Consider the following 72,089-nt stretch of genomic DNA (forward strand, 5'->3'; position numbering starts at 1 on the left):
GTTCCTCTGGATGGCAGCACAACCCTCTGGTGTATCAGCCACTCCTCCCAGTTTTGTCATCCACAACTTGCTGAGGGCATGCTCTGCCCCATCATCCAGATCATTAATGAAGATGTTGAACAGGATAGGACCCAGTTTTGACCCCTGGGGTACACCACTAGTTACTTGCCTCCAGGTAGACTTTGTGCCACTGATCAAAACCCTCTTCCTCCCAGAGGTTCATGTTATCACCACTACTTTTCTCTAAAAAGGACAAAATAAACCTAAACTCTTCTTCATCATCCTTTTCCATCCCAATATCAGTAACTGTGGTAATGCTGTTGTTGACATACAGTAAATATTTCAGGTATGTATGTAGTATACTGATAAAGGCTTAACTTAGATCTCAGCTTCTGTGGGCAGGTACAAGGCTGTGAAAAAATCCATTGTGCTTCACAGCGGCTACTTCCTGTGCAGCTATTGCTTAGGATTTTTTTTTTTAAATTGTGTGAAGGGAAGCAAGATAACTGGACCTTTGGCAGGTAGAAGAGCCACAAACATATCCACTGCTAAGCAAGAAACTCATACACTACTTCTGAGTGCTGCCTTCAACAGTTAATCAGTCTGGACTAACAGCACCAGCACCAAGTATTCTTTGTTATCAGAATGTGTTAAGATCCACACCTTGCCCCAAGATGATTTCTGACAAAAGCTGACCATTCCCTGGAAATGAACTGAAACAAATAAAAGGCTGCTAGTATGAAAAGAGGTAATAATTGTAGTAAAAAATTCAACAAACCCCAGCTGCACCCCAAGCAGAAACAGAATAGACAGGATAACAAAGACGACATTGATTGAACAAAAATTAAAATTTAATTCCACCAAGCAAAATCTAGTGAAATGACTGCAAAATATTGCAAACAACTCAAATTTTATCGCAAACATTTTAATACCATTGCAGATAAAGACAAGCTTGCAGAGCAGGATCAACTTAACCAGAAAATTGCTTACAAAGGACCTGCTTTTGTTCCCACAGATATCATCAACAGCATTTTACAGGCAGACTTCAAGGAAAACCAAATTTGAGCCTTTGAACTGTTATTGTATTTTTACAAAAGTATGCATCTCAAAAAAGCAATAAAGGACAAAAAAAAAGTACCTCTATATCTTCTAGGTTTTTTGGAGGATGTCTCTCAAAGTTGCAACAGTCTTAATTATGTGCATTTGTAATCTTTTAAAACTAATTGTCCCCTGGAATTAATAACAACCAATAAAAGAAAAACAATATAGCCCAAGAAACAGTTTACTGTTTAGACCTCAAAGAAAGGTACAGCTACACACTTAGAAATGCCATGCAAAATTGTCACTCCTACTAAATTTAGGAAAATGCAACCACCCTTAGTCATCAATTCTTGCTGTAAATGTACAAAAGGGGACAATATTATGTTGGATTAAGTAGCTGATTTACTGCTGTTTTTCAGATTAAGTGAGTTTCTGGTCCTATAAGAGACTGACCGTGCTGGCCCTGCTCCAGCAAAGAAGCATAAGCACATGCTTAATGTTAAGCACACTGATAAACCCCTTGATTTCATTCCATGGCATCACATTTGGCAGATGGCACCTTCCACAACACATTTCTCCTTGTTCTCTGCTAGAACAGGGGAGTACACCACCTACTGAAAAACTACAGGTCTCCCACACAAATCCTGATACCAGAGGAACTACATATATATACTCATATGCTTTTCTAGATGAAACCGCAGTATACTTTGCAGGGTCATGCCCTTAGAAATAAAAACTTCCTTGTACCTTCCTGAAAAGTAAGCTCTTGAACTACCTTGTACCATTCTTCAGCACCTGATTCCCGCAATAATTTCTAATATTCTTCTTGTAATTTAATTGATACTCTTTCACTTTCATTTGAAAATATTGTGTAAAGCAGCAAGTATGGAATGATTGCTGAACTGGCTACAGTTTGGTACTGTAACTCATTAATCTCTACATAGAATAATTATAAAGTGCTTTAGAATTGTTTCACGTGAAAGGTGAAAATAAATACTGTGTCCTCTTGCATGATCTCCTTTGGAGACACATAGTCCTGATGAGCCCACACTTGAGAGTAACCTCAAATTGTTACAGCAATTTAATAATGATACTGATTTCGTACAGTCATGCATAGACTTAATTATAAGTGGAGAATGCTTCTTTCTCCAATATTTTCTGGGGTTAGTGTCTCATGGTATCACAGCCAGCAGGCCTGCTGCTTGCCCTCCATTAGCTGTCTTGCTGTATCCAAACGCACTCATCTGGATGGGTAAAAAAAGGTACAGTGCTACTCTTGGAATCTGCACAAAAAGGGCCCCTTTAACATGCAGATCTCGGGGTTGTTAGTTGATTCCTTCTGATTGCCGTTTGCTGAAAAGATAAACTGTCAGTATACTGTGCAGTATCATTTCTCTTTTTGGTTAATAGGCTCGAAATTTCATGCACTGAGTACAGCACATCCCCACAGTAGAATGCTGACAGGTCTATAAATTGTCAAAATTTTCCAGGATTTGGATTATGCCATTGAAATAGCTCTGATAAATGTCTACATAAAGCATGGTTCAGCAATGCAGTGCTTATAATCTACTGTTCCCCAAAGCTCTGACTATAAATTGGAAGCATCTTTATTGTATTTTATATATGAAGAATTGAAGCACCAATGAATGAGCAAAGTGTGTCAATATAGATTCAAACCCCCAAATGACTCTATGGATCATATTCTGCTGTAGTACACAGAACTCCCCTAAGAACAAACAGTACTGTATATTTCTACAGAGTAATTATTTTATACATTAGGGGTGAATCCTGTTCCCATCAAAATCAAGGCAAAACTCCCATTGAATGAAGTATGATCTGGATTTCACATTTTATTTGGAACCAAACTCGAGCACTTTGTCACACATAGCAGAAGTATCAAATATCTTCCTAGCATGCTTGATGCAGTCTATTACAATTCTGAATGATAAAAACGCAATATCAAACAAACATTTTGCCTTCTTCAAGTTTATTCTATTATATTATTGTGGTTTACATGACTTCTGTTTTCCTTAACTGTGATTACAACAGACTAAAAAGGGAAAAAGAAATAACAAAGAAAACAGAACACAATAAATCCTATTATCCAGTTGATTGAATAAATGTAGATTATCACAATGTTCATATTAAACTGCCATCCATGGCTATCATCCTCAAAGTCCATGTAGTCCATCCTGTGAGCAGCATGTGGGAAATACCTCCTTGTTATAGTATTTGAGCGTCTTTGAAAACCTCCTGAAAAACAGACCGGGAGATAAAAATCTTTATAAAAGCAACTAGACTGAATACCAAAAAACCCTCCTTCACCCATTTATTTACGGGACAAATGGAAGCAGGAAATCTCACACCTCGCTGCTAGGTTTCCTCACTTTGTTGGATGAGAAGCTCTCTGTGGACTTAGTTTTGAGAGATTTAAAAACTAACTCTGTCTTCCATGTCTGGCAAATAATACATTTGTTTGTTTGGATTTGACACTCTCTACTATAGTAAAGTAAATCAATCTGCTTATGTCATCCAGAGCTATGAACACCTCTCTTTTGATGCCTTCTTCCACTGAATTCGATTCAGTGATCTAGAAGCAAAAGGCTCCAAATACTGTAATTAATCTCTTAAGTCATTAATCCCTGGATTCCCTAAGTTTACTCATCTGAATTCTTCAGTAATCGAGACACATCTATATGTATACACACATAATTCAGCAGTGCAAATATATTTTAATTCCTTTTTCTAGCATTTGACTTTTTTTTTCAAAACACTCTTCTAAAATCCTGCTTGCTTTAATATTATGTCTCTATATGACACATACCAGGTTAAAATTAAGTTTTTAAATTACTGTTTATATCTTAAAAATATATAGGCAGATACAAACACAGCCTTTCAAGTGAAAGTAAAAATCTTGTGACTCCAAGAAAGCCCTGAGTGTAGGGCCCTGCCAAAAGGTCTTTCCTCTCCATTCCTCCCCTGACTTCTCTATGTAGTAAGAGAAGTACTATAGGAGCAGAGTACTTGCATGTTAATACTTTCATTTTAATACTCTCAGACCTTATTCAATATAATTGAGAAATATATTTTAAAAAGTGTCCTAATACAGAACTTTGCTGGAATTTCACTATTTTTCCTTTTCAGTGGTGGATATTGACTGTTTCTTTGTATTTTTTTTTCTGAATTAATATTTTCTCCAGAACTTTTATAGCACAATTGTTTCCATGCCTTCCAAAGAAAAGTTGTATTGGATTTATGTGGCAAGGTTTAGGTAGCAGGAGGGCTACAGGGGTGGCTTCTGTGAGAAACTGCTGGAAACTTCCCTCATGTTCGACAGAGCCAGTGCCAGCTGGCTCCAAGGCAGACCCGCCACTGGCCAAGGCTGAGGCAATCAGTGACAGTGGTAGTGCCTCTGTGATAACATATTTAAGAAGGGGGAAAAAAACCTGCGCAACTGAAGCCGGAGAAGAGAGGAGAATATGTGAGAGAAACAACTCTGCAGACACCAAGGTCAGTAAAGAAGGAGGGGGAGGAGGTGTTCCAGGCGCCAGAGCAGAGATTCCCCTGCAGCCCCTGGTGAAGACCATGGTGAGGCAGGCTGTCCCCCTGCAGCCCATGGAGGTTAACGGTGGAGCAGATATCCACCTGCAGCCCATGGAGGACCCCATGCCAGAGCAGGTGGATTCACCCAAAGGAAGCTGTGATCCTGTGGGAACCCCATGCTGGAGCAGGCTCCTGGCAGGACCTGTGAACCCGTGGAGAGAGGAGCCCACACTGGAGCAGGTTTGCTGGCAGGACTTGTGACCCTGTGGGGGACCCACGCTGGAGCAGTTCATGAAGAACTGCATCCTGTGGGAAGGACTCACGTTGGAAAAGTTCATGGAGGACTGTCTCCTGTGGGAGGGACCCCATGCTGGAGCAGGGGAAGAGTGTGAAGAGTCCTCCCCCCTGAGGAGGAAGGAGCGGCAGAAACAACGTGTGATGAACTGACCGCAACCCCATTCCTCATCCCCCTGTGCCATTCAGGGGGAGGAGGTAGAGAAAATCGGGAGCGAAGTTGAGCCTGGGAAGAAGGGAGGGGTGGGGGGAAGGTGTTTTAAGATTTGTTTTTATTTCTCATTATCTTACTCTGATTTGATTGGTAATAAATTAAACTAATTTCCCCAAGTCGATTCTGTTTTGCCCGTGACGGTAATTGGTGAGTGATCTCTCCCTGTCCTTAACTCATGAGCCTTTCGTTATATTTTCTCTCCCCTGTCCAGCTGAGGAGGGGGAGTGATAGAGCCTCTTTGGTGGGCACCTGGTGTTCAGCCAGGGTCAACCCACCACAAAAGTATTTTCTCTCTTTGGTATCTTTTTTAAGATAGTTCATTAGAGACCTTTTGACTCATAATATCATAGGTAAACTGGTCTTCCTGTATTAATTTAATGATTGCTTTATTTAGAAATTTGACTAGACTACTGAAAAACAGAAATTCTTCCTTTGGAGAATCACTGATGGTTAGATATCATATCATCACATTTATTTTTATTCTTTTTTTTTCATGACAATTTGGATCAGTTTGTCATGTACAGATATTAAGTTTCTAGATCTCTGTACATCAGAATCTCTCTAGCATTATTTATCTTATTTTGGAGACTATACATGAAATCTTCATGCTAGTGAAGAGAGTGATGATGTTTTATGATAGTTTTCAGTGACACCAAGGGGGCTAAGATTTGCCTCACAGCTAAATATGCTATGGTGACTCTAGGAAAAAAAGTAAAAAATTCCAGGGATTTACTTTTAAAGAGTTTTAGATTACAATACCACAAAATTTTATGCAAGTGCATGAGCTAAATATCTTCTTAGAGATGCTAAAGAACTGCTTAAAGTATGATATGGACTCCCTTGTTTTTTATGTTATGCTTTAAATTATGTTAATTTTAAATTATGTTAATTTTAAACATTATCTTTGATTACTGAAAAATAACATTACTAATTCAGTAACCAAATTCTGAAAAAAGCTCATTAAAAAACTTACCTCAATTTCAAACCTGTATTTTTCTTAATTTCTTTTCCAACACTTGTTAAACATTATTGTCAAATACAAACCTATTAGAGTGTGTCCAGAGGAGGGCAACCAAGATGGTGAAAGGCCTCGAGGGCAAGACTTACAAGGAGCAGCTGAGGTCACTTGGTTTGTTCAGCTTGGAGAAGAGAAGGCTGAGGGGTGACCTCATCGCAGTCTACAACTTCCTCAAGGGGGGCAGCAGAGGGGGAGGTGCTGATCTCCTCTCTGGTGAACAGTGATAGGACACGAGGAAATGGAATGAAGCTGCGTCAGGGGAAGTTCAGATTGGACATTAGGAAAAGGTTCTTCACTGAGAGGGTGGTTGGTCATGGAAGTGGTCGTAACACCAAGCCTGTCAGAATTCAAGGAGTGTCTGGACGATGCTCTTAGTCATATGGTTTAGTTTTAGGTAGTCCTGCGAGAAACAGGGAGTTGGACTCTATGATCCTTATGGGTCCCTTCCAACTCAAGCTATTTTATGATTCTATGAATCCTGGATTTATTTTGTTATGTTCTATTGTTTTAATTTAATTTGCAAATGACATTAATTTTATCACTAATGCTATATCATTCACTTTTCCTTTTACACATGAATTTTAGTGTATATTATCCTCTCTGGAGGGTCTTAGTCAAGACTGCTACCCATGATTTCTTTTTATTTATTTCTATACTTAGAGTAAATATAACACAAAATACTAGAGGCTGTTTTTTGGTTCAACAGTTTGGAAACATCTTCTAATCAGAGAATTATGCAAACATGTAGTTGCATTAGTTTTGACTTGATAGTTCTCACCTTCTAGAGGATTTAGACAAATATTATCCTTGGTTTGTATGTCTGTGCAATTCACCTTAAGCAAATCTGCATTGAGTTTATCACAGATTAGACTTTGTAATGTAATCATTCTACATTCAAGAACAGCAGTTTCAGTATAGGAAACTAGCTATTCTCTAATTACTCTTGCTTTAGAAAGCCACAGAAAAACTGTTGGTGCTGTATTAAAGGTATGTATACAGTCAGGAGACATGAGAAATACCTTCAGATGTCTGTCTCTCCAGCTAGAGTGGAAATAAGCTGTGTCTCTACATCTGATTCCAGCCATCTGCAGATAAAAACTGAGAGCTGTGGAGTTCCTCAAAAACTGTACAGCAACATGGAGTAGGGGATTGAATTATGAAACAGAAGAGCTGAGGGAGCTCCAAATCCCTTCTAATGTATTTGCTCCTTTTTTAAAAAGAAACCCTATCTTATTTGATGAATACAGTACCTAAATAATTTCTACATGGGCATGAATTTGTTAAAACATATACTTAACTTTTTTGTGCATGACTGTGTTGCTATACTCTGAACAAGAACTTCCACTCAAATCACATGAATATGCATGCACAGTGCCAGCAGAGTCTGGCAGACTGTTAATAGAAACCTGTTACTAGATAACAAAAACAATGTTGTGTGCAAATCACACTTTTATATCCATAAAAGTGTGCAAATCAAAAAAGATTTTCACCAGAGCATGAATAGGCACATGTTGCATGTGTCCCTGCCAAAGTTTTTGTAATCTCCTGTTGAGGTACTAGCAATGCTCAAAATAAGACTGCAAACAATTTAAAATATTCTCCCAATTTTATAAATTGACCTCATTTTGCTATGACTGAAGAATGTAAGATATGAGATGGAAAATTTTACTCTAAAAATGTGCCCGAATGAATAATATGCAAGCTATAATTATATAATAAAATATAATAAAATATAATTATATAATAAATAACATAATAAAGCATTTACATTATAAGTGCTCATGTAAGATTAAATTACCTAAGAACAAGTGTATCAGATGTACCAAGGTTATTTTGACCCAGTCTCTTCTTTCTGATATGAGCTGCAGCAGATAGATAGAGCTACTGAAAGACTAAGAAAAAAGGCGAGTACGGACTGACACCTTCCCATACATGCCCTTGCAGCAACCAGCAGCTTAGGACCCCAGTGCTTTGGAAGCTGCGCTCAGAATAATGTGTTAAAACAGCATTGACAGGACTTTCTTTTCTTACATGTGTCTGTGCATGCTTTTGAACCAGATTTCATAGTGCCTCCACTTACTGTGCTTTGTGTCCCTTGGTGGAGTAATCTTAGATTGATTTAATTTCAGGTGAAACTAAACCTGAAGATGAGCTCCAAGAGCTCTGATGCGCTCCAGTAATGTGCTCCAACCACTAATGGCATTCAGCCCTTGGGATTGGACGTAAGTTGCCCCTGTTCCCTAAAATGCAAATGTGGACATCTGGTCCTCAGCGCCAATTGTTTTGCCCTATTATGGCTGATATAATTGCTAATGTAAGAATGCTTCTGTAATATCCTTTCCAAACAAAAAAAGTTGTAAATTTCCTTTGTATGGAAAAGCTTCCATACTTCAGATCACTCTTTCCACATTATGCTTCACCCTGCTCTATCCTTCTTTGAGATGATGTAATCTAAAATTATATGCAAAATTGGAGACATGGGATCACCACAAATCTAGACAATGACATAATGTTTTCCATTTTGTTATGATCGTAATAATTCCTGCTTACTTTTTGACTATGACTGTGCATTGAATGTTTTCAGAAAACTAATCACAGTATTACACAGATCTCTCTTCTTAAGTGGCAATAGCTAATTTACAGCTCATCATAGTGAATATTATGTATTATGGAGGTTGTATAGCCTCAGTGGGCAACTGCTCTACCACTTGACTGTCCTCACGGTGAAAGCATTTTTCTTATTTGCAGTCTGAATCTCTCATATCCATTGTTGCTCATCCTCCTGCCATGCACCGCTGTGAACTGACTCTGTCATCTTGGTGGTCTCCTTATAGGTATGGGAAGGCTGCCTTAAGATCATCCCCAAAGTCTATCCTTCTCCAGACTGAACAAGCCCAGTTCCGTCAGCCTCTCCTCACAGGGCAGGTGCTCCAGCCCCCTGAACATCCTGGTATACTTCCGCTAAACCTGCTCCAATTTATCAACGTCTTTCCTGTATTGGGGGGGTCAAAATTGCAATATTCTAGATCTGGTCTGCTGAGTAGCAGAGGATAATCACTTCCTTCATCTACTGCCCATGCTCCTGTTCATACAGCCCAGGATGCTGTCAGCCACCTTTGCTGCCAGGGCACACTGCTAGCTCATGCTCAGCTTGCTCTCCATCAGGATACCCAGGTCCTTTCCAGAGAGCTGCTCTCCAGGCAGTCAGTACCCAACCTGTCTCATTGCTAGGGGCTCTTCCTTTCCATGTGCAAGACTCAGCATTTGTCCTGGTGTGACCAGTACCTTCTGCTCCTGGACCCCTGGTAATATGGTTAGCATAACTAACACCACTTCATGAGGCAAGCAGCCACTCTCTGTGACTGAGCGGATCACGTATTCATTCCCTTTCCCTCATTATCAGGCCCTGAAGGTCCTGTGAACCAAGCAGACAAACCAAACAGATTTCTTCTTCCCCTCCCTACCGGCCTCAAGATTCCTGGGTGCCAGGCTGATTACTCCCTTCCTTACCAGCCTTGAAGGTCCCAGGCACCTGGCCAACCAGGTGTTGTTGATGACCCTGTCACAGAACAGGGAAGCGTAACAGCACACAGAGCACTGTCTATAAAATCAAGCAGTTACAAGTCCTAAGTGGGGAACTTGGACCAGAAATGCTGCTGGACAGTGAGACCCGTGACCCCCTGGTGGCCAGGGACACCTCTATCGTCGTCTGCTTCCTCCGAGGACTGAGTGACTCGTATTCTTTATTATCATTTTCGAGTCTAGATTATGATTGTTATATTTATACAGCAAACCATGCATTAAGATTTGACCCAATCTGCAGAGGGTCCAGGTGATTAGAAATCATAAGTTAAGTTAAGCTAAGCTAGGATCTAGGTGATTAGAAATCATAAGTTAAATTGTATTATAAATTCTGTATTACGCTGCTTATAGATTGTACTATATTGATTCTGCTTGTAGAAATCCTGTGCCATTCTAATCATAAATTCTGTGCTATACTAATCATAATATCATAGAATCATAGAATCATAGAATTGTTAAGGTTGGAAAAGACCCTTAAGATCATCAAGTCCAACCATATCCTGTTAAGAAAATAAAGCTTTAATTGTAACTGCAATTTAGTGCTGTCGTCATTCTGCCAAGGATCCCTAAAAGAACCTGTCTGTCCCCTTAGTGTCAGGTGACACCTTGTTGAATTTCACAAGGTTCCTTTCAGCCCATTTCTCCAGCCTGTCTAGGTCTCTCTGAATGGCAGCCCTGCTCTTGAGTCTATCAATCAGTCCTCCAATTTGTTGTCCTCTGCAGACCTGATGAGAGCGTGGAGAAATGGGCCAAAATTTCCCAGCATTCTGTACTTTTTTCAAGGATACAGTGTTTTTATACTTCTTTCACAGATGAGGTATCATCCCGAACTTCTTGCATAAACACCAGCCTTCTCCCATATGCACATCATGCTGCATCATATTCTGGTCATGTTAATATAATAGCTAAATTGCAAGATTTGCTAGTTAAAATGAGCTATGAGTTCTGTATTTCCAACAAAGAGCATATATTGCTAGAGAGGTTTATAAGAAGATGGCACTTACCCTGTGTGAATGCCTGCAAACATGTCCCATTGACTCCCTATCTCGTGTCCCAAGCTCTAACTCAGTCTCAAACCCTCGACCAAACTCAAGTCCCCAAAGCATCCAGTTCTGTCCCCAAACCAAAGCCACTCAACCCAATCACCATCCTTCTCAGATCCAGAGTTTTAGCTTTTCTCCTCCTCCTGCATGAAAAGCTTGAACCTCCCTACCCTCCTGCCTCAGATATTTCAGCTCCACACACCTATTGTCTCAGAGGTCATAATCTCATTTTTTTTCTAGAGAGTGCCCTCAAATTCCAAACTCCTCTTGGCCCAGGATGCACACCAGAAACTTCCAGCTTTCCTACACTAAAAATTCTACCATCTCATTTCAAGGCCTTTCTCACTGCAAAGTCCAGTCTTCTTCCCAAACCTCCCTTGCCATCCTACTCCTACCTTCCTCTCTCTTTCTCTCTGCTCTCTTTGAATATTTCTCTGCTCTTGCCCTTCTGATTTCACCTGTGGGCTCTCACTGGCTGCCAGCATCTTATATCCATGTGTGATTAAACTTACATGATGGCCTAAACATCTCTCCATTCCTTTTCCATCCCCAAAATCCAAGAATCCTACTTTCTGCTAGCAGTTGGGCTTTAGAAAACCTGGATGTAAACTGTACTTAAGCTGGATGTAATCCTTATCTGAAACCATTTTTATATTCACTGTGATGTCTGTCTTACTGGCTATAGAGCTTTTTCAGGGCTTTTGGTTTAAATGTTGAAATCTGCAACAGTCCCAGAGAAATAAATTGTGTGTAAGCAGTTATTTGCACATGCATAAAATCTGATTTATTGAACTCACTGTGCATGCGATGCAGAGTCCTCCATGAACAAATCAGCAGCATGCAGGCAATTTAGTGGGGAATACACAGTAACTGCTTTTCATGATGTCAAAGAACACTGTCTGCAAAGGGTCTAGAAAAGCAACTGATTACCATGAAAATCAAAAAGCCATGTCCTGAAGCCTTTCATATGGGACACAAGATCTGATTGTATAAGGGGCACCCCTTTTTATAAGGCAGAGTGGTTAAGGACTGCTGTTCTCCCTGTTATAACTAGCTTTTTGTTTTGTGACTTTCATAAGGCATTTGACATAAGAAAAAGAACATCACACTATAGACAAAATTATGCAGAAATCCCAAAATGTGGTAATGCCACTAACTGACATACATTTCATCTGTCGCAGCAAAAAGCTTATAAAAACTGTAGTCCTACAGAATCAACCACCAGGCAAATAGTGCTTCTTGCTGATGAGTATCAGCATAACTATTAGCACTTCTTTCTAAGAATCATCTCTACTCTCTTAAAACTTTATAAATCCTACATTGATCTGGGAAGAGAATATACACAAATGAACCGGAAATCACTTAGCACTTAAAAGAAGAAAAAAAACCCCAGAATAATTCATAGAAGTTCTTGTAGCAGTTACAGTTCTTAAAAATATTTATTTCATACTGCTCTACCTTTCAATATTATTTTCAAGATCAGAAATATGATCATCTATTCCTTTTTTTGGTAGCTATTCTCTGACTTTTCCTACAGATATATGTAACCAAAATAAGACCAGGCTTTAAGCTTATATACTACACATCAATACACAAAAGCCCTACTTGAATCCAGCATTTCTTTGGACTCTTTATTGTTAATCACTGCAATTAACACCTCTCAGACCTTCAAGACAGAAAGGAGGCAACTTCTCATTTGAAGTTTTTTCCTCTTTGAAAAGCTGTAAATTTCATTCAATCAAAATAACAAATATTTACACTTGACAGAGAGATCTGACAGTTTTACTCTGGATAGGAAATGAAGATGAGATTTTTTTTTTCCATTCAAATAAAACTCATTGGATATCAGTGGGGATTATTTATAATTAAAGTTTTTTGCATGTTCCTACCATTATTTTGAATTCAAAGACATAAATAGAGTGCCTCTGCATAAATTAACAACAATATTCTGAATATTAAGTAAATAACCAAATAAAAATGTGTGAAGACACTTTTGCTATTTTATAGAGTAATAATTCAGCTCTTACCGATTAAAACACAAACCATAAAGCTAGCTGGTATATCTTATCAAAGAATCAGGTTATTCGAAAAGAAAATAAGAGAACACTTTAAAAATGAATGAGGAAATCCATAAAGCCACGTTAAATTCATGCACAGAAATTTTTACATTGAATATTTTGCATAACTAAGATTTTTGCTAATTTATTAAATATTAAATTCTTTTAACCAATTTTATGAGAAATATTAAATGACTGCTGTGCCCAGTCCCTCTCATAAATTCAAAGCAAAGCCAGACCAACTTGTGTTTTCTATCTTGGGCTGTTTATTTCCCTGGAAGTAAATGAATCAAGAAGCAAGAGGACTCTGGGAAGGCAGAATGAACTTAGAAAACATACTCTGTCTCTGTCAAAACATCTGTGAATATTCTATAATTATCAATACTCACAAATACAAGCTAATTGGCTAGTCTAAGTGCTGAGATGCATACTCTAACAGGAGTAACTGATCTCACACTTCACAATATAGTCATTTGACTGTGGACGTAAAGAAAGAATTTTGATAGCCAGTCTGCAAGCAAAATTTTTTTTATGTAACCAAGTGAATTATTTGTTTGCTTTTTCTTCCTTCCCCTAAACCATAACACACTAAGTACCAAATAGGCAGGACATCATATAACAGCTTTTTAAAATGATTTATAGCAAAACCTACTCTCCTACTTTAAAACCACTTTATTTCAAAGTTCAATTAAGGGTGTGTGCTGGTTTTGGCTGGGGTAGAGTTAATTTTCTTCTAGATGTCATATGGTATGGAATAGCCCTTTGGCCAGTCTGGGTCAGCTGTCCTGGCTGTGCCCCCTCCCAGCTTCTTGTGCACCTGGCAGAGCAGGGGAAGCTGATAAGTCCTTGACTAGTGTAAGCACTACTTAGCAACAACTAAGACATCAGTGTGTTATCAACATTATTCTCATCCTAAATCCAAAACACAGCACTATACCAGCTACTAGGAAGAAAATTAACTCTATCCCAGCTGAAACCAGGACAGTATCCACCCCTTATTCCATACCATATATGTCATGCCCAGGTCTTAGACTTTCCAATACATTCAAATTAATCACCACCACTTTTCCAGTCTTTTGAGAGAGAGAGAGGGATACACACATAGATATCATTTCCTTAGGCTATGGGCTATCCCTCTAAAATGTTCGCTGAGTTCATTTAGTTCATGACTTTGGGCTTCATCTGTCATAACAGTCTTTCAGGGCAGGAGAGATGGTGTGTGGTGTTGGATTGTTGCATGCTGAAGCCAGTTCTGGTTCTGTCAATCAGCTCTGCACTTTGCTCGGTTTCCTCAAAGTTCATTCTTCATTAATTTGGGTGATTCTTACTGTATACTGTTGATATGGCACATAGTAATCATTGAAGTGATGACATCCAGTATTATATAGCAACTAACATTATACAATTCAGTTCATTGGCTATTTTCACCCAAAATCAAATCCCCTTGAGGTACACATCGGGCTTCCCCATCCTCCCGCATCACCCACCAAGTGCATCCAGGTCCTTGAGCAAAAGCAATCCCACAAATGGGTTTACCTCTGCCTGAAGCAGGAGTAACCCAGACTGTCTTCCCCAGCATGTTTTTTAGGTGCGCTACAGGGACTTTATCCCTTTCTACAGTACATAAAAGTTCTGATTGAGCAGGGCCAGCTCGATTGGCAGATCCCCTAGTGTTGACTAACCAGGTGGCCTTTGCTAAATGTGTATCCCAGTGTTTGAATGTCCCACCACCCATTGCTCTCAGTGTAGTCTGTAACAGTCCATTGTATCGTTCGATTTTCCTGGAGGCTGGTGCATGATAGGGGATGTGAGATACCCACTCAATGCCATGCCCTTTGGCCCAGGTGTCTATGAGGCTGTTTCAGAAATGAGTCCCGTTTGACTCAATTCTTTCTGGGGTGCCATGTCGCCATAGGATTTGCTTTTCAAGGCCCAGGATAGTGTTCTGGGTGGTGGCATGGGGCACAGGATATGTTTCCAGCCATCCGGTGGTTGCTTCCACCATTGGAAGCACATGGCGCTTGCCTTGGCGGGTTTGTGGGAGTGTGATATAATCAATCTGCCAGGCCTCCCCATATTGATATTTCAGCCATCGTCCTCCATACCAGAGAGGCTTGAACCACTTGGCTCGCTTGATTGCAGCGCATGTTTCGCATTCACGGATAACCTGTGCAATAGTGTCCATGGTCAAGTCCACCCCTCGATCGCGAGCCCATCTGTATGTTGCATCTCTTCCTTGATGGCCTGAGGTGTCATGGGCCCACCAAGCTAGAAATAATTTACCCTTATGTTGCCAGTCCAGATCCACCTGAGCCACTTCAATCTTAGCAGCCTGATCCACCTGCTGGTTGTTTTGATGTTCTTCAGTGGCCTGACTCTTGGGTACGTGAGCATCTACGTGACGTACTTTTACAGCCAGGTTCTCTACCCGGGCAGCAATATCTTGCCGCAATGTGGCATCCCAGATGGGTTTGCCTCTGCGCTGCCAGTTGCTCTGCTTCCACTGCTGTAACCACCCCCACAGGGCATTTGGCACCATCCATGAGTCAGTATAGAGATAAAGTACTGGCTGCTTTTCTCATTCAGCAGTATCTAAAGGCAGCTGGATGGCTTTCACCTCTGCAAACTAACTAGATTCCCCTTCTCCTTCAGCAGTTTCTGCGACTTGTCGTATAAGACTCCATACAGCAGCCTTCTACCTCCGTTGCTTCCCCGCAAGACCACAGGACCCATCAGAGAACAGGGCATATTGCTTCTCATTTTCTGGCAGTTTATTATACGGTGGGGCTTCCTCAGCACGCGTCACCTCCTCCTCTGGCGATATTCCAAAATCTTTGCCTTCTGGCTAGTCCATGATCACTTCCAAGATTCCTGGGTGACTGGGGTTTCCTATTCGAGCCCATTGTGTGATCAGTGCGACCCACTTACTCCACGTAGCATCAGTTGCATGATGTGTACAGGGGACCCTCCCTTTGAACATCCAGCCCAGCACTGGCAGTCGGGGTGCCAGGAGGAGCTGTGCTTCAGTACCAACCACTTCTGAAGCGGCTCCAACCCCTTCATATGCTGCCAATCTCTCTTTTTCAGTTGGAGTATAGCCAGCCTCAGATCCTCTGTATCCCTGACTCCAAAACCCTAGGGGTCGACCTCGAGTCTCCCCTGGTGCCTTCTGCCAGAGGCTCCAGGTAGGGCCGTTCTCCCCGGCTGCGGTGTAGAGCACACTTTTTCCATCTTGTCCTGCCCGGACTGGGTCAAGGGCTACTGCGTGAACTATCTCCCGTTTAATTTGTTCAAAGGCTTGTCGTTGCTCAGGGCCCCATTTGAAATCGTTCTTCTTGCGGGTCACTTGATAGAGAGGGCTTACGATCAGACTGTAATTTGGAATATGCATTCTCCAAAAACCCACAATGCCCAAGAAAGCTTGTGTGTTTCCTTTTTGCTGGTTGGTGGAGACATGGCTGTTATTTTGTCAATCACGTCCATTGGGATCTGACGACGTCCATCTTGCCATTTTATTCCTAAAAACTGGATCTCCTGTGCAGGTCCCTTGACCTTACTTTGTTTTATGGCAAAACCGGCTTTCAGAAGAATTTGGACTATTTTCTTCCCTTTCTCAGAAACCTCTTCTGCTGTGTTGCCCCAGACAATGATGTCATCAATGTATTGCAGGTGTTCTGGAGCCCCACCCTGTTCCAATGCAGTCTGGATCAGTCCATGGCAAATGGTGGGGCTGTGTTTCCACCCCTGGGGCAGTCGATTCCAGGTGCACTGGACGCCCCTCCAAGTGAAAGCAAACTGTGGCCTGCACTCTGCTGCCAAAGGGATTGAGAAAAACGCATTCGCGATGTCAATGGTGGCATACCACTTGGCTGCCTTTGACTCCAATTCGTATTGAAGTTCTAGCATGTCCGGCAAGGCAGCACTTAAGGTCAGTGTTTTAATAACAAATCTCCCAAGCAAAAACATCACTAATCACTGCAGAGCACAGTAAACTGCAAAAACCAACACCAATCTTTACCACGTACTGCAAAAACAAGAGCATGGTGCAGATCAGATAAACAAGTATCAAGAACAGATGAATCAACATTGTGACCAGCAACTGTTAACAGATACAAATTCCATAATACACTCTGGTTAATCTGTTATTGTCTCAAACCCTTCGGGCTGCACGTTGGGCGCCAAAAAGGACTGTCATGGTTTAACCCCAGCCAGCAACTAAGCACCACACAGCCGCTCGCTCACTCCCCCCACCAGGGGAGAGAATCGGAAGGGTGAAAGTCAGAAAACTCGTGGGTTGAGATAAGAACAGTTTAATAATTGAAGTAAAATAAAATAGAATATTAGTAATAGTAGTAATAATAATAATATAATAATAATACAATAATAATATACAAAGCAAGTGATATACACTATACAATTGCTCACCACCCACTGACCGATGCCCAGCACATCCCTGAGCGGCAATCTCTGCCCCCTGGCCAACTCCCCCAGTTTATATACCGAGCATGATGTCATATGGTATGGAACAGCCCTTTGGCCAGTCTGGGTCAGCTGTCCTGACTGTGCCCCTCCCAGCACTGGGAGAGCATGGGAAGCTTAAAAGTCCTTGACCAGTGTAAGCCCTACTTAGCAACAAATAAAACATCAGTGTCTTATCAACATTATTCTCATCCTAAATCCAAAACACAGCACTATACCAGCTACTAGGAAGAAAATCAACTCTATCCCAGCTGAAACCAGGACAGAAGTTTGAAAATAGCTGCTAGATTCTTGGTGACCACTGCACTTGCTGGATATGAACTAGACAAAAGAGCACATGCATTCCTAATAGAGCCACAGAATGTATTCTTTGACAATGCAGTACTCTTTTATAAAGAGGCAGTTATTCTCGCGTTCAAAAACTGCATGTTTTCATCGCTTTCTAAGCACTGTAACCATATTCCCTTTCACTCCAGCCACTCCACTCATGTCACCCACTCTGTTGTTCTTCCCATTCTTTATATTTTGCATTCTGCAACTCTAACATCTTATTAGGCTGTTACCTTCCTAATTAAGCAAAAATTAATCTAAGTAGCCTCTTTTCCCCTACTGCTCTCAGTGATATTAGGGTTTACATTTGCAAGGGCATCTATTACAGTGTCAGATGTCTTTTGCTGCCAGTATGCTCAGCCTTCTATGCCTGTAAAGTCCCTGGGAGCCTCCTGAGGCAGGGAACATAAGCAAAGTTAAGAATACCAAATACGGAACTTTAGATGGTGCCAAGCACAATTTAGATGCAAGCCCAAAAAAGCAATCCAGGAAGAAAATATTATACACTTGCGTTTTGAACCAACACAAACCCTGCAGTAGCTTTTATTCAAATAAAAAGTCAGAGGAAAGAGACATGGCAATGACACTTGTATTTAAGAAGGCAAAGACAAAGTTTCAGACAGTTATGTGATTCAGGTTTCCTGTTAATTAGATCTAATCATGTTCCCATTCAATGTGGGACTTTTAGGCTATCCTTTGGAGACACGTAAATCCAGCATTCTGAATTACCTTTGTGGAATAACATGCCCAGTTTTCAGGTAGCACAATACTGAAGCTGTATGCCCTCTCCAGATATTCCTTTTATTTTTAATTATTTATGTTTTGTACAAAGCTCATCATGGTAACTTTTAACATTTATGAAAGACATAATTCATATGACATTATGGCACATATATGAACTATGTCACATACATAATGTAATTATGTAAATAATTACAACAAAACAATAAGCTCAGCATGAACATCCAAACTACATTAACTGCTGTTAGAGAAAGGAAATACTCATTTTTGTTTTTCCTGACAATAGCTTCCCCTCTGAGTAATACCAAAGATGATCTACCAGTCCTCGAACTTCTCAAGTCTGCTCATTTTTGATACCTATGAGCATTTCTTATTATTTTCAGTATCAAATCATAACCTTGTGTGACACAGTTTTATAAGTGGAGGACCAGAATTTATCAAATTGGACCTGTAGAAAGGCATGGGTAGACTCACAGCTGGTAAGCGAGCCAACCAGGGGAGGTGCCCCGCTGGACCAGCTGTTTATGAACAGAGAAGGCCTGGTGGGTGATGTGGTGGTCGGAGGCTGTCTTGGGCACAGCGACCATGAAATGATGGAGTTTTTGATTCTTGGAGAAGTAAGGAAGGAGGTCAGCAAAACCGCTACCCTGAACTTTAGAAAGGCAGACTTTGGATTGTTTAGGAGTCTGGTTGAGAGAGTCCCTTGGGAGGCAGTCCTGAAGGGCAAAGGAGTCCAGGAAGGCTGGATGTTATTCAAGAGAGAAGTCTTAAAGGCGCAGGAGCAGGCTGTCCCCATGTGCTGAAAGACAAGCAGGCGGGGGAGAAGACCGGCCTGGCTGAACAGAGAGCTTTGGCTGGAACTCAGGAAAAAAAGGAGAGCCTACCGCATTTGGAAGAAGGGGCAGGTGACTCAGGAGGACTACAAGGATGTTGTGAGGTTATGCAGGGAGAAGATCAGAAAGGCGAAGGCCCAGCTGGAACTTAAACTGGCCACTGCCGTTAAAGATAACAAAAAATGTTTTTACAAATATATCAGCAACAAAAGGAGGGCCAGGGAGAATCTCCCTCCTTTGTTGGATGCAGAGGGAAACATTGCCGCAAAGGATGAGGAGAAGGCTGAGGTACTTAATGCCTTCTTTGCCTCAGTCTTTAATAGTCAGACTGGTCATCCTCAGGGTTTTTCAGGCCCCTGTGCTGGGAGATGGAGATAGGATGCAGAATGAAGCCCCAGTTGTTGAAAAGGTGGCAGTCACCGACCTGTTCCTCCACCTGAATGCTCACAAGTCCATGGGGCCAGATGGGATCCACCCGAGGATACTGAGGGAGCTGGAGGAGGAGCTTGCCAAGCCACTCTCCATCATTTATCAGCAGTCCTGGTCAACCACGGAGGTCCCAGCTGACTGGAAGTTAGCAAATGTGACGCCCCTCTACAAGAAGGGTCGGAAGGAGGATCCGGGGAACTACAGGCCTGTCAGCCTGACCTTGGTGCCGGGGAAGGTCATGGAGCAGATCATCTTGAGTGCCATCACACGGCACGTGCGGGACAATCGGGGGATCAGGGTCAGCCAGCATGGGTTTATGAAAGGGAGGTCCTGCTTCACTAACTTGGTCTCCTTCTATGACAAGGTGACCCGCTTAGTGGATGAGGGGAAGGCTGTGGATGTTGTCTACCTGGACTTTATAAGGCCTTTGACACAGTCTCCCACAGCATTCTCCTGGAGAAGCTGGCTGCTCATGGCTTGGATAAGTGCACTCTGCGCTGGGTTAAAAACTGTCTGGATGGCCGAGCCCAGAGAGTGGTGGTGAATGGAGTCAAATCCAGTTGGCAGCCGGTCACAAGTGGTGTTCCCCAGGGCTCAGTATTGGGGCTGGTCCTGTTCAATATCTTCACTGATGATCTGGATGAGGGGATCGAGTGCACCCTCAGTAAGTTTGCAGATGACACCAAGTTGGGTGGAAGTGTCGATCTGCTGGAGGGTAGGAAGGCCCTGCAGAGGGACCTGGACAGGGTGGACCGATGGGCCGGGGCCAACTGCATGAGATTCAACAAGGCTAAGTGCCGGGTCCTGCACTTGGGTCACAACAACCCCATGCAACGCTACAGGCTTGGGGAAGAGGGGCTGGAGAGCTGCCTGGCGGAAAAGGACCTGGGGGTGTTGGTTGACAGCTGCCTGAACATGAGCCAGCAGTGTGCTCAGGTGGCCAAGAAGGCCAATGGCATCCTGACTTGTATCAGGAACAGTGTGGCCAGCAGGACCAGGGAAGTGATTGTCCCCATGTACTTGGCACTGGTGAGGCTGCACCTCGAGTACTGTGTTTGATTTTGGGCCCCTCACTACAAGAAAGACATCGAGGTGCTGGAATGTGTCCAAAGAAGGGCAACGAAGCTGGCGAAGGGTCTAGAGAACAAGTCTTATGAGGAGTGGCTGAGGGAGCTGGGGTTGTTTAGTCTGGAGAAGAGGAGGCTGAGGGGAGACCTTATTGCTCTCTACAACTACCTGAAAGGAGGTTGTAGCGAGGTGGGGGTCGGTCTCTTCTCCCTAGTAACAAGCGATAGGATGAGAGGAAACGGCCTTGAGCTTTCTCTGGTATTTGGATTCTGTAGTGAAGCCATTACTGTACTTTGGGTACCACCTCATGTAGACAATTAGCAATTATACCTCCTCCTCTGAGAGGTTTTTTTATGGAGGAAGTACAGAATTTGCACCTTCGCTGCCTTCTTCTATGATGTTTCCTCCTTCATTACAATAACTTTTCAGTATCTTGAACATCCTTGGGTAGTTAAGATACATCTATTGGTAGTTCTTGGGGATATTGTTTCAGTTTTGTCTAAGGTTAATAAGCAGTTTAAGAATATCATCCAGAGATCTGCCCCAAGGCTGGATAGTTATGAGTGGCAGGGTGTGTGGGAGAGCATGTGCAAATGCCTAGGATGGTGGGCCCCTCCAGTATTTTGGAACTTCACCCCTGAACAAGTGCAGAATCCTGAAAAATTAGTAGAATATTTGGAAAAGTATGCTGTCACCCTGGTGATTCTAGGGAGACACAAATCACTGCAATGTGCTGGGGCCTGGCCTATGTCTACTGAGACGTATTCAACACTATTCAGAACCCTCAAGGGGAAGAGAAGGTCTCTGGATCTGACGACAAAACGACTGGTGCTGTGGCTATGCCAGCCCCCGTGACAGGCGCTGTGGCTACGCCAGAGAACCAACCCGTGCCATTATCAGTCGCCCCTATACAGAAGAAAAAATACACAAGGAAATCAGCTCGTTTAGTAAGGGCTGATGATGAGCCAGGGCCATCACAAGAATAGGAGGAGGAAGAGGCAGAACCCACAAATGAGATGGTAACAACCCTATCCCTGAGTGAGCTGCGAGATATGCGAAAAGATTTTAGTCGTCATCCAGGCGAGCACATCATCACCTGGCTGCTCCGATGCTGGGATAACGGGGCCAGTAGTCTGGAATTAGAGGGTAGGGAAGCCAAGCAGCTGGGATCCCTTTCTAGGGAAGGGGGCATTGACAAAGCGATTGGAAAAGGGGCAAAATTCCTCAGCCTCTGGAGGTGACTCCTGTCAGGTATGAAGGAAAGGTATCCCTTCAAGGAAGATGTTATATGCCACCCAGGCAAGTGGACCACCATGAAGACAGGTATCCAGTACCTGAGGGAATTAGCTGTACTGGAAGTGATTTATAATGACCTGGACAATGACCAGTTATCCAAAGATTCAGATGAAGTCAGGTGCACACAACCCATGTGATGGAAGTTTGTATGGAGCGCACCATCGTTGTACGCAAATTCATTAGCAGTAATGACCATGAAAGATGGAGGGGGACAAACGGTGGATGAAATGGCTGGCCAACTCCAACAATATGAAGAAAGTCTCTCTTCCTCCCTACAGGCCTGCATGTCGGCTGTGGAGAAACTGCCGGACATGCTAGCTGAGAAATAATCCCAGGAGTTCCAGTGATTCAAAGAGGACATGTCCTACTCCTCACCTGTACGGACCAGTATCTCAGCCATTAGGAGTAAGCGTCCCTCTGCTCAAGAGAGAAGATATAGTGGATACACACCACAGGCCACCTTCTGGTTTTATCTGCATGACCATGGAGCAGACATGAGGAAGTGGGATGGAAAATCTGCCTCGACCCTAGAGGCACGGGTACGTGAGTTGCAAGGAAAAACAATCACAAAAGGGGGTTCTTCCAGGAAAATTGCTGCTCCAGTTTCCAGTGAGCAGTTCCCCAGAAAGAGCAGAAGGGCTGATTTGGCTTCCGATCTTAATAAAGGGATTTTTGATTCGCATTGACAAGAAGCAAATAACAAATGCTATGACCAGGACTAGAGGGGCCCTGCCTCCAGCCAGGTGGAGGAAAGGGACAATCGGGTGTACTGGACTGTGTGGATCCAATGGCCTGGCACATCAGACCCACAGGAGTATAAGGCTCTAGTGGACACCGGTGCACAGTGTACCCTCATGCCATCAAGCTATAAATGGGGCAGAACCCATCTGTATTTCTGGAGTGACAGGGGCATCCCAACAGCTGACTGCATTGGAGGCTGAAGTGAGCCTAACTGGGAATGAGTGGCAGAAGCACCCCATTGTGACTGGCCCAGAGTCTCCATGCATCCTTGGCATTGACTGCCTCAGGAGAGGGTATTTCAAGGACCCAAAAGGGTACCGGTGGGCTTTTGGTATAGCTGTCTTGGAGACGGAGGAAATTAAACAGCTGTCCACCTTGCCCGGTCTCTCAGAGGACCCTTCTATTGTGGGGTTGCTGGGGGTCAAAGAACAACAGGTGCTGATCGCCACCACAATGGTGTACCAGTGGCAATATCGCACCAACCGAGACTCCCTGATTCCCATCCATAAATCGATTCGTCAACTGGAGAGCCAAGGAGTGATCAGCAAGACTCGCTCACCCTTTAACAGTCCCATATGGCCAGTGTGAAAGTCTAATGGATAGTGGAGACTCACAGTAGACTATCGGGGCCTGAACGAAGTCACGCCGCCGGTGAGCGCTGCCGTGCCAGACATGCTAGAACTTCAATACGAATTGGAGTCAAAGGCAGCCAAGTGGTATGCCACCATTGACATCGCTAATGTGTTCTTCTCAATCCCTTTGGCAGCAGAGTGCAGGCCACAGTTTGCTTTCACTTGGAGGGGTGTCCAGTGCACCTGGAATCGACTGCCCCAGGGGTGGAAACACAGCCCCACCATTTGCCATGGACTGATCCAGACTGCGCTGGAACAGGGTGAACCTCCGGAATACCTGCAATACATTGATGACATCATTGTCTGGGGCAACACAGCAGAAGAGGTTTCTGAGAAAGGGAAGAAAATAGTTCAAATTCTTCTGAAAGCCGGTTTTGCCATAAAACAAAGTAAGGTCAAGGGACCTGCACAGGAGATCCAGTTTTTAGGAATAAAATGGCAAGATGGACGTCGTCAGATCCCAATGGACGTGATTGACAAAATAACAGCCATGTCTCCACCAACCAGCAAAAAGGAAACACACAAGCTTTCTTGGGCATTGTGGGTTTTTGGAGAATGCATATTCCAAATTACAGCCTGATCGTAAGCCCTCTCTATCAAGTGACCCGCAAGAAGAACGATTTCAAATGGGGCCCTGAGCAACGACAAGCCTTTGAACAAATTAAACAGGAGATAGTTCACGCAGTAGCCCTTGGGCCAGTCCGGGCAGGACAAGATGTAAAAAATGTGCTCTGCACCGCAGCCGGGAAGAACGGCCCTACCTGGAGCCTCTGGCAGAAAGCACCAGGGGAGACTCGAGGTCGACCCCTGGGGTTTTGGAGTCAGGGATACAGAGGATCTGAGGCTGGCTATACTCCAACTGAAAAAGAGAGATTGGCAGCATATGAAGGGGTTGGAGCCACTTCAGAAGTGGTTGGTACTGAAGCACAGCTCCTCCTGGCACCCCGACTGCCGGTGCTGGGCTGGATGTTCAAAGGGAGGATCCCCTGTACACATCATGCAACTGATGCTACGTGGAGTAAGTGGGTCGCACTGATCACACAATGGGCGCAAATAGGAAACCCCAGTCACCCAGGAATCTTGGAAGTGATCATGGACTAGCCAGAAGGCAAAGATTTTGGAATATCGCCAGAGGAGGAGGTGACGTGTGCTGAGGAGGCCCCACTGTATAATAAACTACCAGAAAATGAGAAGCAATATGCCCTGTTCACTGATGAGCCCTGTGGTCTTGTGGTTAAGCCCAAAGTCATGGACTAAATGAACTCAATGAACGTTTTAGAGGGAAAGCCTATAGACTAAGGGAATTATATCTATGTGTGTGTATATATATGTATAGATATATCAAAAGACTGGAAAAGTGGTGGTGATTATTTGGAATGTATTGGAAAGTGTAAGACCTGGGCATGATGTATATGGTATGGAATAAGGGGTGGATAATGTCCTGGTTTCAGCTGGGACAGAGTTAATTTTCTTCCTAGTAGCTGGCATAGTGCTGTGGTTTGGGTTTAGGATGAGAATAATGTTGATAACACACTGATGTTTTAGTTGTTGCTAAGTAGGGCTTACACTAGTCAAGGACTTTTAATCTTCCCCTGTTCTGCCAGGTGCACAAGAAGCTGGGAGGGGGCACAGCCAGGACAGCTGACCCAGACTGGCCAAAGGGCTATTCCATACCATATGACGTCATGCCCAGTATATAAACTGGGGGGAGTTGGCCGGGGGGCAGCGATCGCTGCTTGGGGACATGCTGGGCATCGGTCGGTGGGTGGTGAGCAATTGTATAGTGTATCACTTGCTTTGTATATTTTTATTGTATTATTATATCATTATTATTATTATTATTACTATTCTATTTCATTTTACTTCAATTATTAAACTATTTTTCTCTCAACCCACGAGTTTTCTGACTTTCACCCTTCCAATTCTCTCCCCCATCCCACTGGGATGGGGGGAGTGAGCGTGTGCCTGTGTGGTGCTTAGTTGCTGGCTGGGGTTAAACCATGACGAGGACTGAGGTTTCTTCATATAACAAACAGAAAATAAAGCTAAAAACACCCACCCCTTTACTCCATTTCATATGTATAAAACAAGCAATACAGAATAATACATATCATATTATTCCAACTTTTTTTATATGACTTCTTTCCTAAAAGACTGATTCTGATTTTTTGGGGGAGAGGTCTTTATTGACCACACTCAGAACTGGTAACTTTTTTTCCAGAGTCATTTTCTTTATTCCACTATGGAGATACAGATTTTTCCAAACAGGAAACTACGTACAACTATCCTGGTAATGTGCACAACATTAAAGAGTTAAGAATAAATAAAAAGGTACACACACAAATTGTCTTTTTACAATTTGCAGTTTATCTTTAGATTCAAAGCACTGTGTATGAGTCACACAAGGAGAATTTAACTCAGCTCTACTTTAATAATCATCCATCTCTGATTTCCTATGGCATGGATTAGCTAGAAACTTATTTTCAAATACTGTACTCAAGACTGAGTGAAGTTTAGTGAAAAATTAAAAAACTTACCTTCAGTAACTCTGAAGGCTTTCTTGCAGCTTGGTAGAGGCCATTTTGCAGAATTTGATTTTTGAAAACTTTCTTTTAACTTCAAATATTCCATAGGGAAAAAAGATTTGGTAGAGTTGTTTAATTCTACAATAATTAATGGAAAAGAATGTATACATTCAGAGTTGTATACATATACAGAGTTGACATAACTTATTAATCTCAAGAAATCATTAGCTCCTCAGGATATAATTTGGGGGAATATCTACATGGACTGCAACCCAAAACTGTCAATATTAACCTAACCATAGCAATACAACAATGGAAAAGAGCTTAAAAAGAACTGTATTTTCCTACCAAAGAAAAGAAGTGATCTGCTGATAAAAGAGATGCCAAGCTAGTAGTTAACAGGGAAAACTTCAGACCTCCCAATTTTGGCCCTTGAAACCATCATGGCTCCAGATAAATACTAATAATAGCAGCTGCTACCACAATTCCTTCTGTACCTTAAAAGAAAGAAAAGGCCCTTCATAGATCTTTGAAAAGACTTATGTATTATTACTTTACCTGGTTCATTGCAATTTTACATACTTTTTCAATAATCAGTGTTTTATGAAAGGGACAAATCTTTTTCTCTGGCAAATTTGAGAAAGCTAAGCTTTTTGTGAGCAGGCTCCAGAAAGAAGAAAAAATTCCAAATGCCCTTTGTTTGCAGTAGCTCTTTCTATGTAAGAGGAAGGTGATAGCAGATTTGAAGTAAAAAATATGCTGGTCTTATTCTAAAAATTATCCTGTATTTCACCATGTCAGAACACAGGTGGAATGAGGCTATACAACATATCCAGAGTACAAAAATCCCCAAATACTTCTATCTCATTATGTGAGAACAGTGCTGCTGCACCTATAAACCTCTGTCAGTGAAGGGAAAGAGGCCATTTTTTCTCCTAAATGTAAAAGGTGTGTATTTTTCACTAGTGGCTTTTAATTTTTATGAGAGCTTTACATGCTACTGAACATATTTGGATTAAGTACTATTTGGATTCATAGAAATAGCATCTGATGAGACTGCTTGCCGCTCACAACATCAACTGAAGAGAATATTTTAATTTCTTTCTAGAGGCCATAAAAATTGACTCAGTTCTTTCAACGTTATTGTCTAAATTTAAACACTGAAACCTCTGGTGACGCATCAAATTCCTGTTTTTCAGAAAAGGCAATGGTGACAACTCTTACTGGCTTATAGCAGGTTGCTTGGTTAGGCTTTTAATGAAAGAACCTTTCAGGCTGGCCAGACCACCTATCTTTCTGTACGTGACCCTTTCCCTGCCACATGCCTGGACCTCTTGTGCACAAACAGTACACTGAATCTGTGTTTCTCCGAAGTGGTGAATTTATTGTATATGAGTGTCAGATCTGGCCCTTCTTGGAAACACTTAACATAAATGAAACTTCATATGAATGGAAGTGTCCAAGCCAATCCCTGGCTCATTCTTTCCCCTGATATGAGAGGCATTTAAAAGACAGAATTACTTGAAGTGGGTTGCTGTTCGAAATCTGTTGTCTTAGGTGTACCCTGGGCACTCTATCATCTGACCAGATATGAGTTTATCCTGATGGGAGAAGGGTTTTCAAGAAAGCCTTTAAGAAAGATGGGAATGCATAGCAGATACCATCAGAGCAACATATCTGGACTGGAACTCACTCTCAAGGGAACCAGTGGAAAAGGCTCACTTGAAGGGAGCAACAGGCCAGAGGAAGTATCCTCATGGGTCACATCTGGCTTCCTAGCTCTGGGTTAAACACTCTTTTTCTTCATAATTGGTGGATAATTGACCTGTTAGCCTTCATCTTTTTTTGACGTGTTACATGCATCCTTCTGTTGCAGTTATGTTCAGTTTGCAAAACTATACAAGCTAAAAAGTAAACTTCTGAATATATCCTTAAATGGAGCTTTTTTGAGATATCCTTGTAAAATAAAATGCAGTTATACAAAAGGAAAGCTGCAGAAAGTATCCAGAATAAATTAGTGAGGGAAATAAGACATCCAGGCTGTAGGATTAGAGAAATATGTAAAGAACGCTAGCAATTCTGCTTCGTTGGCTGCACAAACCTATAACAGCAGTGACTTTAGCATAACTTTTAAAGGGCTTAATAAATCTCCTGAGTAAAAAAAAAATGTTTACTACCTTTTACATTGGTCTGGCACCATCCATCTTCCCTAATGTGTTGATTTTATTAATTTCTCTAAGGATATGATATCATCATCAATATTTCTTGGTTGATTTAAAAGCTGCTCAACACATTATGCACTGGGAAATTACAAAATATTTTTCTTAATATAGGTATAATAAAACAAAGTGAATTTAGTGTATCTATTTTCAAATATATTGCTAAGTAAGTCAAGCATATATTGCTATATATTGAACAGCAATATAGAAATAGCTGCTGTAAGGCCATATGGATTTCTCTCATCTGAAGTTGTTTATACTAAACACATCTCATATACTGTTATGGCTCTCTATTTACAGTAGACTCTCTGTTTACATATTTATGACACTGTATTTACACTTTAGCCACACAAATCCATTTCCTCAATAAAACTACATACCTTTTTAATATTTTCACAGAATGGGTTAGGTTGGAAGGGACCTCTTGAGATCAACTAGTCCAACCCCCCTGCTCAAGCAGGGTCAGCTACAGCAGTTTGCCCAGGACCATGTCCAGTCACATTTTGAATAGCTCCACAGATGGAGACTCCCCACTCTGGGCAACCCGTTCTAGTCCTCTGGCACCCTCATAGCAAAAAAGTGTTTTCTTGTGTTCAGATGGAATTTCATGTGTTTCAATTTGTGCCTGTTGCCTCTTGTCCTGTCAGTGGGCACCATCTGAGAAGAGTCTGGCTCCCTCTTCGTCATTCCTTCCCATCAGGTATTTGGACACATTGCACATTTATACTCAAAGGCTACAAATAATCCTGGTAATCTTTCACTTAAATGACAGTACTTTAAAGGTGTTGAAAAGGTTTGCAAATACATTTTAGCAAGCATCCATATTCTCTCTGTGCTCTCCCAGTAATATTTTACTGCAGCAACTCTGTTAAATAGCTTTTCCTTGTTTAAATAGCCCTACAAGAAATAAAGCAATTCTCTATTGGTGAAACGCACTTCATCTGTACATCAAATCCAAAGGAACATCAAACATTAAGCAAATGAAATGAGAACAACTTGAAGACTCTATACACCAGCAAGGCAGGGTACTGAGAGTGTTCAGACTTCAGCTTTCCATCCATTTTCTCTGCTGCAGTGCTGACATAGTTAGTCCCTATCTCTGGCCACCAGCAACTCCCCATTGAACCATCCTGGGGCAACTAGTTTGTCTGAAAAATGCCTCCTCCCCACCCAAATGAGTTCTTATTTAGCCCAGTTACTACCTCGACCTGGTCTGCTATCAAATTATTTAAAGTTGTACCTGTGCATTGGAAGAGTCTGCGCACAACCAGAAATAGAAGCTGAGCAGCTCTGCTGATCAATGTGAAATCATACTTTAATCTGCATCCCCAGCCTGTCATCATCGCTGCACTCTCCCAGTTTAAACAGGGAGAGTTTGCATGATCTCTGCAGCATGCAAAAATAAACAAGCATTCCTGCATGGCTGTCATTTTCATTATTTTGTGACCTGTCTATGCCCAGTTTCAAGTGCTGTAAAGGGCCTAGCTCCAGATATCATAGTGGAATTTTATCTGTGGTGCTTGAATTTACCTTTTTAAGCTCCAGGCATAAAAGACTGACTCATGCTGCTCCAGGTACTCCATCTACAGCACTACTTACCCTCTCTTATCCCTGTACCCTTTCCAACATCAAACACCACTTACTTACCCACCATGTTTTCCTACTGCTAAAAGTCAGGAACACTAGAGATGAGGGTGCAAGAGGCCAGGAAGGGAGAATTTTAAAACAAGATTAGTTAGGAGAATTCTATAGTTCTGCCAGCCTTTATTTTCACTTGTAGATAAATTAAAGTCATAAAAACAAGAAAAGAGCATATTTTTTTTGTCATTAAGTTAGTAATTTTTAAAATGCTTTTCTGGTGAGATATTTTGAGAAAATGTTTATAATGTTTAGAGTTTGTGATTATTTAGCAAGAGGAAAACAAAGAAATGCAAAATATCAAACCTCACTTAAAAAATCAAAAAGTTTTAAAATATGCATCCAGAATAGTTTCTTGCCACTTAAGAAAGCCTGCATGGAATAGTCTTAGGAAGAGTTAAAGGCAAAGAAAACCTCACAATGGATAACATGACCAAATTTTGCTCTGCATGGATTTTGGATGTACCCCATTGCATATTATTATTTCTTTGGACAAGAGACTATTTTTATGACTATATTTGGTTAGCAGGGTTTTACTATCCTTTTAACTACATATTTATTCAGACCAGAAATACAGGAAGGAAAAGCTACAAATATTTTTCTGTATTGTAAAAACTTTCATTTTTATACCTGTTTGTTTGGAAGAAGACTCTGGCAATTATAGTTCGACACAGTGGACATGGAGTGCTGGCTGGATTGTCTTTGGCAAGCATCCTTAAGCAAGGTTCACAAAAGATGTGGTGGCATGGATAGCACATGTAAGGATTGAAATAAACATCCAGGCACACTGCACAGAGATAGCTTTCTTTATCTCCTCTGAGTTCATGCTCATCGTCTGTATACAGGTTATCATTTGCAGTCTGCAAGAAGAAAAAGAAAAAGAAAACATCTCTTCACAGCTCAGCTCATAACTATTTTGGATAAACCAATTGGCAGGAAGGTGACTTTAAATAATGCTTAAGAAGTCAGTACACACTGGTGATATCCTTAATTTTTAATACAGGTTACTTTTAATGAGATGATGAAACATACTGATAGGACAGGAATGTCACAACAAGCATTCTGTGGGAAATGAGAAAAAAAAACATATGAGAGTAAAAAAAGGAAATAACAAAACCAAAAAGGCTGACTAAAACTGTACTATGTTCAGATTTCTTCTTTTAAAACAAATTTTAACAATTTATTTGTAACTTTATTACCAAAATAACTGGTTACTTTCCCAAGAAAGGCAAAACAAAACAAAAATCTCTAAAAATATCCTGTGGATTGTTCTGCCTTTGAAAGGTAATTTGTGAAGGGCATGGTTCAGCAAGAATAGTGATACACAGTTTGAAATAAGCCACAACTTTATTACTACAATGCAGAATATAAACCTTAATATAGGAAGTCTAGGAACCCCTAACATTTTTGGCAAGTGCTTGTTTTTGCCAGCACATATGCTCCAAGTTTCCATGCGTATTTGTAGGAAGATATAGTTGGACTTCCCATATGGTGTACATGCCATATGAGTGTAAGAACTTGTGTATATTGCCAGGTTCCTGCTTTGCTCTTGTAAGATGACTAAACCTTTCCATGTAATCTGAAGATTTTATACTAATGGCATGCAGGCTTAAGGAAAAAATTTTTTTCAATCTCTGTGGGAGCCACACAAGAGACACTGACTTTGCTCTAGCTCCTCTATCCATACTCTCTTTCACAGCTAACAGAACCCAACATAGCTCAATATCCGAGACCCACCAAGAAAGAAGAGGGTGTCAGACACTGCTGAGTGTCAAATCTCTTTTCTCATGCCCCTTGTTCTAAACTCCCAGCCTTAGCATTACACTTTCCAGAATACCAGGTGCCAAGAAGGCTTATAAATTCCGGCCTGCTGTGACACCAATGCATGGAGACAGCTTGGGTTTAGTGCTGTGTCCAAACGTAAGCTCTTGTGCAACCCTGAGCGTTGATACCTGTGTGGGTCTTGTAGCACTTACCTCAGCACTTATTACTCCAGCTTGATTTTCTCCATGCCAGATTCGAGATGGGTCCAGAAAACTTCAGTGTGTATTGAAATTTACTGCAGAGGCAACTAGGCTGTACTGACATGCAGCTAGTGTAGGTCGTCTTCTATAGAAGCTTTAGAAGCTAGTCCCAGCCAGTAATAGCTGGGACTATTACTTCTAGCTCCATGCTGTAGGAAAGAGTGTTAGAGCAGCACTGGATTACAAGTCTGATCTGAATCTGAATTCTCTCAGTGCCAGGAGGCACACAAGGCACAAACATCGTTCTTCCACTTCGATCAGTCCGTGGCTGCGTGCTCTGGAGTCAAGGGCCACAGCGCAGTCTTCCGTCAGTTTCCCCCTCAGGACACGACTGATCCAGCTCCATCTCCTCCTCCTCACTTCGTTACCGATTTTCTCCATCCCCGCCATTTCTGATGCTCGTCGTTTCTGCAACTTTTTATTTTTTTTTCCGGGAGGAGGTAGTTGGCCTCCTGCCCAACCCCCATGACTTGGAGGGCCAGTGGTTTTTCTGTCAGGGTGGCCTTCCCTTAGGCTGCGTTGGTTCGCGGCACCTTCTTCAATTTTATCCGGTGCACCCTCCAGAGAGGGATCCCCTATCCACCACCCAGGGGATGCGCCTTCTAGCCGTGCAGCCCCAGCCGAAGGCTGGATTACAACTAATCAGTAATAATGTTTAACCCAGACTGTTTCTACACTTACAGCACAGACAACCCACACCAGAACAGAATGGCAAAAGGTCATTGAGAGTTGACTACAGATTTAGAATGAAGGAAGACTCATAACATGGTTCCTTTGACAAAAATTGGAAAATAATTTGGCACAGAAAGTGAGAAAAGTAATCTGAGCTTAATACATGACAGAGATGACTTCAGCAGAAATTAGGAAACATTAATACATTGTGACAATAACATCCCCCCAACTCAGCCATGTAAGGACAAAATCATAATTAAAAGCTAGCACAAAACCAAAAGATGGGGGGGTGGCGAAGCAAGCTTTTGCTGACTGGTTTTGATAAGCACTGATCAGAAAGGAAATATATAATGTGTATAGAGGAGCTGCCTGTCTCATTGGCTGCAAGCTAAACATCTTGTATGAGCCAATTAAGCAAATGAGGGAGCTAGAGGCAAAATGGCTGAGTACTCAAGGGTAATGGTTGGTTCTGAGGTAGGTTTGTAATCAGGGTAAGATGAACAGACAGAAGAATCTCAGAGTTGCAATTAGAAAGCAGATCAAAATTATTCTAATGTGCAAACTAGACTCTAGTTAAGATTAATTTGCTTAGTGGATCAGAGGAAGAGCTGTCTTTTCTACAGCTTTGTGCCCCTTCTCAAAAGACCTATCTATGCACACTGCATCATTTAGTACCGCAAAGCTAAAATCAGAGCAACTTCCTTATACAAGAAGCTAATGCAAAATAATTTAAACAGGCATTATTTTTCGTTTGCAATTAAGCAGTGCCTAAATGTTCCAATTAGAGCCAGAGCTTCGGTGTTTGAGAGCTTTACAAGCATAAAACAGAATGTCGTTCTTGTAGAATTATAGTATAGAAAAAATTGTAGACATCAAGGACAGTGATGGGCGTAAGATTGCCAAATACTGACAGAAAGACCTTGAAAGCAAAACAATACTATTACTCCTAAGAAATGAAAGAAAGGTAAGAGCCTTCAAAAATTTCCATCTTCCCAAGTCACTTGGGAACTGCTAATACTGACTGTATCACCTGACTGTAATCACTGATATTTCACTGAGTGGATGGCAGAAGGATGTTAACAAAAAAAAAAAAAAAAAAAAAGGAACAAAGGATCAACTTCTGCTTGAAAAGCCTATAAAGAATGTTAACTAACATAAGGAGTCTAACACAGTTTGGCTGGACTACATGAAAGTATTTGATTCAGTCCCACATTCAGAGAGAACACATGCACCATGACACTTAATGTAAGATTTACCTGTAAGCACGTGAAAGACCTAGAACAGTGATAAAACTAAATAAAGCACACATAACATTTGCCCCAAGATACCAAACTATGAAAAAACCTTGCAAAAACCTTCATTTTAAACTAACCAATTTAGAATGCTTTGTAAGTTCAAAAATTTCCACAGTTAAAGGGAATGATGACTGAGAAAAAAATCAGTTCTATACTTCACAAGATTATCTTGCAAAGATAACTGCCTGAAATAGTAAAAGTAAAACTGTACTTCATAGAAATATTAACCCAGCAAAGATTAATGATTGAAGGTGGAATTTTTTAAAAGACCTTGAGGTTAAGTAAATATTAGAGAATGTTTTCCATATATTTCACTTTTTAAATAGAAGAATTAAAGCCTAAAGATACCTGTGTATGCTTTGTCAATGCAAACACAACTCCAAGTTAATCAGTAGTTGACTTATTAGTGCATAACAATTGTGCCAATAAATTGCCCTGAAACGACAGCAGAAGAATATAAATGCCTCATAGGGCTACATTCTCTAACTCTTCTACTAACCAAGAGTTGAAACAGAAGAATGCCATGGACTCTTCTTTCCCATCTAAATGAAATTAGTGTGAAAGCAGAATCATGGATAAGCCATTCAGCATGGACATGCCATTTTCAGGGGAGTGCTTTGCAGTGTTGTGGTACTAAGAATGAGAAATAATCTGTGTATTCTGGGATGGAATGTGCTAAGCAGCATAGTGTTGTGCAGTATGGAGGACTAGAGGAACACTTAGCAGCATGAGGTGCTGGCCTGAGTAGTAATGTGCACTGTGAAATGGCTGGGCATTAAATAGCATGAGAGGGTGCAGAAAATTGTGTAAGAGTGATAGAGAGCCCTGTGGAACAGAGACTGGGGAAGCAAGACGGATGCGTTATTAGTGTGTGGCCCACCAAATACATCCAAAAGTTCCCTTAAAATGAGAAACGTTCTTGATCCTTGACATAAAACTGTGGAGATCCCATTCCAGACTGCACTTGTAATATAACAGCGATTACATGCTCCACTGGACAATGATAATCTTTTTCAATAATTCTTTACCAAAAGATACTGACGTATGTGGTGATCAGAATACATATTCTGTTAGATATTACGTAGGCTGGTTAGGAGGGGAAAAATCTCTTTTTGTCCTTGTATGCTAAATGTAAAGGTGGATAAAACTGTAGTCTCTTTGCAGAGGCAACTCCTTCACTGCTCTCTTACATGAGCGTACCTCAAAAGGGGAGCAGTGGTGTGGGAGGCTCAAGAATACAGAAAGCCACATTTTCACCCTTACAAACCAGGAGGAAGATCTGTTTTGCTGCACATTCGCATACCTCACATTTTGAAAGAGAGCAGTATGCATATTCTCCTTTTTTCTCTTGGAAGCTGCCTCCTGGTAGTCCGTTCCACACTATTTGTAAGCTGGACATAAATAAATCTACAATGATTTGCATCTCTAAAATAGACTTTAAGCCTTCAGTTATACTATATAATCTGAACCACACACCCCAGGACAGAAAAAGTTTGAAAAAATGAATATAGATCCTATTTTGTACTGAAATGGATCAAGAAGAAATAAATACTTCTTGGCTGCTGCTGGAAAAAAAAAAAAAAAAATCAGTGGTTTTAGCCTGATTTCCTACAGAAATGCAGTTTATGAGTGTGCCATGTCTATCCATCTGTCAGGTGGTCCCATAACAGCTTTTGAACCCATTAGTCATTTATAACCAAATCTGACAGAAGGGTTGAGACCTCAGGTATATTGGCTTCCCGAAAATTTCATAAAAATCGACAGCGAGATTGAGTAGAGAGACTGAAATGAGTGCCATCACTATGGGAAAGTCGGCAGGTGCTTTGTTGCTTTGAACAGAATTTATCTAGCCTAATTTTTGCAGACTAAGTTGGTGACTTTTTATGGAGTTTCAAAAGCAAACTCAGAAAACAAACTCAAATCCACTTTTAAAATGTAGGAAAAACCCTATCAAAAATCTTTACTAGCTAAACTAGCAGAAGTTCTTCCAAATCAGGCCATTGGAGTTTGTATGCCTTTGAACACTCTGTTTTGGTTGACTGGTATAATGAATGCAAAAGGGCATCTTTTCAGGCTTCTGGCAAACCTAAGCTTGAAACATATAAATCATAATAGGGCAGAGATGCCAATGCCCATGGCTTAAATATCTGTACAAATCAATAATTCACTCTGAACTACCTGCACTCCAAATTTCTCCCCATACAACATTTCAGAAAAATCCAAAGGCAAGCCAAAAACTTCAAAGCAGAGAAAAGCAGCATAAGCAGCTCTCTGGAGCTACCTACTGCCAGGAGCCACGTCCTCCCTTCAGACCCTCTCTGCTGCATTTGGGTTGGATAAATTGCTCAAGGGAAAACAACTGAAGGACATTTTCTTCAGAGAGAACTTTTGTTTAAAGCTAACAGTGTTGGTTTTTTTTTTATTTTGTGTCATTTAGAAGTAGCTTTAGGCAATGGAGTTGTTCATCTTGTGTGATAAAGGGCTTTGCAGACCATGTCTTCTAAGGCAACTACTGATAGGACACCTATACTTTTAGTATATGAGGCTCTAAAGAGACAACAATAAATGAATAGAATAAACAATAAAAGTGAAAATCGGAATATTCTCAACAGATATTTTCACTCTAACCTCTAGTTAGCCTCTTCCATGTTCCAGAGAAAAAAAATTACCTTCCTTCTCAGAGAAGATATGCTCCTTAACACTCTAATTCCCTTTCCCTCTCTATTTGAGTTATCAAAGGTTGTTCTGAGGTCATGTTTATTCATGAAGGCTACTATTTTTCAGACCTGAAAAGACTTTTTGACCCTCCAAACTTTGTTTTTTCCACACTTTAGCAGTTTGCCTAATCAAATATGCTTTATTTGATTTGTCTAATCGAATATATGTAACACATACTAACTTCTATCAATCTTTAATTGTTTCTATCTTTAGGTAATGATGGCTACAATAGTATTACTACAATCTTTTCTTAATCCTGAATGATCTCATAATGAACAACATAGGCAAGTTAAATATCTTATCTAGTTAAAGTTCACTGAATTATTATGCATAGCCCATAGTTGAGAAAATTAAGTATCAGGTTTTTAATGATGTATCATGATTTACTGTATCCAAACATTATACATGCTACAAACAGAGCCAGGTCAATAACTCTAGGTTTTCACTGAGTTTATCATACTCCCGCCTATGATAATTATCCAGTCCATTATTTTAGTATCTGAGCACTTCACCAGTGCAACTCATCACAGCTTGTCTGGTCAGATGAATTTATTTTCTCTAATATGCATTAACATTTTTTGTACTCGCCTACTGTGACTTTGTACTATTGCCAACTTACTCAGCTATGATAAACTTGTGAAGTTCTGCACAGTGCTGTTTGCACTTGACTAGGTGACTGCCTTTGCACAAATCACTGGTGAGTCATTAGAAGGTCCAAATCTGCTAGCCACAAATTAAAATGCATGTAGAAAAATTGTATAGTGTACAGAAAAGATACTAGAGATTAAAAAAGTAAGCCAATAGCCTGAAGATGAGATGCTCATAGAGAGCAAATGATGCTTGTTAGTTATGAACCCTAACATGTGAGCTGGCACTAGTACTGTTTTCTTTTGTTCAGGTGCAATAAGACACAGTTAGGAGGGAGGATCAAAGGTGCTGACAGGGCTGTGCATAGTCAACAACTCTTTGAGAAATGCTTTGAGTTCATTACTCTTCTCAAGCGTTGAAAGACGTGTTGTGCACCCTGAAATATAAATAAGTTTTATCATATGCTGGCCTGGAAAAGTTAGCTTGAATATATTGTTGAAGCATAAAGAAGGAGATGATAGGCAATTTTTTTGGTCCCAGATGGAAACACTTACTTAGGATAAATATGAACTAGGAGCTGAGCAACTGATATGCATGAACACAGGACCTTGCTTCAGTGCTTACAAGCACCATCTGGAGCAGCTGTACTGGAAACTATTCCTTATGATTAGTAAGCAAGAAGTCAAGTGTCCAGAGCCAAGGAATTATGCATTTCATTTAACCCATGTGATGTTGCCCCTTTGATGAGGCCATTCACATCATCAGCAGAGCAGAGGCCTCACCAATGGAAGATGTAGGGAAATGACAAACCTGTCAATTCTATGGAGCCTTGTAAGACCAAAATATTCTTCAAGTATTGAATGCCAGGATGCCTTCATACCCACAGGGTAAATGTGGATATAGAAAACCATTTGAAGAATATAGCTTGTGCTTGCCCAAAAGGAATTTCTTCTCTTGTTGCCTACACAGGTTGCTTTTAAAGGCTCTCCTGAAATTCTGTACACGTTCTCTTCTAGAATAACATACCTAAGTTTGAGCATCTACAATTTAAAATTGACATTGAAAACCAGAGAGGGCACAACAGAAACACATAAAAGCCTAAAATACATCCTACAACAGAAGGCAAAGGAATTCAATCAATCAATCATCAACTTGATTTTTTAAAATCTACAACAAAAAGGAATAATAAGATGCCACATCTTACAGATGCAATTAACACTTCAAACTGAAAATAAGCCACAAATTTTAAGTGAGAACAATAACGTTTTAAATGGATTATCAATGTGATAAACTCTTCACCACTTACAGGCTACATTTGCAGACTATTTTTTCCAAAATAGCTAATCTCATGGCCTATAAGTTAATGGAGTAGGTATAAGACACTGACTGCAAAGCCTACGGGAGGCTATTTATCAGTGGATAACTACTACAGCCCAGCTGCAGGCAGAAGTTAACTAAGAGATGGTACTAGGACTTAAATGGCTGTATTAATTTAGCACTCTACTTGAACATCAAGCCCATCCTCATACATGAGCACTTCACTGGAATCTAAGGAGGTTCAGCCTGCATTTTTCTTCTCTGGAGAAGCAGTTATCTTCAAAAAATATCAAGGCGATCTGACAATACCTGACTTTCATTAAAATAAAAAAAATTTAATTATAAAAATATTACAAAGAAACAATAAAAAACATGACTTACCCAGAATGAATTTAAAGTTTTACAGGGTATATTTATTTAGTCTGACTGTTCAAGGAACCATGTCCTTTTTGCACACTTCATTAAGTTTTACTCTTCCTACCAAAGTAATTAATGAACATTATTTAGAGCATTTTTTAAACTTCAGGTTGATATTCATTGAGAGTTACAGAACTGTAATAACCTCAGTAGCCTGTTAATGAAAAATATTATTTAATATTAGTTAAATGCATCATTAATATGATTTCTTTTAAATAAAAGGACAATTTGAGGACATGACTAGAGTACCTTAAGAAAAATAAATTTATACAATGGCTTGATACATGGAAAGTTAGCCAATTTGTCTTACTGAACTATTTTTACTTCAGCAGATCTTTAATCTTATTTATGTCAGGAGATAAAGGCTTATTTTGTGGAAAAAGTGAAAAACAAAACTCACAGAAACAGGTAAAAGAGAAGAAAATGATTTAATATCTTTTCTTTTTATTCCTGTACACCTCACAGAACTAGAATAATGACTGTTTTAATGTATTACTGGTTCATACTGTTTTCATCAGGTTGAAACAGGCCACACAGAACTGAATATCCCTTGTGCTAGATGTTGTACGTGGATATTATACACATATCCCCTTTCTTCCCAAGCATCTTATATATTTCAGTTTCTTGTTATGATAGATTTGAAATTATTTAAGTATTTTTTGTTATGCAACTTGGTTAATCTCTACAGTTCCTTCTATGGAGTAACTGAGCCATTAAGCTTTTGGAATATACATCTAAACTGGAAATTTCTCTTAGGAGAATCATATTTATTGTTTAAGGAACACCTATAAACACAGCTCTTATGACGATCTCTTGAAGATGATGGCAACTACTTCATTCAATTATCATAAAGTATTATTTCTATTAAAATAATTTAATTATCAAGATGAATTCAGAGACAGGCCACTGGAATAAATATTACTCAAAGTACTTGAATCACAATCATCTTAATGCTTCAATATTTATACCCATCTTTGAACTAGTATATAAGAAATAAGTGCCATGTTACAAGCCTATCTTCATTTTTGTTTTGATTTTGCATTTAATAAAATACACACATTATTTATTCAGGCATTTAAGAGAATGATGTGAGCATTACAGCTAAGTTGGTAAATGAAGCTTCACACCAAAAAAAAATATGCAGAGTAGAGCATCCAGGCACAACTATTAGTGTCACTGCACCTAACAATAAAGCAAATATTAATAATCATTCATCTTTATTGTAACCAGTATTTCAAACAAAGAGTGGGAAAATTCATTTGCAGAGGCCTGCAAAAAATTCTGTGAATCTCCTAGAGCCTTGATACAATGCCTAAATAACAGATAAAAGGTTGTGTTGGTCCTTCTGGTGTGAATTCCATGCAGAGAAAATATAAGACTCTTTTTTTACAGAAGTTGTAAAAAAAAAAAAAAAAGGTGAGTATTGTTCCTCCTTTTTGGTATTACACATCTCCTTTGCACTTTGAAACAATGTAGAACTGGCATTAACATGTGTGCTAAACATACTGCTGAGGTTTACAGACATATTTGGACTGGAAGGTTAAATGATAGGCCTGAAGTAGTAAACAAGCTGCAAGCACAAAGATTGCCTTCTATTAGTTAGATCAAAGCAGTTGCTATCTACATCTGAAGAGTCCTCCTCTCTAGTACGAGAGTACAACTGCTCTCTAGTAAAACCTAGTAGTTGTTCTGGTACATGGTAAAAAGACAGAGTCCTGTCAATTCACATACATAAAGAGCTATAGAATCAATAAACTATTTCTGTTGAAATATTAATGCTATACCTGTAAAAACAACACATCTTTTAATTTTAACAGAGATTTGCAGCACTGAAATAACAATTGTATGCATTTATTTTTCCATTCTACTTCTAGGCTTTGCATGAATGTATATACTATTACTCTGTCAGGGAAAATACTCATAACAAAATGTCTGTAAAAGGACATCTGGAACAGTGCTGCTATATTTTGGCAACTTTGCATATAGTCATAGTATATCAAACAATGCATCTGAAATTCTTCTTGTCATTCAGCATAAATCTAAAGCAAATTACAGTGATGCGTGACACAGTCTGTTAATAGATTGCATACAAAGGCCCTTTTGTGCAGAACCCCTACTCTTATCATTAAAATAGGTCTCTTCCCCAGCACTATACAGCAGAAAGTGGAGTAGATGACATGGGAGGAGGGCTGGTTGGCGATGGAGGTCCACTCCTGTTCTGAACAGCATTTACAAACCATTTATAACTCAATGTATCTCCACTTCTGGAACATAGCTTTATAAATAACAATAACAATCTATAGATTTTAAGTTTCCAACCAAAGCTTCATTGTTCCTGGGATTTGCCAGCTCCAAGCTACAGTTCTCTCTGCTTGTACAGTCCACAGCAACTGCATAGAGTTGTCTGCAAACAGTTATCAAAAGATCAACACAATGAAAGTTACAGAGAGTTTCTGGCCACTAGATGTAGTTATAGATGACTTGCCACTGTTTTGGACAGAAAGATGGGTTTGCTCATCACAGGCTTTTTCAAGAATTTATTTAAATAAATTTTACACACTTAGTAGTATTACATTAGCATGACCTTCCTTTCAGTCGCATTGCGGTGGCTACACGATCACTCAAATTATATTAATACAATAACAACAACAACAAGAAGCAGCAAGAGCTTTTTTCCCATTATGATTACGTAGTTATTCTGACTCAGTAAAACTTGCAGTTTATAATCCACCTGTAGTAGACATTCTAATGCAAAATCAAGACAATCAACTACTAAAATTACAAAAGTGTTTCAGATGTCTTCATATAGCAACAGAAAAAATAAAAGTCCCGTTTGTTTCTTCTTTTCATGCAACCTTCAGAGTGACATTGAAATTTGATCCTGCACTGTTTAAAAAAAAATCCAGGTGGATTTGCAGCAACAAAATGAAATCCAAATGTTCCATATATTGCTTTTCTGAAAAATAAGATCTAGATGCTCAGTTTGATTAACCAATCTCTCTTCAACTCTTATTCTTTATGATATTTTATCAGAAAGTATAAATTATGGTTCTGTGATGGCAGATGTCAGCAATAAGCACTATATTATTTCCTTGGTATTTTATTCAGTCATATCCAAAGTCATCCAAACTGCACAAAAGCTTGTTTTCCTTAAATTTAACCATTAGATGCCTCAGTCTGAAACTGCTGAACATGGATGGCTTCAAAGGGGTCAGCTGTCAGTATACTGATACTTAAATAAATCCTCTTTCCAGATACTTGATTTAAGCAGCTGTTATCCAAATATTTTGTGTCTGATAAACAGAACAGAAATGATTGCTTTTTTTTTTCTCAGTATAAGTGGAAAATCTTGTATGCATGCATGTATGTGTCTGTAATAATTAGCACTTTCATATACACTTCCATAAATATTTTCTTTCCCCAGAAGTTATTTATGAAGATGGTAAGGCCATTTTAAATTTTAGGGTGGCAACATTTCTCATGAGCCTTCCTACAGAAGCCTTGAGGGGACTGAATAATGACCTCTGACAATTTCAATCTTTTCTCTCTGCTATAGTTTAATATTGCAGATTTTCCTTCTAGTGAAGTCTGTCACAAAGCTTCTCAGAAACCAAATATGAAAATCCTCCCTCCCCCAAATCAGAGAGTTTAAAGTTTTTCTTTGGAGTGACAGAATACTGAAATAGAAAAATGGAGCTAAACATCTGCTATTTCACATTTCTCTGCCTGGATTAAAAAAGTAGGATGCAACTATTAATGTTGGTGCAACATACTCATCAACAGAAGGATTTAAGAATTACTGTGCTGAAGTCTATAATTGACTATAAATAGGATTAGTAGCAAAAAGAAAGCAACCTCAAAGTAATCGACAACTGTGTAAGAGCCTACAGATAAAAAAAATCCCCGACCATTTACCCCTGACCATCATTTCTTAAACACCATTTCCTTTGCAATAACTTGTTTAAAACACAAACCTTACAAAAGGTCTAAACGGTCCACAAATTGAAGCTTTCTGAATTTTAAGCAGTAGACTGAATAAAAGCCCTGCCAGCTGTCCCCCTCTCTTGTACAGAACTCTCCTCACCTGTTAGCAGTGGGCTAGGCATGATATCTGTCATGTCTTTAACTGGCATAAAGTTGTTATATGCAGTTTTATTTATGCTATACATGCTACTCTGCTAATTATTATGCCATAAGTTTCTGTTTAAACAACACATTGCTATGAGACTAGACTTTTGGATTAAAAAATTCAAAAGAACAGCGATGATAGAAGATTTTCTTTTCTGCTTGCATTGCTGATGAAATTTTATTAGCAAAGGAAACAAGCACTTGACTACATTTGCACAGGAATTTTTTTTATTCAAAATTTCTCTTGTCTTTGTGTAAAGGGAATATGGCCATGTAGATGACATAGAAATGGCAGAAAATTTTTTATAAATGTATTGGGTTTACATGGCAAGGTTTTGGTAGTGGGGGGCTGCAGGGGTGGCTTCTGTGAGAAGATGCCAGAAGCTGCCCCCATGTCAGATGGAGCCAGTTCCAGCCAGCTCCAAGACGGACCCACCGCTGGCCAAGGCCGAGCCAATCAGTGATGGTGGTAGCACCTCTGGGATAACATATTTAAGAAGGGGGGGAAAAAAACCTGCACAACAGCAGCCAAAGAGAGGAGTGAGAATATGTGAGAGAAACCACTCTGCAGACACCAAGGTCAGTGAAGGAGGGGGAGGAGGTGCTCCAGGTGCCGGAGCAGAGATTCCCCTGCAGCCCCTGGTGAAGACCATGGTGAGGCAGGCTGTCCCCCTGCAGCCCATGGAGGACCCCACGCCAGAGAAGGTGGATGTGCCCTGAAGGTCCCTGTGACCTTATGTAGAGCCTGCGCTGGAGCAGGCTCCTGGCAGGACTTGTGACCCCATGGGGGACCCACACTGGAGCAGTCTGTTCCTGAAGGACTGTACCCCATGGAAAGGACCCACGCTGGAGCAGTTCATGAAGAGCTGCAGCCCGTGGAAGGACTCACATTGGAGAAGTTCGTGGAGGACTGTCTCCTGTGGGTGGGACCCCATGCTGGAGCAGGGGAAGAGTGTGAGGAGGAAGGAGTGGCAGAGACAATGCACGATGAACTGATTGCAACCCTCATTCCCCGTTCCCCTCTGCTGCTGGGGTGGAGGAGGTAGAGAAAATCGGGAGTAAATTTAAGCCCGGGAAGAAGGGAGGGGTGGGAGGAAGGTGTTTTAAGATTTAGTTTTTATTTCTCATTATCCTACTCCGTTGTTAATTGGCAATAAATTAAACTAATTTCCCCAAGTTAAGTCTGTTTTGCCTGTGACGGTAATTGGTGAGTGATCTCTCCCTGTCCTTATCTCAACTCCTGAGCCTTTCGTTATATTTTCTCTCCCCTGTCCAGCTGAGGAGGGGGAGTGATAGAGCAGCTTGGTGGGCACCTGGTGGCCAGCCAAGGTAAACCCACCACAATAAAGAACCAGCTGGAGGAGGAAATAACAAAACCTTTCTTCTGCCTAATATTTCAGGGATGTACTCTGATACAGGCCATATTTAGGAGGTAGATTCAGACTTCTGCTTGCTTAGAACATCTTGGACAACAGTCTTCTAGAGGAAGTCTCGCTGCCATTTACTAAGCTGTGCTCCGTTGTTTGTAACGTTACTGTTTTACTCTTGACAAGATCCACTGCTACAAGCTGATGTTGACTGAACATAATTCTTTTTCTCTGACTCACAGGGTATGGGAGAAGGGACCTGCCTCAAGACAGGCTCGCATGTGTCTCTCTTCAGATGGGATGTGAGACACAAAGACAAGTCAGGGGAAGGGCCGCCATGGAGCACTGCTGTTGCAATGCTCAACAAAAAAAGATTACTTTTTTGGTGGGAGAGTGGAGATGAATTGGTCTTCTTGCTCTAACAAAATTAATCCACCTTCTGATTAGCTGTGTAGGACAGCAGAAACAAATGTTTCTTTATTTTTGAGAAAATGTTCACAGTGATAATTTATGATTCTGCTGACATGGATGTTCTTTCATTCAGGTGTATTTTGTGTCTTTCCTGTAACATTTACATTCATACTGCACACTAACCTGGAATTTATCTTTCTATTATTAGCAAAATATAAAACCAGCAATATATTTCATTAATGAAGGGATCTGTACAGAAATGCTCTTTGTGTTCTCATTTTCACCTACAAATTATTCTTTTGATAAAATAATCTTTGTAAGAAGAAAATGTGCTTCAAAGTTTGTGAATTGATTGCACTGTAACAGGAACTGTATTACAGTATTTTAATCACATCATCTCCAGAAACTAAAGCTACTCCAACACATTGTTATAATTGAAGAATTCCAATTTCTTTGTAATTTTATGTGATGAATACATTTCATCTATGTTCATCTCCCAGTAGAGCTCCAACTAACTTTTCTTCCCTGTTTTTCTTCCCTTTTTGCTTACATGGACAAATAATTAAAATGATAAATGTTCTTTACAAGGCTCACACTCAGAGGAAGATTAAAACAAAACTGCAAAATTAAAACAAAAAGAACAAAAATATTTTGGTAAAGGGCAGTCAATAATAAAAGATCACCTATGAAAAGGTTAGAAAAACCTCAATGGATAAATTCTAAAATAGTGACAATTTCTATAGCTAATTAAATTGCCTTAGAAATCTTCATCGGCTTTTGCTGAAGCTGTCATTCAGACTGGTTAGGTCTTCTTGAAGGTCCTTTAGAAATGTGTTCAGGGGATCCCATTTCACTTACTGACCTCCCTAAGAGTTACAGAAAATTATGGTTAACTAGAACATACAGGGAAGACATTTTTCTAATTAAGAATAAAGAAAGCAACAAATTGTCAAGCACAGCTGTATATGTCTGGATATACAGCTGTATATGTCTGGATATATGTCTGGATATACAGCTGTATATATGTCTGGATATCTGAAATTGCTAAAAATAGAATAAGAAGGAAATGTTCAAACATAATTTTAGCACTCCAAGAAAATACAGATGATACAAAATAACAATAAATAGAATTTGAAAACAGTGCTCATACTTCTGGCTGCAACATAGAGACAGAGAATTAAAGCAAATAATTTTGATATTCTATTAACCGATTAGCCAGTATCTGGAGAATTCACTAGTCAAACAGAACCAGCAGCCACATAAAGACTTGGAATAATGGAATAAACTTTGGGGGAAAAAAACCCAAACCCCCACTTTACAATAGTTATTGCTAAATTTAACAGACTCTCCTCCTTCCCTCTCCCTCTCAAGGCCCACAAAAGAAAGAAGACCCAAGTTTCTTTTCAATAGAGTGACCTAATTTGGACTTCCACATGGAAACAGTAATTAAGGACCCCAAAGCAGTAATGCATGTCAGTGCACTGCTGTGCACAAGCTAATAAACTTTTCCTCTCAGTGAGGATAATTAGTGTGTGCATAAGGCAGCATTAGTATGGATAGAATGATTCCTTTTCCATAGATAACTTGGGTATATCTACACTATACTCCATGGTGCATTGTAGACATAGTCAATGCCATTTGTTCGTAGTAGCTCCATTAACTTTTTTCAAGAACTGCATAATATAGAAAAATCTGTGCTTAAGTAGGCAAACAGGAATTTAGCACAGAAGAGTGTATTCAGGCTAAATCAACATAGAGAAAGCTAGAGAAAGCTTCCTTCATATTTTGTAAATTTTTCTCAGCAGTTGAAAAGTTGAGTAATACATCAAGCATAATCTTCCTATTATTGCTAACATCAGTACAGCTTCAATGGAGCTAGAAATTTCATGAAAATCAGTGTAACTGGCCAGCTAAAGTCAAGCACAATGCTGATTATAACTGCCCTGGTCAAGAGCTGTGACACCAATTTAGACATTCATCACTGCCTGTCCCTCATGTACCCGGGGTCCTTTGGATGTCAACATCTGTAAAGATGCAGGATACGCTAAACAGGAATTTGCCCAGACTTTCTATATTGCTGAAATGATCATATGAAAATGCTGCAAAGGGGTATCTGTGAAAGCACAGAAGTGTGTGTGCACCAAAGAAACAATCAGAGAAAGATACCATAAGGTGTTAAAAAAATAATTTGAAATTACTCCTGCTCTTTCACAGGTGTTTAACCAGCATCACTGCAGAAAAGAGGCAATGATGAGATGCTGCCCTGTGAAAGGGATACAGTTCATTCTACTGCTCCTCATCTCTGACTTTTTTATTTCACACTGGGTTTTTTTTGTTACTGAATTTACTGAGAATATACTGCTTTGGTCAAACAGTACTTTATAGGGTCATTCAAAAAAATCACACTCAGACAACCTCTCATAGGAAGAATCCACTTCAAAGTCATGTTACATATCAACATTTTCATAGTTAAGAAGCAGAGAAAATGTCCATTGGGATTCTTCACTAATTCCAAAAGCCTGCTGGGCCCTGTCTTTCAAGAGGATATGAAGGAAATAAGTTAATAGGACAGAATTAATTTTTTTTTATTGAAAAACTGAAATACAATACAGAATGAGACTACAGGAGACAGTGATTTAACTCCATCAAACAGCAAGTATAAATTGATAAAATTTGCAAAATCAAAATATTACTCCTAAGTTATTACCAGTTCTAAGAAGGTCAAATGTTATTGTATCTTATGCATGACAAGTGCTTAGAAGCACTGCATTCTGTATACATATATTAATTATGCCAGAATTAGCTTACAGGTAGGGGAACAAAAAGTAATCAAGACTAGTTAACAAAAAAACAAATTTATTTTTGCAGGAGGAACTGTGGTATATGGGAAAGGGGAGACTGATACACCTTCCTTTATACAATTTCAGGTTTTGCACCCCAAATATTATCCCATATGCTCAGGTCATACTCTTAGCCATGCAATACTTATAGTTTCATGCTGTAAAAATCACGCTGGTACGCTGTAGCAGATATAGCCCTTATATCAGTTCAGACACTTTGACCTGACAAAGGAGACATCCAAGACCTGATTACATCTTCAGACTGCAGGGCACCATCTGACCCAGAGCCAAGTTATTTGCAGGATGGACACAACTAGTATGCTCTGGGGGGAGTGAGCTCTTAGCAGAGCGCACAGGACCAGGGCCACTAGGCTTCAGGTCAGAGGATGACTCCTTGGCCCTCTTTCAGCAACTACAAATGTACCCAGTATGTCTAAATGCCTGACCTAGATCTATTCAAATGAGTACAGGGTGGAAATATGATCTGCAGTGGCTAAAAGGTCTTAGAATTATACAAAATAGGACTGAAAAACTCTCTGGATCACTAAGCCCCATATTCTAAAATTGTGAATAATAAGACAGGAGGTCCACAGACACAGATCCCAATCCCCATTCCAACATCCTGAAACAAGTTTTAGATTTGTACCAAAAGGCAAAAGCAAAAATGACAACCTAGAAAACTAAGAGGAAGGAAATCAATGACATAACATTGGGAAGGAAACTATGAACTTGTCCAGAGATCATCAGTTCAACCAGTGTGAAAAATTTCTTCCTGGCACCAAATCTAGTGATTAGGTTACTCCTGAGAGTGCAAACATGACACATCAACCCAGAATCTGAGAAATTAATGCCAAAACATCCTGCCTACTTCATCTCTAGGTGTGGCAAATTTCCAATGCTTAGTGACTTTCTAAGTGCCTATGTATTGTACAAAAACTCAAATCCAATGGTATAAAAAAAAATCATGCAGACTGGTTCTTTCCTACCTCTGCCGTGGTAGGAATTATACTTTGAAAAGAAAGGACCTCAGACATTGCCTTTGACAAAAGGTTTCTTTAGAATATGACTTTGCTCTTATTTTTCACAAAAAGAAAATTTGTCTGTGTTTACAAGAAAAGCACATAGCCTGACAATCTGAATGATACACTTTTCTTGATCTGTATTTCAAAAGGACAATCTTCCAGAAGTTTAAAAGGTACACACTAACTTGAAACAGATGCTGGTGTCTCATTTTTCTCCTTAGGTAAGATTACCTACACTCCTTTACAGTACAGATGCCACCATTTAGCTCTTCACTTGTATCAAATGAGATTACAGGTCAAGATCCTGAACTTTATAATGGAAAAAACCCTCAAATATTGATTTCACGAAATGTGTAGCTGTATATATCATAACTGCCAGAATGACAATCTAAGATAATTCCTTATAATAGAACTGGAATTCTTCTGAGAATCCAAAGGCTAACACAAATCAACTATAATCTAAACTTATTTCAGTTAAAAATTGGAACAATTTTTACAAGGCATCAAGATATTCCGGTCAAAATTCCAGGAAATGTCTTCAGAGAACACAGTAATTACCTCTACTCTCCCAGGTTTGTGCATGATCTGTTTTAACCTCAGTTTTCAGTATGGCAAGATGAATGTATGTTGCTAACAGAAATTGCTTTTCTAGACAGCTACTGTAAAGTGTGAATCCGTTTTACCCAACTTGAAAAAGGTTCGTTATTTTCCAGTTAGTTAAAGCTTCAAATGAAACTACTTATCCCAAAACAATTTGCAACAGTTAAACAGCAAACAACTCATATCTTAAAATTCGAAATCTATTACCTGAACTAGAACCTCTTAAGTACTTGGGATTTTTATGAAAGACTTTTTTCACAGAACTGTCCTTTTGTCAAATAGGCATTTTTAGTTTCAGATTATGCTTTTTTTTCAAGCATGCTAATTTATGCAGACTCAACATTAAATATTCATTAATATCTTTAAAATGCAGATAACAGCTCTGTGAAAGCATATATCATCTTTTATAACATAATCAATTAACAACTATTTTACCTGCCAAATGAAATTAAATAATTCAGACTGCTCCATAATACCACAATCTATATAGCAGCTTTTAACTCAACTGAGAAAAATACTTCATAATATTACGATCTTTCAAATCAGAGATGATTCATGGTTTGCACCAGGCATATACTTACATATATACATACATGTTTATATATAAAAGAAAATTTGTACAATTAGGTAAGATGGTCATGTAAGAAAACAAGAATTCCCCAAATGCCCTGCAAAGCAAACATATCATTGCTTCATGAAATTTAACCTTTTGTAACACTGTAACACTGGAAATATCTTGTGAAAAATCACTAGCCACTGTCCGCTGCCATTCTGATACGGACTAATCTTGCATTCTGCACAGGCAACTATCTGTTTCTGGGACGTCTGTCAGGGTTGTGATTAACTGTCATCAATGCAAAGACAACTAGCTCTTTGCACAGTCATTTATATCTACCAGGTCTCATAGGACAGATCCAGAATCACATGAAAGCTGATCTTAAGCTTTCAGGGCCAGTTAGATAAATGATCAGTCTAGCCATGTTCATACGGTGTGAAGAAATAAATTTAGCACATCAGAAACACTTCTGTGCAATGTTAGCTCAAATATTTCTGCCAGATGAACCCAGAAACAGGAATGTATGGTGAAGACATCTGAGTGACCCTGCCTGGATTCAGGCTGATTCATACAGAAGCATTCGGATGGTCCTGCATCATGCTCTTTCCTGACAGTGCAAACCATGGAATCAACTTGTAGCCCTCAGTGCACTTGTGCTAATAGTCCTGCAATGCCAGAGAGGACAGCAAAGGAACTCAGGAATGCCTGCAGAATTCAGCTTGCTCCCCAACAGGATTATTAGACACGAGTTCAGCACTGGCCAGGCCAGATCCAGATACAGAATGATTATACGTGCAACAATCAAAGTGCCTTTTCAGCATGGTTGGCGAATCCATATCACTTGGGTTTTTCATCATTTCCATCACTTGAAATACCCCAGGATTCCCAGTGATCCAGATAATGAAGGACCTAGGCTGTGCTCAGTATTCTCAAAGAAAAACCTCTGCCTGGAAAACATGACATGCTTAGTTTTGCATCAGAAATTTAAATTTGAATTAGCATACCTAATCTCATGGATCTTATCCCACAGCCCCTGGTCTGTCAGTGTTTCTAGCCTGAATATAGCATGTCTTTTTTCCTTCCACAAGTCTCTCAAAACTTTTTCTCACACTGTAACCTCCCTGAACTGTCTAACCATTACTCCCCATAGCACCTATTTCAGACACAGTGAGTAAAGAATACACATTTCTAATTTTGTTAACTAAATTCAGTTGGTCATGTGCTTCTTCATACATGAGGTATTGTTGAGAATTTCATAGAATCATAGAATCATTTAGGTTGGAAAAGACCCTTAAGATCGTCGAGTCCAACCGTTAACCTAACACTGCCAAGTCCACCACTAAACCATGTCCTCAAGCACCACATCTACCCGTCTTTTAAATACCTCCAGGGATAGAGACTCAACCACTTCCCTGGGCAGCCTGTTCCAATGCTTGACAACTCTTTCGGTGTCCAGATCCATCTGTAGAGCCTTTCTACCCTCCACCAAATCAACACTCCCGCCCAACTCGGTGTCATCTGCAAACTTACTGAGGGTGCAGTCGATCCCCTCATCCAGATCATTGATAAAGATATTAAACAGAACCAGCCCCAATACTGAGCCCTGGGGAACACCACTTCTGAATGGCCGCCAACTGGATTTAACTCCCATTCACCACCACTCTTTGGGCTTGGCCATCCACCCATTTTTTTACCCAGCGAAGAGTATGCACATCGAAGCCATGAGCAGCCAGTTTCTCCAGGAGAATGCTGTGGGAAATGGTGTCAAAGGCTTTACTAAAGTCCAGGTAGACAACATCCACAGCCTTTTCCTCATCCACTAAGCGGGTCACCCTGTCATAGAAGGAGATCAGGTTAGTCAAGCAGGACCTGCCTTTCCTAAACCCATGCTGACTGGGCCTGATCTCCTGCTTGTCCTGCACGCGCTGTGTGATGGCACTCAAGATGATCTGCTCCATGACCTTCCCTGGCACCGAGGTCAGGCTGACAGGCCTGTAGTTCCCCACATCCTCCTTCTGGCCCTTCTTGTAGATGGGCATCACATTTGCTGACCTCCAGTCAGCTGGGACCTCCCCGGTTAGCCAGGACTGCTGATAGATGATGGAAAGTGGCTTGGTGAGCACTTCTGCCAGCTCCCTCAGTACCCTTGGGTGGATCCCATCCGTCCCCATAGACCTGTGTGTGTCTAAGAGGTGTAGCAGGTTGCTAACCATTTCCCCTTGGATTATGGGGGCTTTATTCTGCTCCCCATCCCTGTCTTCCAGCTCAGGGGGCTGGGTACCCTGAGAACAACTGGTCTGACTATTAAAGATTGAGGCAAAGAAGGCATTAAGTACCTCAGCCTTTTCCTCATCTTTTGTCACTATTTTTCCCCCTGCATCCAATAAATGATGGAGATTCTCCTTAGCTCTCCTTTTGTTGCTAATGTATTTGTAGAAACAGTTTTTGTTGTCTTTTACAGCAGTAGCCAGATTAAGTTCTAGCTGGGCTTTGGCCCTTCTAATTTTCTTCCTGCATAACCTCACGACATCCTTGTAGTCCTCCTGAGTCGCCTGCCCCTTCTTCCAAAGGTCATAAACTCTCCTTTTTTTTCCTGAGTTCCAGCCAAAGCTCTCTGTTCAGCCAGGCCGGTCTTGTCCCCCACCTGCTTGTCTTTCCGCGCATAAGAATGGCCTGCTCCTGCGCCTTTGAGATTTCCTTCTTGAAGAATGTCCAGCCTTCCTGGACTCCTTTGCCCTTCAGGACTGCCTCCCAAGGGACTCTGTCAACCAGGCTCCTGAACAGGCCAAAGTCTGCCCTCCGGAAGTCCAAGGTAGCAGTTCTGCTAACCCCCCTCCTTACTTCTCCAAGAATTGAAAACTCTATCATTTCATGGTCGCTGTGCCCAAGACAGCCTCCAACCATCACATCACCCACAAGTCCTTCTCTGTTCAGAAACAACAGGTCCAGCGGGGCACCTCCCCTGGTTGGCTCGCTTACCAGCTGTGTCAGGAAGTTATCTTCCACACCCTCCAGGAACCTCCTAGACTGTTTCCTCTCTGCTGTGTTGTATTTCCAGCAGAGATCTGGTAAGTTGAAGTCTCCCACGAGAACAAGAGCTAGCAATTGTGAGACTTCTCTCAGCTGCTTATAGAATACTTCATCTGCCTCTTCATCCTGGTTGGGTGGTCTATAACAGACTCCCACCAGGATATCTGCCTTATTGGCCTTTCCCCTGATTCTTACCCATAAACACTTGACCCTTTCATCATCATTGTCAAGCTCTAGACAATCAAAACATTCCCTAATGTACAGGGCTACCCCACTGCCTCTCCTTCCTTGCCTATCCTTCAGTACTGCTCACACATTTGTAGAAAAATAGTTTCAGTGCACTAGTCAATGCAACTTTTCTGCTTAAACTAAAGGGAACTGGGATACTTTTAGAACAAAAGAAATCCAACAGACAGACATCCACACAGTGGTTAATTTCATTCTAAATACGGATATATTACAGAGATTAACAGATTTCAATCCAGAAAGATTCATCAATTCTAATGCATTATTCATATCCTCCTAAAACAGATGAACTGACAGATTTCTAGAATCTTCACAAAAGGTAGGTATAATCTTGAAAGAAAATTAAAGGAGAAAAAGCCCCACACATTCCCACATGTTGTGGTTTAACTCCAGTCGGCAACTAAGCACCACACAGCTGCTTGCTTACCCTCCCCCCCCGCCCCCCATGGGATGGGGGAGAGAATCAGGTAGAAAAAAAAAGAGCAAAACCCATGAGTTGAGATAAAGAAAGTTTAATAGGACAATAGAGGAAGAGGAAATAATAACAACAACAATAATAATGATAAAAGAATATACAAAACAAGTGATGCACGATGCAATTGCTCACCACCAGCTAACCGATGCCCAGCCTGTCCCCGAGCAGCAATCGCTGCCCCCCAGCCAACTCCCCCCAGTTTATATACTGAGCATGATGTCATATGGTACGGAATAGCCCTTTGGCCAGTCTGGGTCAGCTGTCCTGGCTGTGCTCCCTCCCAGCTTCTTGTGCACCGGGCAGAGCATGGGAAGCTGAAAAGTCCTCAACTGGTGTAAGCCCTACTTAGCAACAACTAAAACATCAGTGTGTTATCAACATTATTCTCATCCTAAACCCAAAACACAGCACTAGACCAGCTACTAAGAAGAAAATTAACTCTATCCCAGCCGAAACCAGGACACCCACAATTCTAAATTGTATTAAATGTGAAGCGTGTTTTTAGCTAAATTGTCTAGAAAGGAAACCTTTCCCTTCTGATGTTTAATAATTTTAATTTAGGTGTTGGTATAAAGCATTAGGGAAGTACATGATATCAGAAAAAGCACTGTACCAAATAAAATCTTGGGAATAGCTAGCTTTAAAAAATGTATGTTGTCACAGCTTTACAGCCATAAGGGTGTTAGATCATAACTCAGTAAACTTTTGTTTTATTTAACTTATTAGCCTATATTGGTATAAGCTTGTACTTTGGATCTGAAAAATGCATTCATACACCCAAAAGACTGCCAACTTCTTCAGCTGTAAGAGTAGATGCTATTTTTCCTTACATTTAGTTCTAATACAGCTACCATACAACCTCTTCAACCTCTTCAGTATTTTGCAGTACTGTATATAATTCATTTCACTAATTTGCTACTTTAATTTTTCCATTTCCTACTAGAATCACTGTGTCCTGGTTTCGGCTGGGATAGAGTGAATTTTCTTCTTAGTAGCTGGTAGAGTGCTGTGTTTTGGATTTAGGATGAGAATAATGTTGATAACACACTGATGTTTTGGTTCTTGCTGAGTAGAGTTTACACCAGTCAAGGACTTTTCAGCTTCCCATGCTCTGCCAGGTGCACAAGAAGCTGGGAGGGAGCACAGCTGGGACAGCTGACCCAGACTGGCCAAAGGGCTATTCCATACCATATGATGTCATGCTTAGTATATAAGCTGGGGGAAGAAGAAGGAAGGGGGGGACGTTTGGTGTGATGGCATTTGTCTTCCCAAGTAACTGTTACGCATGATGGAGCCCTGCTTTCCTGGAGATGGCTGAACACCTGCCTGCCGATGGGAAGTAGTGAATGAATTCCTTGCTTTGCTTTGCTTGCGCACGCGGCTTTTGCTTTACCTATTAAACTGTCTTTATCTCAACCCACGAGTTTTCTCACTTTTACTCTTCTGATTCTCTCCCCCATCCCACCGGGGGGGAGTGAGCAGGCAGCTGGGTGGTGCTTGGTTGCCGGCTGGGCTAAACCATGACACACTGATAGTTTATCATTAACTTCAGAAACAGTGAGTTTGTATGAAATCTCTTCTGTTCTATTATATTTGTGTGACATCTTTTTGATGCTTACAGTGACTTCTACTTCCCAGTGACTGCTTGCAGTTTTACCTAAAATAGTTGAAGAAATGTAAAAAAAAAAATTTTCTTTTCAGATAGCATTATTTTCTCCCAAATGCAGACATGAGGAAAAAAAAATGCTTGAGAGTTGGATACCATAAAATTTAAAGGGGGGTCACGGATGTGAAACGTTCATAGATACATTGACCACTACAAAGCATGAACGATTAATTCTTTAAAAAACAAGGTAAAGAGCTTTAATCCTCCCAGATGTTAGGAATTTTGTTTTTTCCTGAAAAAAGTTCTTTTTGTATTTGAAGAACCAAGCCCTGCTCTCTACTTAAATCTCCATGCAAGCAGTGTTTATTTTACCTCAGTTTATATGTATTCAGAGAGTTTAGTGCCATGAAAACCAATTAGAAATATAAAACTGACTCAAATTCTTAGTCACTGAGTCAGTAACAATTTGTAGAAGTGAAGGACTATAGGCCTGGGGCGCAAAATTCTATAAAATTTATAACAATTCATTCTTTTCTTATGTAAAGATTAATCTTAAACTCTCTCCTTACTGTGTATTTGATGTGGTCCTTCTGGTAATCCACAGATATGAAAGTACTCTTGTATTCTTGTTCATACTGTTGTTGAACTTTGATTTTTATCTGCCGTAAGTCATCTTATATAACTGTGCAATTTAGTCTGCTCTTCACTCTATCTGTGTAATAAGAACCCACGCTGAAATTATGGGATGCACCTAACTGCACACCATTGCAACCTACCTCCATGAATGGGTCATTGTCTTTTTTAGCTGAGGGACAGCAAGGCTCATAAATTGTTATGATCTAAGTTGTCTGTTGGCTTCTAGAAAAACAAAAATAATAATTTATAATATTTATAGTTTATACAAGAAAAAAAGCATAGAGTATTTCTATACTTCTAGGCTATTCATCAATATTTTCTTGGAATAGTAATCAATATAACCTTGGAACAGCAGCAATGATCCATATGTTATTTATTTAAAAAATCCACTTTTTTGGCAGACAGTCAACAATAAAATACATAACTCAGTTCACTGGGCTTAGTTTCTTTCCTGTGTTGCTTTTGCCCAGCAAGATACAATGTCTGCAAGGATGGATCAGGATATTATCCGTGGCATGGCACATTACCCCAGCTGTTAACCGTTAGGGTTGTAACACTACCAGTACAACATTACTATTTCAGGTAGAATTGGCTGCAGTTGGAGACTTTGTGTGTCTCTATTCAAAAAAATTACATATTACCAAGAATGCTGGAAAAGCATAAAAAGGTCGGTGAAAACCATTGCCTTTTCTTAGCATACTAACCACCAAAGGTGGCCTGATACAAGAAGTAGCAGGTGATCCCCTCTTTTGCAAGATGGGCACTTAATGCACAACAGCTCATGGATTTCTGCTATGCTGAGGTTATTCTACAGTATTCGTATATTATGAAAGTATCTTATAGACAAGCAGCTTATTCATATATATTTCACTTAAATGAAGGAACATATTCACAGCACAGCCAGCTATTTTGGCCTTCAGTAAAGCTATATTATGACAGTGCAGCTACACTATATTCTAGTCTATATATTCTAGCGTCAAGATGATAATTACAAATTTATATATAGATACACTGAGACAATCCTGATATGTTGTACTTATCCAGTAGCTCTGTGGGTAATTTTCCCTCCTTTCCAACATATGAGTGAAGTGTTAAATAGTTTACAATACAATCCATTACAGAAGGCAAGCAGAGTTTCCTCCTGGCAAATCCCTGGCAAATTTATCCCACTGGTTATTATTAACACCAAACTATGTAAAAGACATATCAAACAGTAAAAGAGGTCAGGTCAGACAACACCCTCAAAAGGTGTAATCACAAATAACAGCATGAAAAGACTGCAGCTAAAAGTAATTAAACTCTAAAGTGTTTAAAGGCTTAAAGGTTTAAAGGCTTGCAACAGGAGCTCCACATACACCTCAGAAACTGGTAGCTTTCACATGCTATTTCCCTCAGACACAACTTCCACAGAAATCACAACTGCAATTTAACAAAGCTAAAAGTCACGCATTTGGGCATAATCCATCATTCTTAATACCTCCTTGTTAATCCAGTTTATAATCAGTGACAGAATTAATCTCTTAATTACAAAAGTCACCATGTAGTAACAATAGTTACAACCAAAGCAAAAGTAAAGATAGATAAGTTTTGGCTACTTAAATAAAGATACTGTCTCTTACTTGTAACCATGTAGCCCTGTAATGTAGTATCATTGCCTCTGCTAGGAACAGCCACAAGTTTTGTACTGAACTTGCAAGGCCTCAGGTCTGAGACTTGCCAGGCTTGCTCCAGCTTGCCCTGCCTGCCACTTGGCTTTACTTAGTTTATCTGTGACAGCAATTTCTCTAACTGACCAGATGTCTGTGGCTAATTTGTTTTACTTTCGTTATCTTTGTATGGTACAACCAGAGAGCAGTTATTCCATGTAGAATGAGGTATTTACAACTCTAATATAATGATGTAGTGTAAAGAAATATAGGCCTTGAGAAGTGGAGATCCAGCATGCAACACAGAGTAGTACAGGCATGGGATTACATGAGATGGGGCACTGGCTTGGCACTGGAGACCCCAGCAGCTATGAACAACTCCCCAGAGGTCTGTTAAAGAAATGCAGAATTGGGCCGGGACAAAATTGGTTTTAAGGGTAACAAACAGAAGAAACTGTATCTTACATGCATAAAAGGCACCATATACAGTTAATTCAGATGTAGCATGAAGCTGAAGGATTGCAACGGACGAGCATATATATTTCCCAGTGGGCAGGTGCGCAGCAGTGGCAGTATGGTGACCACCTGGCAAAAAGCAGTGTCTTCTGCTGCTCCTGAGCTTCTAGCACCTGGTAGAACCAATGCAGCCACACAGACAGCGCTCCTGTTCAAGCATGAGACCACCCAGGTTTCCGGCTGTGGGATGTGTGAAGGGATATTCCTAGAAGTGGAAAGTGATTGCAAGCAAGCCTGTGGGAAGTGTGACCAGACAGATGAACTGCTCTTCTTGGTGGCTGAGCTGCAGGAGAAGGTGAGCAGACTGAGGAGTATTCAAGAGTCTGAGAGGGAGACTGATCAATGGAGCCCCAGAGCCCTGGGCTAGAGAACCATGACTGCAAGAATGGCAAACTCCCAACCAACCCTGAACTTGTGCAGGATTTGCTGCTCCAGCTGGATCCCTATAAGTCAATGGGGCCTGATGGGATTCATCCGAGGTCATCGAGACCTCTCAATGATTTTTCAAAGCTCCTGGGAATCTGGGGAGGTCCCAGTTGACTGGAAGCTGGCAAACGTTGTCTCAATCTTCAAGAAGGGCAACAGGGATGACCCTGGTAACTACAGGCCTGTCAGTCTCACCTCTGTGCCTGGCAAAATCATGGAGAAGATTATTCTGGGAGTTATTGAAAAACACCTGAAAGACAACGCAGTCATTGGTCCCAGCCAGCACGGGTTCACAAGGGGAAAGTCCGGCTTGACCAACTTGATTTCCTTCTATGACAAGGTTACCCGCCTAGTTGACTGAGGGAAGCCAGTCGATGTAATCTTTTTGGACTTCAGTAAAGCCTCTGATATTGTCATACTGCCTCTCACAGTATCCTCCTGGACAAAATGTCCAGCATACAGCTGGATAAACACATAATGGTGCAATGGGTGTGCAATTGGCTGACGGGTTCAATGGGTTATAATAAATGGGGTTACATCGGGCTGGTGACCAGTCACTAGAGGGGTTCTGCGGGGATCCATCTTGGGGCCAGTGCTCTTCAATATCTTCATAAATGACTTGGATGCAGGACTTGGAGGTTTGCTATCTAAGTTTGCCAATGACACCAAATTGGGAGGAGCCATTGACACTCTCGAGGGCAGAGAGGCCCTGCAGAGAGATCTGGACAAATTAGAGAGCTGGGCAATCACCAACCATATGAAGTTTAACAAGGGCAAGTGCCGGATTTTGCACCTGGGACATGGCAACCCTGGATGTACATACAGACTGGGGAACGAGAGGCTGGAGAGCAGCCCCGTGGAGAGGGATCTGGGGGTTCTGGTCGACGGCAAGTTGAACATGAGCCACCAGTGTGCCCTGGCAGCCAGGAGGGCCAACCGTGTCCTGGGGTGCATCAAGCACTGTGTTGCTAGCCGGTCGAGGGAGGGGATTGTCCCGCTCTACTCCGCACTGGTGCGGCCTCATCTTGAGTACTGTGTGCAGTTTTGGGCGCCACAGTACAAAAAGGATACAAAGCTACTAGAGAGTGTCCAGAGGAGAGCCACGAAGATGGTGAAGGGTTTAGAGGGGAAGCCGTACGAGGAGCGGCTGAAGTCACTTGGTCTGTTCAGCCTGGAGAAGAGGAGACTGAGGGGAGACCTCATCGCAGTCTACAGCTTCCTCACAAGGGAAGGAGGAGGGGCAGGTGCTGATCTCTTCTCCCTGCCGACCAATGATAGGACCCAAGGGAACGTCAGGAAGATATGCCAGGGGAGGTTTAGGTTGGATATTAGGAAAAGGTTCTTCACCCAGAGGGTGGTGGAGCACTGGAACAGGCTCCCCCCGGGAGGTAGTCACGGCGCCAAGCCTGACAACATTCAAGAAGCATTTGGACAACGCCCTCAGAGATATGGTGTGAATTTTGGGGTTGTCCTATGCAGGGACAGGAGTTGGACTCGATGATCCTTGTGGGTCCCTTCCAACTCAGGACATTCTATGAGTCTATGATTCTATGATTTGGAAGAAACAGGCGAGCCCAGGATATCAATACCTGGCTCCAAGACTGGTGCCTCTGCCAAAACTTTGGTTTTTTAAACCATGGAACAACCTTCAAGGCACAAGGTATGCTGGGACCTGACGGGATCCACCTGTCCCGATGGGAAAAACACGTCTTTGGGCGTAAGCTGGCACGACTGATCGAGAGAGCTTTAAACTAGAATCCATGGGGGAAGAGAATACCAACACGATTGCAGTAGCTAAGCCAAGGGTTGGCATGGCCTGAGGGTGGCAATGCTAGAGGGAACATTTACACTGCTCCTGGGAGCACGGAGGGCTCAGGAGCGTATCTGAAATACTTGCGCACCAACGCACACAGAATGAGAAACGAACAGGATGAACTGGAAGCATTGGTCAGCTCCCAGAGCTATGATATCATTGGTATTAGTGAGACTTGGTGGAATGACTCCCATGACTGGAGTGCTGGGATGGAGGGCTACAGGCTGTTCAGGAGGGATAGGCAGGGCAGGCGAGGTGGAGGTGTCGCACTGTACGTAAGGGAGATGTTTGATTGTACAGCCCTTACAGTTAGTGATGATGTGGTTGAGAGCCTCTGGGTGAGGATTAGGGGGATGGAAAACAAAGGAGATGTTGTAGTGGGTGTCTACTACTGATTGCCCAGCCAGGATGTAAGCACTGATGAGTTATTCTATAGGCAATTAGGAGAAATTTCTGGATCGGTAGCCCTTGTCCTTATGGGAGATTTCAACTTCCCAGACATCATGTGGGAATATCATACTGCTGTGATGAGCAGGTCTTGGAAATTCTTGAAGTTTGTAGGAGATGATAACTTCTTGTCACAAGTACTCAGTGAGCCAACTAGGAAAGATGCCCTCCTAGACTTGCTGTTTGTGAATAGAGAAGGACTTGTGGGGGATGTGATGGTAGGTGGCTGTCTTGGCCACAGTGATTGTGAAATGGTTGAGTTTAAAATTTTCAGTGTAATGAGAAAAAAGGACAGCAGAGTTGCTACCCTGGACTTCAGGAGAGCAAACTTTAAGCTATTCAGGGAGATATTTAGCAGAGTACCCTGGGAATCTGCTTTTGAGGGCTTAGGAGTCCACAAGTGCTGGTCAGTCTTTAAGAACCACCGGAGCAGGCAATTCCACTGTGTCGAAAGTCAAGCAAGCAGAGCAGAAGACCAGCTTGGCTGAACAGGGAACTCCTCGTGGAGCTCAAGAGGTAAAAGAAATTGCATGATCTCTGGAAGCGAGGTCAGGCTTTGAAGGAAGAATACAGAGCCATGGTTCGTATATGCAGGGAGAAGACACGAAAGGCCAAAGCTCAACTAGAGTTGAAACTGGCCAGGGTTGTGTCAGACAACAAGAAGGACTTTTTAAAATACGTTAATAGCAAGAGGAGGTCTTAAAGAAAACATTGGACCAATACTTGTTGAAGATGGTCACCTGACTAATAGGGATAAAGAAAAAGTGGAGGCATTCAGTGCGTTTTTTGCCTCAGTCTTTGATAATACTGATAGACCTTGGACTGCCCGGTCCCCTGAGTCAGAGGACCACAAGTGCGGGAACAGTGACTTTCCATTTGTGGACACTGAAATTGTAAGGGACCAGCTGTATCAGCTGAATGGTCACAAGTCCATGGGGCCTGACGGGATTCATCCCAGAGTACTGAAGGAGCTAGTGCACGTTACAGCAGGACCCCTCTCGATCATCTACCAAAGGTCTTGGGAGTCTGGGGAGGCCCCTGCTGACTGGAAGCTAGCCAATGTTATTCTAATTTACAAGAAGGGCGTGAGGGAAGACCCAGGAAACTACAGACCTGTTAGTCTAACCTCAGTTCCTGGAAAAGTTATGGAGAAGATTATACTGGGTGCTATTGAAAGGCATTTAAAGAACAATGCAATCATCAGGCACAGCCAACATGGGTTCACAAAGGGAAAGTCCTGTTTAACTAATTTGATATCCTTCTATGACAAGGTCACCCGCCTAGTGGGTGAAGGGAAGGCGGTGAATGTAGTTTTTCTGGATTTTAGTAAGGCTTTTGATACTGTCCCTCACAGCATCCTTCTGGACAAGTTGTCCAACTGTAGGATGAGCAGATTCACGGTGTACTGGGTGAAGAACTGGCTGAAGGGCAGAGCTCAAAGGGTTGTAGTGAATGGGGCTACATTTGATTGGCGACCAGTCCCCAGAAGTGTTCCTCAGGGCTCAATCCTAGGGCCAGTTCTGTTCAATATATTTATCAATGATCTGGATGCAGGAGTTGAATGCACCGTTAGCAAGTTTGCTGATGATACCAAACTGGGTATCAAACTGCTGTTGACTCTCTTGAGGGACAAGAGGCCTTGCAGAGGGATCGAGATAGATTGGAGCATTGGGCTATGATTAATGGGATGAAATTTAACAAGTCCAAATGCCGGATTCTGCACCTGGGACAGAGTAACGCCAGGCACAAGTATAAATTGGGAGAGGAGTGGCTGGGGAGCAGCCCTGCCGAAAGGGATCTGGGGGTGCTGGTTGACAGCAGGCTCAATGAGTCAGCAGTGTGCCCTGGCAGCCAAGAGGGCAAACCGCATCCTGGGGTGCATCAAACATAGTATAACCAGCCAGTCAAGAGAGGTGATTATCCCGCTGTATTCAGTGTTGGTGTGGCCTCACCTTGAATACTGTGTGCAGTTCTGGGCCCCACAATTTAAGAAGGATGTTCAGGTCCTTGAATGCGTCCAGAGGAGGGCAACAAAGCTGGTGAAAGGGCTGGAAGGCATGTCCTATGAGGAGTGGCTAAGGACTCTGGGCTTGTCTAGTTTGGAGAAAAGGAGGCTGAGGGGCGACCTCATTGCTCTCTGCAGCTTCCTGAGGAGGGGAAGTGGAGAGGGAGGTGCTGAGCTCTTCTCCCTGGTATCCAGTGATAGGACGCGTGGGAATGGTTCAAAGCTGCACCAGGGGAGGTTTAGACTGGACATTAGGAAGCATTTCTTTCCCGAGAGGGTGGTCAAGCACTGGAACAGGCTTCCTAGAGAGGTGGTCGATGCCCCATGCCTGTCAGTGTTTGAGAGGCATTTGGACAATGCCCTTAACAACATGCTTTAACTTTTGGTCAGCCCTGAATTGATCAGGCAGTTGGACTAGATGATCGTTGTCGGTCCCTTCCAACTGAAATTTCCTTTCCTTTCCTTTCCTTTCCTTTCCTTTCCTTTCCTTTCCTTTCCTTTCCTTTCCTTTCCTTTCCTTTCCTTTCCTTTCCTTTCCTTTCCTTTCCTTTCCTTTCCTTTCCTTTCCTTTCCTTTCCTTTCCTTTCCTTTCCTTTCCTTTCCTTTCCTTTCCTTTCCTTTCCTTTCCTTTCCTTTCTTCTATTTGCTGTATAGTAATTGATGTTTCAGCCTTTCTTGGCATTTTGGGACCTGCTTGACAAGAAGCAGGACCAGCCCAAAGCTTTAGTGTATGATACATATGGCATGAGACATGTCACCAGAGTCTGCAAATCACATGAGCATTATGTAATGTGACAAAAGCGGATTTGATTTATGCCATATCTACAATAAAAGGAAGAAATTTTTCTCTTTGGCTATTCCCTCTTCAGCTTCCCCTCCCCGTTCTCCTCCTTTTCCAGCACTGGGTCTGCATCGGTTCTGTTACTTTTTTACAAAATTATGGAATATGACACAGATGATTCAGCCTCGCTGGATGTGTTTGATTTTGTTGTCCAATATAAACACCATGCCCTGATTCTCAAAGGAATCACTGCCATAGTGAGTACAAAAGCTCCTAGAAAGACTGTCTGCTTTTCCTGACTTATTCCCAGCTCCCCTTGGAGGTGAAATTATCAAAAATGGCATCCTAACACTGCCCTCACATTACAGCAGTTTTTCTCATCATTATAAGCTGTAATCACTAGGGAAGATGGTCAGTTAGCAAATAGAGCCTTAGTGCTTCCAGTACAAGTTAGCATCTCTCTGGAGGTGTGGTAGGTTGACCTCGGCTGAACACCAGGTGCCCACCAAGCCGATCTATCACTCCCCCTCCTCAGCTGGACAGGGGGAGAAAAATACAATGAAAGGCTCATAGGTCAAGATAAGGACGTGGAGAGATCACTCAGCAATTATTGTCACAGGCAAAACAGACTCGACTTGGGGACATTAGTTTAATTTATTGCCAATCAAGTCAGAGTGGGATAATGAGAAATAAAATCAAATCTAAAAACACCTTCCTCCCACCCCTCCCATCTTCCTGGGCTCAACTTCACTCCCGATTTTCTCTACCTCCTCCCCCTGAGCGGCGCAGGGGGATGGGGAATAGGGGTTGCAGTCGGTTCATCACGTGTTGTCTCTGCCTCTCCTTTCTCCTCACACTCTTCCCCTGCTCCAGCAAGGGGTCCCTCCCATGGGAAACAGTCCTCCACAAACTTCTCCAACATGGGTCCTTCCCATGGGCTGCAGTTCTTCACGAACTGCTCCAGTGTGGATCCCTTCCACAGGGTGCAGTCCTTCAGGAACGGACTGCTCCAGCGTGGGCTCCTCTCTCCACGGGGTCACAGGTCCTGCCAGGAGCCTTCTCCAGTGCAGGCTCTCCACGGGGTTGCAGCCTCCTTCAGGCACATCCACCTGCTCTGGCATAGGGTCCTCCATGGGCTGCAGGTGGATATCTGCTCCACTGTGGACCTCCATGGGCTGCAGGGGGACAGCCTGCCTCACCATGGTCTTCACCACAGGCTGCAGGGGAACCTCTGCTCCGGCGCCTGGAGCACCTCCTCCCCCTCCTTCTTCACTGACCTTGGTGTCTGCATACAACTTTCACATATTCTCACTCCTCTCTCCGGCTCGCAATTGCTGTTGCACAGCAGTTTTTCCACCCCTTCTTAAATATGTTATCACAGAGGCGCTACCACTGTTGCTGATTGGCTTGGCCTTGGCCTTGGTCTGTCTTGGGGCTGGCTGAAACTGGCTCCATGTGACATGGGGGCAGCTTCTGGCATCTTCTCACAAAAGCCACCGCTGTAGCCTCCCTGCTACCAAAACCTTGCCACACAAACCCAATACACTAATTCAAAGAAAGATTTCAGTTTATTATACCCAACCTGTACTTGAGGAAGCAAAGGAGTGGATATTGGAAGTCTATGTATGTGTATATAGGAGAAGAGGTGATATTTGACTCGTCCACCACTCTACAGTCCTAAACTCTGTATAATGGGAGCTTTTTCCAGCTTTGGTTGGAAATTCACATCAGATATCAGAATTAGCAAAACAGTAAGATAATTGTACCACTGACACCTCTTTAATGGCTGTTGTTTTAAACTGTCTCACTGCAGAGTGAGTCCATAGTTTCACAATCATCAATACCAAATTAACACGTTACTGAGTCACTCATTTATAAGAAATTGATCCAAATCAAGCATGCAGTTTATGGCTGTGTTTATGTTGCTTTAGCTGGAGCACACTGTGAAATTCATGACTGGTTTTATGCCAGAAATCAGATACAGGAGGTCAGATGATACTTGGCCCATGGTACAAAGTCGGCCCATCAAAACATGTGTGAAAACATCTCAAGCTGCAATGAGTTTATACTGGATCACTGCTTTTGTGCCATGTGATGGTAGTGATTTTGATCTGGTACTGGGAGCCCTAAAGCCAGACTCAGTGTGTCATGGAACCACAGCCTGAGGGCATGGTTGCAGTTATTTTCCCAGGTATATCCCAACTGGTATAGAATTTTCCCTCTGCTTTGCTTGTAGATGCATGTTCTTATTTCTACATTGCAATTTGTCATCACCTCACTTTTGGCAGTGCCAGAATATGTGAGCTGTGCTGCAGCCTGGGCCACTGAAAGGAAATTTCTCCCAAAATGTTGTTGCTTGTTTATTCTTTTTTAGACTGGGATCATTTCAGTGATTCAGTTTGCAGTGGGACCCCACTAAGCTGTGCAAAAACAGCCAAGGAGTGATGCCTTGTGGCATGAAGTAGGAATGAGTAGTCAGGGACAGGAGTCACTTAAGTCAGCTTTGTCACTTAGGGAAATGTACATAGAAAATCACCCACAATAAAACTAAGAAGGTCTTCTGGGTAAAACCAAAAGGTTTCATCTGGGAGGAGGGGGCAAAACCATATATGACAGCTAAAATCACCATGGAAAGAGAAAAGAAAGGGGCAGTGTAACATAGTACTGACTCTGACTGCAGCCTAATCCTTGGCTTTGCCCTGAGCCTACCAGCTCTCAAATTGTCTCGAACGGCCAGTACTTTTCATATGACCCAAAAGCCTCTGCTTTGCAGTAGAATCAATATAACTGAATTACTGAACATTACAGATTTTTTTTTAAATATTTGGAGAAGTGATGTGTATTAAATATGCATTTATCATACCCAGCCAGTGTGGATATCATTTACAAGTGATGAAGGCTTTGTTAAGGTTGAAAACATACTAGGTCTCCATTTTCCTTGAAAAGAAAAAGTAATTTTGAATGTTTTTATTTTCAAAATGAGTGAGTGCTTTTGTATTCAAACAATGAATCAGGGGAAGCAGCTGAGTGCTCATGAACAGATGTAGAAATACCTCCAAAACTGCTAGTGAACATGACTCTTAAAGGGAGAAGTATAGTGAAAAAACGTACCACAAACTTCTAAAGAGTTTTTCCAAACTGGGAGAGATGGTTACTCTGAAATTTCATAGAATCATAGAATCATAGAATGGTTTGGAAGGGACCTTAAAGATCATCTGGTTCCAACCCCCCTGCCATGGGCAGAGACACCTTCCACTAGACCACGTTGCTCAAAGCCCCATCCAACCTGGCCTTGAACACTTCTGAAATTTACTACAATCCCTTTATTTTTTTCTTTGAAATATCCTACAGCTAAAAATCTCTTCTCTGACTGTAAAGGAAAAAAAAATTATTAAGAAGTGTAATTGCTGTAAATTAGAACTGGAAGCTGGAATGAGATTAATTCAAACTGGACGTTAAGCATGAGCTTTAACAATGAAGGTGTAAAATATTGGAACAAATGATCATTTTTTATGACCGAATGCCTTCAAATCAAAATTGAATAATAAATTATTTAGATCAGTATAGGGGTAATTGGCAGAAATAAAATGGCCTGTGCTATATGGAAGACCAGGCTAAATGATCAGAAATTCCTTTGGGACTTTATTTTATCAGTCTGTAGAAAAATTCTTTCTTTGCCAAAACTGCCCTTTCAACTAACTGAAGATCCTGCATAACCAGCTGTTGCATATTTTCTCATTTTATGGATATTGCTAATTTCAGCAATATCCCATATCAGCTATCCTATGCCAAAGGCTAGTAACTGCAGCCTAGTTTGGTGCCAACATCAAACAAAATGAACAAAAAGAAAATCTGGGTGTGGAAGCAAAGTAGATTAACAAAACTTAGAATTATATGAAATTTGTATCTGTTTAGATAAAGGAGTAGTCCTTCCTCTTCTAGAGTCTGGGCAGTTTATCACAGAAGATTCTTGAAGTGTGCAATTGTAACTGTTCAGATTTGCACACACACGTGTGTGTGAGACAGAGATCAGACATCAAAATATAAGTGTAGCAATACACCTGAATTCTGCAACTACATCTGCCACTGCAGTTTACAGCTTCCCAAATTGGTAAGCAGTAGCCCAAATGTGCCCATGCAATGGAATACCTCCCCTTGTACTGCGTGAGCTTTCCCTGGGAAATTTTTGGTCATTTGCCACTTCCAGTCAATTCCTGCACCTTCTCTGGGACTGTTACTAAAAGGTATATTGCATGCAACTATCATCTTCTGGGTGCTAAGACAATTTGTTAGCGTAGCTGTGGGCCTTTTCACACATTTCACTTCAGTGCCCAAGAGCATTCCCATTTAATATATTAGAACAGTGTGAGATGCCTGCCTTGGTCTTTATTGTATGTGGTTGCAGAACTGGTTGCTGTCAATGGCTGATGGTCCCCAAACTGCTTAAATTATTAATAGAAAATAATAACTGAAGCAGTAATTAAATATATAAGAATGCCTACTTGTTCTGTTACTACTTTTTTCTATTAGGGAATCATTTTAAGACGTACTCAGTGATACCCTAATTTTTTTCCCACTAATGTCCATGAAATTCCCAGATGATAAATATGCAGCATCTACAAAACGTGTGTTTTACTCTATATCAAATGTGACCCCCATATCTCAAAGTGATAAATACTGGATATGTGTAGCTAAAAATTGATCAGACGCAGTTCTGTCCAATTTCCGGCCATTTATCAATAACGGTCTGGCCTGCTGAGGGAAGATGATCCTGGAGGGTACATGTATTGGGTTTGCATGGCAAGGTTTTGGTAGCGGGGGGGCTACAGGGGTGGCTTCTGTGAGAAGATGCCAGAAGCTTCTCCCATGTCCAATAGAGCCAATGCCAGCCTGCTCCAAGACGGACCCACCGCTGGACAAGGCTGAACCAATCAGCAATGGTGGTAGCGCCTCTGTGATAACATATTTAAGAAGGGGTGGAAAAACTGCTGTGCAACAGCAGCCAGAAGAGAGGAGTGAGAATATGTGAGAGAAACAACTCTGCAGACACCAAGGTCAGTGAAGAAGGAGGGGGAGGAGGTGCTCCAGGTGCCGGAGCAGAGATTCCCCTGCATCCCCTGGTGAAGACCATGGTGAGGCAGGCTGTCCCCCTGCAGCCCATGGAGGTCCACAGTGGAGAAGATATCCACTCTGCAGCCCATGGAGGACCCTATGCCAGAGCAGGTGGATGTGCCTGAAGGAGGCTGCAACCCCGTGGAGAGCCTGCACTGGAGAAGGCTCCTGGCAGGACCTGTGACCCCGTGGAGAGAGGAGCCCACGCTGGAGCAGGTTTTTTGACAGGACTTGTGATCCCATGGGGGATCCACGCTGGAGCAGTCCATTCCTGAAGTACTGCACCCTGTGGAAAGGACACGTGGAAAGGACCCACGGTGGAGCAGTTTGTGGAGAACTGCAGCCCATGGGAAGGACCCATGTTGGAGAAGTTTGTGGAGGACTGTTTCCCATGGGAGGGACCCCTTGCTGGAGCAGGGGAAGAGTGTGAGGAGAAAGGAGAGGCAGAGACAACATGTGATGAACCGACTGCAACCCCCATTCCCCATCCCCCTGCGCCGCTCAGGGGGAGGAGGTAGAGAAAATCGGGAGTGAAGTTGAGCCCAGGAAGATGGGAGGGGTGGGAGGAAGGTGTTTTTAGATTTGATTTTATTTCTCATTATCCCACTCTGACTTGATTGGCAATAAATTAAACTAATGTCCCCAAGTCGAGTCTGTTTTGCCTGTGACAATAATTGCTGAGTGATCTCCCTGTCCTTATCTTGACCTATGAGCCTTTCATTGTATTTTTCTCCCCCTGTCCAGCTGAGGAGGGGGAGTGATAGATTGGCTTGGTGGGCACCTGGCGGCCAGCCAAGGTCAACCCACCACATTACACATACATGTGAGCTTGCTGTCCCTTGACCCCTCCACATAGCCAGACTCTACAGCATTTGACCTGTATGCCTATAGGAATGAGAAACGTACTAAGTGTGAGCAGAAAGAGTTTCTGGAGGAGAGATTGATAAATGACCATGATTTGTTTTCTTTTTGCTCACAAACTCCAATACTTGCTTATATACCATATGACCGCTATAACCTAGATAGAGTCATTCCATCATTTCCCTTTTAAATGAAGGATTGTTCTTTAAACTACCACTTTGATGGTGGATTATATTCATTCCAGCCAATAATTCTTATTGCACTTCTTTCAACTCTAGCTATAAAAAGCATATAACATAAAACCTTGATCAGGGTATTAAAAGTTGAGCTATTGATAATTTAGTGACAAAGTTCTCCCCAACTCCATTCTATTGCACTACAAAGACTTCTTTGCATAAGAGATTCATATCATAATAACTTATATTTGTTCATTTAATTTTTTCCAGCATTTCCACCCTGTGTATATGAGCAACATTTGGCAGGTTCCCAGCTAAACAATGACTTTTAGCAGCTTGAGTCAGCCAGGATGCTGACTTGTTTGATTCAAGTGCTGATGAGTTGTTTTTGCTACAACATGAAAGTTGTTCTTGTTCTTTCTATTGTCTTTGCACAACTGACTTCCTGAGGTCTGTAGTCAGTTGGTTTGGTTCGTCTTTAAATATTTACTAAGCTGTCTTTAAATATTTACTAAGCTGTATTCCCCTGGTCCCATATGCAAATATATTTGTTACTTCATCACCAGAAAAATCCCCCCAAGCCCCAAAAAGCAAAAGATCCCTGGAGAATATGATATAAACTGAGCTAATTTGATGTTTAGAGCTATTGCAATGTATTTCACAGGTACCGCATTGCTTGGCTCACTTTTGTTAAAACTGAATCAGTGTGTGAAATTACCCACATCAATTTCAACCCCTTTCAGTGTTTTCAGGTGCACATTAGGGTACTGGCAGCATTTCTGCCAATTCTTTATACCTCACTGCAGTCTGGGCAACAGCTGAGATCCAGTTTAATCTTAGGATTGCTAACCTGAACTGGAATGATGACTAAGAGCCAGCAAGCTCTATAGGAAGCTTATAAAATGCCATTTGCTTGGCTCAAAACTGAGTGGTTTCATCCTGGGACTGCTGAGGATTATTTATTACATACTTTAAGGCTTCTTGCATTTTATCTGTTAACTGATTCCTAATCACAGGTGGCTGAAAGAAAAATCTAGAGATACCTGTCTGGAGTACCATCACATGCTGGTTCATTCTGACCACTGCTTGCACACATATATTTAAAAGGCATTCTCACCTATCCATGGTTTAAGACTGCATGCTCTAGTAATTCCCCTTTGCATCCATATCACCATTTAATGTGCTGATCTGATTTAGAGATTTGACAGATTTATCTGCTTCCCTGAGGCAGAAACGCCACTGAAATGAGTAAAAAGTACTGTGTCCTAAAGCAAACGTGCAGCTATATGATTTCATTCATCAGCACTGAAGAATGTAAATGCCTGCTAGCTTCAACATTTTTTCAAGTATTTTGCTGAATCAGGAGTTATCTCTAAGCATACAAAAAGTCCTACTGAGGTCCCTGGAACCACTGGAAGTTAAAGGATGTGCTTTACTAGCATAATTGTGGGCTTTAAACTCTTCACAAAAAGACTTGCCAACAGCAGAACATTTAGCAGTCCACTTTAATGTGCACAGTATCCCTTTTTGATGATAACTGGCATAACTTTTGCTGCTTCTTTGCTCTTTTTCATAGCTATTAGCTGACTTCTGAATGGAATTCTCAAAATTTGGGTTGCCTTCGTGCAGTTATATTTAAAAATTAGTCAGACTGGCAGTTTCTGATTGCCAGCTAAAATACATTTAAGCATATCTTAATTTGATTTCAAAAGATGGAGTTTTTTTCTTCCAGGTTGTTACCTAATACCAGCCAATTTCTTTCCAACAAATAAAATATATTTTATCTTTCTGAAGATATGCATTGATCTAACTTACAGAGTTCATGTGTGAAATCTTACCTGGCTTTGACTGAGAGAGCTGCTCACATCTGTATTTGGTAAAGAATTTTGCATACCTAGTGAAAGTGGGTGGGAACTTTAAATTTTGGTGGAACCAGGATTTTATTCACAATCTTCATACTCTTATCTATGAGCTTTCTTTTCTTTTCATGCTTCTAAGTCCTTTTTTGTTTCCTTTCTCTGACTTTTCTAGATAATTTGTGTTAAGTGTTCAAAACAGTGGCATCTACATTTTCATATGCAATTGTGTATTGGCAATTGTTTGACATATGATGTCTTTGCAGAAAAAATAGCTCAACATTGTGGTCTTGGGCAACAAATAAGACATTTAGTCTTAGCTATAGAAACTAGGATGGCAGAGCTGGCAGGGCTTGCTACATTATTGTTGTACATTTTAAACTGCTGAATGCTTCCAGCCAGTTAAACCACCAATGCAGAAAAACATTGTCATTGATAGCAATTACATGGGGATGGTCTTTGCTTAGGAAAAGAAACAGCAATGATAGAACTTTACTCTAGGAAAGTAGGGTCTGCGCACCCCAAAGGATGCACAAGACAATCCATTGCAGTGCAGGAAGAAAATATTTTTTGTACCATTAATAAATAAAATAAAAGAAAATAATATTTTAAAAATAGTCTTTATTTTATCTTTATCTTATCCTTTTTTAATTTCTATTTTTGTGTGCATTGTATAATGTGCATAATATATTAGTATAGTAGTACATTTATATAATTTATAAGTAAATACATAAATATACATATACTGGTGGGTATGCAATCAAAAAAGTTTGGAGACC

At 41.2% G+C, this 72,089-nt stretch overlaps 1 protein-coding gene across 1 annotated transcript; it reads right to left on the reverse strand.

Annotated features, from left to right (window-relative positions):
• Positions 1 to 3,091: 3,091 nt before the first annotated feature.
• Positions 3,092 to 55,817, reverse strand: LOC309601734 (E3 ubiquitin-protein ligase RNF180-like; the record flags this gene model as incomplete). The annotated part of the gene is made up of 4 exons (XM_082334898.1): positions 3,092 to 3,294; positions 25,879 to 26,004; positions 30,340 to 30,583; positions 55,812 to 55,817. 4 exons carry the CDS (start codon positions 55,815 to 55,817, stop codon positions 3,092 to 3,094), a joined length of 579 nt encoding a protein of 192 aa, XP_082191024.1.
• Positions 55,818 to 72,089: the final 16,272 nt, after the last annotated feature.

The sequence above is a fragment of the Platalea leucorodia genome (assembly GCF_965183815.1).
Source record: "Platalea leucorodia genome assembly, chromosome: W".
Classification (NCBI taxonomy): domain Eukaryota; kingdom Metazoa; phylum Chordata; class Aves; order Pelecaniformes; family Threskiornithidae; genus Platalea; species Platalea leucorodia.